The sequence below is a fragment of the Heloderma suspectum genome, chromosome 2 (genome assembly GCF_057233095.1).
Source record: "Heloderma suspectum isolate Gila_16-S chromosome 2, 16-S_ref, whole genome shotgun sequence".
In the NCBI taxonomy this organism is placed as follows: Eukaryota; Metazoa; Chordata; class Lepidosauria; order Squamata; family Helodermatidae; genus Heloderma; species Heloderma suspectum.
Genome location: NC_139459.1, coordinates 350,493,404 through 350,565,492, shown reverse-complemented (window position 1 = coordinate 350,565,492; position 72,089 = coordinate 350,493,404). Strand labels below are relative to the sequence as shown.

Sequence of the window (72,089 nt, the reverse complement as noted above, 5' to 3'; positions counted from 1 at the left end):
GCACTGATGCCGATTCAGGGCTTGGAAAATGGCCCCATTCTGCTCGGATTGATTTAGAGCCAGTCTTGTAGGAGTATATGAGGTGTTTTATTTACAGTTTGTTTTACATTTAATTATGGCCAACAGAGAATGTTCCTTTTTCCCAGCAAACACTCACTGAATCAACATTTTCATCGAGCTGTTCACCCCAAGATCTCTTTCTTTGTCAAGTAATTGTAACTCAGATCCCAGTAGGGATGTCAGAGAATTCCGCAACGGATCTCGATGAGGCCCCCCGCCGCCCCACCCTGTGAAAGGCCTGCAAAACGGGACACCTACCTGCTGCCGTTTGTGCTAAATTGCGAATGGTGGCCACGACCAAGGCCGCCATTCGCTTCATCACTATAGCCGTGATAGGCTACATAAGTATTTACGTAGCCTATAACGGCAAACAAACAAATAGCAAACACAAATGGCGGCGGTTACGGTGGCCGCCATTCGCGTTCCGGTTTTTTTTTTTTGCCATAATAGGCTATGTAAATATTCACGTAGGTTGTCATGGCCAAAAAAAAAAAGGGAACGCAAAAGGCAGCCACTACGCCATTTGCGCCCCTCTCCTTTGCCGTAATAGCCTACGCAAATATTTATGTGGGCTATCATGGCCAAGAAAAAAAGGGAACACATATGGCGGCCACCGTAACTGCCGCCATTTGCGTTCGCTGTTTGTTTGTTTTTTTGTCGTGATAGACTACGTAAATATTTACGTAGCCTATCACGGCAAAATACAGGGATGCAAATGGCGGTAGCTATGGCAGCCACCATTTGCATCCCTGCAGTCGTTGCCAGATGTCTGGCTGTAGGCGGCCCCGGCCAGCTGCTCTGTGGAATCTCTGTGGAGCAGAGCTGGCTGGAGAGAATTTCGGGGGGAGGGACGGAGCACCTCACCCCACTGCGAATGTCACCGTTCGAAAATGTAAGTGACTTTCATACATCCCTAGTTCCCAACAGCACCTTCAGTGATATGGGAAGGGATGGTAGACCCAGCAGGTTTCAAACTTGCTGAAATTCTCCAAAATTCACCTGAGACCTTGTTGTGCTTTCCACCTGTTTTTCAGCTTGCTGAAATGGGAAACGTGAATATATCCTTGTGTATCGGACCCAAAATGTCACTTTTCTTCATTAGACTGAAGTGAGAAAACAAGTATTATTTTTTTGGACTACACCCATCTCTTTCTCTCTTTCCTAGGTCAGTTATGGGTTTGTAAGTCAAGTTCGTAGGGATAGACATGAGTTCCCCTGTTTTTACCGGATGGTCCCCAAACCAGAACCTCCTTACCTGGGGATTGTCCAACTGCTCCTGCATTTCAGATGGACTTGGATGTGTCTCCTGGCTCAAGACAATGACAATAGAGAAAGGTTCTTGAGAAGCTTTTCCCCTGTGCTCATAAAAAGTGGAATTTGCATTGCCTTCTCTGGAAGAATTCCAGTGGTGGCTTGGGGAAAAAGGACGTTCGACATGGTTTCACATTTTATGGACACTCGGGTAGGGGTGGACAAAAGTCACTTACCTGTCGTCGAAGGCCGTTCGCGGTGGGGGGGAGGCGCTTTGCTGGTCCCCCCGCGAAGTTCAGGCCGGGAGGGGAGGCTTCCCGCCTCGCCCGGCCGAAATTCAGGCCAGGGAGGAGGCGCCTCGCCTCACCCGGCCGCGAACGCGAAAGAAAAACAAAAAACGCCCCCTGATAGGCTACGTGACGATTCACATAGCCTATCACGGCTAGATCTGCAAAGTCAGCCGTGATAGGCTACATGAATCGTCAAGTAGCCTATCACAGGTGCCTTTAAAAAAAAAAAAGCGCGTACGCGAATGGCGGCTCCCATAGGGAGCCGCCATTCGCGTTCCTTCTTTAGTCGCTGTAGTCTACGTAAATGTTTACGTAGACTACGGCGAAAATAAGGGCAACGCAAATAGCGTTGCCCTTATTTTCGCCGTAGTCTACCTAAACATTTACGTAGACTACAGCGACCAAATAAGGAACGGGAATGGCGGCTCCCTTTGGGGGCCGCCATTATCCGTACACTCTTTTCTTTCTTTTTTTTAAAGTCACCCATGATAGGCTACGTGATGATTGACGTAGCCTATCACGGCTGACTTTGCAGATCTAGCTGTGATAGGCTACGTGAATCGTCACGTAGCCTATCAGGGGACATTTTTTTTTTCTTTCATTGCAATGGCGGCGGCGGCAGCCGCTCCCGCCTCGCTCGAACACCCGCTGAACCGCCGGCCGGACCAGCCACCGGGAGGGACATTCGGTGAAGGTAAGTCCCGTCCCGGGGGGGTGCGGGGTGCGGGGGGGTGCGGAGGATTTCTCCCCGAAACTTGTTCGGGGGGCCGAACACGTTGGCGCTTGGCCCCCCGAAGTTTCGGGGAGAAATTCTCCGCCATCCCTACACTCAGGTCAATTGTTTTTCCAGTGGACTCCCGGATCATCCTAATTCTCATACTAATCATTCGGAGAGTTGAACAAGTCACAAAATCAATTGTGGGGAAAGTTTTGATTGTAACAGTTCTGCAGGATGTCAGCATAAGCTTGTTGTCCAACATGGTTTATCTCCAGCACACCCATGTTTCCTTGTCCTTCTTAATCAAGAAAAACAGAAAGACACAATATGGCAATTTTGAATCATGTCTTAATGCTATCAAGCAGTTTGGGGAGACAGTATTTCATTGTTCATATTCAAGGAAGACGTCTGTGAAAGCCTGGAGAAGTTGTACAGAAAACGAGATGTGGGAGCAATTGCCGCAGGATGTGATTGAAAAGATCCTGTCTCAAGACTCCTACAGTATTTACACTTCCATCCAGGCTGTGGCACAGACCTTACATGCTGCCACATCATCTCCACTGAATATGAGAAGGATGGTGGGTAGAGAGAAGCTGGCACTTCAAAGGGTCCATTCATGTCAGGTATTCCTATTCGTTCACCTACATTTAGCCCTCAACTTTCTTCCAAGAAACTCAGAACAGTCTTGTACATTAGGTAGGGATGTCAGAGAATTCAGCCACAAACCTCGGGGAGGCCGAATGCCAGTGCATTCGCCCCCCCGAAATCGGTGCCGGAACGGTCTGCCCCCCCGCCCCCACCGGGACGGGACTTACCTTGGGCGGATCTTCCTGGTTGCGGCTATGTAAAGATTTACGTAGCCTATCACGGCTAGATTTTTACAATACACTGCGATAGGCTACGTCAATATTTACGTAGCCTATCACGGCTGATTTAAAAGAAAAAAAATCTGTGTACGCAAAAAAAGACGCTATGCTATTTTCGCTCCACTTATTTTCTCCATCTTAGTCTACGTAAATGTTTACATAGACTAAGACATGTCAAAATAAGGAACGCAAATGGCGGTGCCCATGGGGGCCGCCATTTTTGTACGCACGGGTTTGTTTTTTTTAAAATCAGCTGTGATAGGCTACGTAAACATTTACGTAGCCTATCACGGTGTTTTTTAAAAATCTAGCCGTGATAGGCTACATAAATCTTTACGTAGCCTATCACTTTTTTTGTTTTTGTTTTTGTTGGAAATGGTGGCAGCGGTGGCCAGTCAGAAGACCGGCCGCCGCAGCCACCGCCGCCGAACCACTGCCGAACCGCCGCCAAACAGCCACCAAACCACCGCCGCCGCTGCTGCCGCCGCCAGGAAGATTCGCCCAAGGTAAGTCCCGTCCCGGGGGGGGTGGGGGGGCAGACCGTTCCACCACCGATTTCGGGGGGGCGAATGTGCTGGCATTCGGCCTCCCCGAGATTCGTGGCAAAATTCTCTGACATCCCTACACATTCTTTTGTTCCAGAAATAACGAACATTCTACATGGAATCATGAATGAACAGTGTGTATCCGCGTGTGTGTGTGTTTCACACATTCACCGAAAATCATGATGCTGGCATTGCAGATGATGATATTGTCAGAGCTTCACAGCCTCATCTAGCTCACGGCAATGTTGAGCCTCAGGGTGGTCCTCTGCAGGAAGCGTCTGGCCCAATACTGAACTCATACACAACACAGAGAGAGAGAGAGTCAATTTTGTGCAGTAATGCAAAAACAAAAGACTTATATCTCTCCCATAGTAGAAAACTCAAATATAGACACAAGCTTTTCCTTTGGCAACAAACAACACACACGGAGGCAGAACACATAAAGAGACATCGATGCCCTCGCTTGTACATGCACATGCTGAAGCAAGAAACATAAACTGACTCTCTGCCTCATTCGGATGCAACGGCCAAACTGCACACACACACAGCCACTGCTGGGCCAGGACATTTTGCTGCCGGGGTTGGACCAGCCAATGCCTCCCCTTTCGCAAGGGCTGATCTGAGCCTGGCACTTCCTCTCAGCCTCACCTGCCTCACAGTATTGTGAGGGCGAAATGGGAAGCCACAATAAATGTAATAAAGTGACATAATTTTATACTAAAAAACATAATTGTCTGATGCTTTGTTCTTCACAAGCCTCCTAGCGTGTAAAATGGGCCTCTGTGCATTGCAGTACTGCGTGCACATATTTACATGCCGTTGTGCTAGAGAGGAGAAGCATCCTGCTCCCTGCTTGCATATTTGTTTTAAACAGACCTGGGGAGGGAGCCTGAAGTCTGACACCAACTTTTACAACTCACATTAAACATTCACAATCCGTAAAACCTCTTGCTTCTCCTATGCCCCACCCATCCTCACACAACAAGGCCTTAAACCCAGAGACACATCTGCCCTCTTCCCTTAAGCCTTCAATCCTATGCATACTTACATGGGAGTAAGTCCCATTGAATTCAGGGAGATTTACTTCTTAGTTAACCTATAGGATTGCAACATATTAACCTCTACCCCTTCTCTCTTAGAAATACACCGCCAGCTTCTCCAGAGTATATGGCAACAGAGAGAAAACCATTTGTGGCTGAGTCCAGATTGCAGGAAAGGAGTGGGATGGAGAGAGCAATAATTTTAATGATGATGAAGATGGTGATGATAATGAATTGAATACTCCCCTCCCTCAACACCCTATTTTAAAAAGTGTACATGCCAGGATTGCACTGAGCTGGCTCCTCCAGCGAAACAGGCCAGCATGAGTGTACACCTCACGCACGCACACTCATTCATCTCTCCCCCCCCCCTTTTTAGCTAAATCACAGTTAAGGCGATAGCCAAGCCAGTACTGCACTGATGGGAGACAACCCCACCAGCCAAAAGACCCCTCCCTTGTGGACGAAAGGGGTCTTCTCCAGTTGGATAGTTCAGGCTCAGCACTTCAACTGACTGAGAAAATTCGATAGATGATGATGATGATAAATATGCCTCAAGGCAGTGGGCTCAGCCAGAGAAGCTGGGCAGCCTCAGAGCATTCCAAGGCTCTGCAAGTGCGTGATCATCCTCAGCTGAAGGAAGGGAGCCACCGTGCTGGGAAATGAGCTGTGCACAGCTGCGCACAGCTGTGGCCGCTGCAACCTCTGCTGAGGATCACTGTGAAGGGAAGTGCCTCGGAGAAGCGTTGTTTTTCAAATGACGGCAGGCAATTTGGCAGGGTTCAAAGGAAGCGTCTTCCTTTCCTGCGCGGGCTCTAGGGATCTGCTGCAGACTCCAATGAGGCCGTATTCCAGCGAATTCGGGCCCCTGAAGTCCTCAGCAGAATGAGCATGCTTACCTGCAGCTCTCACGAAACATGCCGATCAAATCTCCCCACTCCCCGGGTGGTTCCACTCTGTCATCTGTGCGGAACCCGGAAGTGACCGGACGCATTTTTCCTCACAATAGGAATTCCTCACAATTTTTCCTCACAAAATTTCCTCAGTATTTATGTAGATACTTACGTAGCGTATCGTGTGAAAAAAACAAGGACTGTGTCACTATGATGCATTTGTCCAGCAATACCCATACCCCCATCACACTATCTCCCATTTTCCAGCTGTTCCTATACCCCCTATCTCACTTTCAAACAAGAGAGTAAGAGTGAGATCCTGACACAGGGGGTGTAGGCATTGCAGACACAAGTGCTATTTTGCATTAATGATTTACTTTCTTTAAAAAAATTAAAAAGCTACAGGCTGCCTGGAGCAAATCTATACTTTTCGGGGGATAGCCACCAGAGCTTAGAGGTAGGCAAGGTGAGGTAAATGCCATGAGGTAGTTCAGAACTCCGATGGCCAGCAGTGAAATGGCAGAAACGTGGGGGAAACACAGGTGGGGAAAACATTGGGGAAACACCCCTTGCCTGTGGTCAGTGAAGGCATGGACAGGTGAAAGACACACCCCCGGGCAGGGCTATCATAAACGTGAGTAAACATGGAATGTGGGTGCGCACCACAACAGAAGAGCAGCCAAGCCCAATTAAGGGAAACAAAACAATTGGACTAAAAGTAGTCTCAGAAGAACTGTTTTTTCCGCGATAAGCTCCGGAGTGGCTGCAGGATGGCCAGGATGTCATGCATCCCTAACAACCTCCAAACACAGCCACCTCAGAGTAAATTACTCATGGAGACAACCTCCTCCTCACACACACTCATAAGCACATCCACTGAAATGTAAGTAGAACTCCCAAGGCTATTGGGAATTCTGCAGACAGGCTAAGATACCATGTTCAGGCATAATGCTTGATCAGGCCTCATCAGCCTGGAAGACTCTCTGCAGATTAGAGGTCCACAGGTGGAGAGCCAAGATGTTCAGCAGAATGTCCTCTTTACTAAATGGGTGTTTCATTTATTTATTTGTTTGTTTATTTATTTCATTTCTATACCGCCTAATAGCTGAAGCTCTCTGGGCGGTTCACAAAAACCATGTTTTTCCCGTCATTCCAGCTTCACCCTTCCCTGAGAAATTTCCAGCTTTACAATAGTTCTGTGGATGGAGCTTATTTGGATGAGAACGGGGAACTGGCATCCGACTTTTTTATCGTGAACTGGGTGGTGTTTCCCAACATGTCCACTGCTAGAGTGGAGGTTGGTAGTATAGAGAGAGTGGCCTCCTTGGAGATCAAGTTCACCACGAAATATATCCTGGTCATTAAGTCCAGTGGGGCTTACACCCATGTAAATGGGCATAGGATTGCAGCCATTAGCTCTATCCATTTCTTAGCTATTGTACATAACACTTTAGGAATGTGATTCCCAGTCCATCAGTTGGTCCTGAAATAATATAGTGACTATGAATATAGAAGTTTAGCATGATTATATGGAACACTTGTGAAGTCTGCTAGGCCAGTGTTCCTCTAACTTTTTCAGGGCATATTTGAAATGTTCAAATCTGCTGCGGGTGCTGTCACAAAATGGCACCCATTAGGGGTGTGCCCATTCATATAATGGCTGTTGTGGTGAGCATGGCCATCGTGAAACACAAATTTCACAGAAGGTAGCAGAGAGAGCAGGGAAGCAGGGTAGCAAAGGGATCGGTCCCCCTGCCTATGCCATTGTATGGCAATGTTTGGGTCTCCTGTGTAGGTGCAGGACCCAAAACTGGCTTTTTGCCAAGGGTGTCCTCTGTGAATGTGGTAGCTGTGTGTGTTTGTGTGTTTGATAGAGAGAGGTGTAGAGATTCAAGCTGACTGAATTCAGACCACACACTACAGGAAAGTAGGTTTCTGTGTGTGTGTGTGTGTGTGTATGTGTGTATGTATATATTCAAGTATATATCTATATATACACACGTATGTGTGTATGTGTATATATATATGTGTGTGTGTGTGTGTGTGTATATGTGCGTGCGTGCGTGTGCGTGTATTGTGATGACTTATCGGGGATCGCCGAGGCATGTCCTACCCTAGGAGAGCCCATTGCAGCTGTTTCCCTCCCAAGGCCGGCCAGCTCTCAGCCAAAGCAGTGAGAGGAACAGTAAACAGGCTGTTTGGGAGAGGCAGGAAGTGGGGGGGGGCGGTAAGCAGGTGCTGCTCCTATGCAGCGCGTCCCGGAAGTACCAGGGAGACACTGCTCTGCTGGCCGGAGTTCTGGGGGTGGGGCTACACCGGGAGCACACACTTAAGAGGCAGTGTTTAGGCAAGTCAGGGAGGACAGAGATAAGACGGAGCAAGCAAGTCAGAGACCAACATGGACTGAAGCTAGGGATGGCGGAGAATTTCTCCCCGAAACTTCGGGGGGCGGAACACCAACGTGTTCGGCCCCCCGAACAAGTTTCGGGGAGAAATCCTCCGCCCCCCCCGCCCCCCCCCGGGACGGGACTTACCTTCCCTGAATGTCCCTCCCGGCGGCGGGTCCGGCTGGCGGTTCGTCGGGTGTTCGAGCGGGGCAGGAGCGGCAGCCGGTCTTTCGACCGGCTGCCGCCCCCACCATTGCAATAAAAGAAAAAAACAAAAAAGTCCCCTGATAGGCTACGTGACGATTCACGTAGCCTATCACGGCTAGATTTGCAAAGTCAGCCATGATAGGCTACGTCAATCGTCACGTAGCCTATCACGGGTGACTTAAAAAAAAAAAAGTGTGTACGGATAATGGCGGCCCCCATAGGGAGCCGCCATTCCCCTTCCTTATTTGGTCACTGTAGTCTACGTAAATGTTTAGGTAGACTACGGCGAAAATAAGGGCAACGCTATTTGCGTTGCCCTTATTTTCGCCGTAGTCTACGTAAACATTTACGTAGACTACAGCAACTAAATAAGGAACGCGAATGGTGGCTCCCTATGGGGGCCGCCATTCGTGTACGCGCTTTTTTTTTTAAAGTCACCTGTGATAGGCTACGTGACGATTCACGTAGCCTATCACGGCTGACTTTGCAGATCTAGCCGTGATAGGCTACGTGAATCGTCACGTAGCCTATCAGGGGGCGTTGTTTTTTTTTTTTTTTAACTTTCGCGTTCGCGGCCGGGCGAGGTGGCAAGCCTCCTCCCCAGCCTGAATTTCGGCCGGGCGAGGCGGGAAGCCTCCCCCCCCGGCCTGAACTTCGCGGGGGGAGCAGCGAAGCGCTCCCCCCCACCGCGAACAAGCTTCGAGAAAAGGTAAGTGACTTTCGTCCACCCCTAACTGAAGCCGGACAGAATGCTGAGGGAGGAAGAGAAAGCAAAACAACATGGAGGACAAAGACTGCAGGCAAGCCGAGGGAGGTGACTGAGACCAGAGGAGACCAGAGGAAGGAGGTGTTTCCACCCCTGGCCTAAATCCTGCAGCTGTTAGTGCAGTGGGAAGAGGAGTAAGAGCCAGCAGGGGCTGTAAAGATGGAGAAGGAAGAGGTGTGAAGAACCGTGCACTGACCTGGTAGGAAGAAACGGAACCCAAGGCTGCAGGTGACGGGAGACTTAACAGAAGAGTCACCTCAGCTCCAGATGGGGTAAACTGTGGGGTGGGAGGCATAGGCATTCCGAGCCCTTAACCTGTGGAAACTGCTTATCTGGGCCTCAGTGGAGGTATGAGAGCATATTTAGAAAATCCTGTCTTGAGGAACAGCTCCCGGAGGAGGGCAAGGCAAAAGAACTCCTCTCCTCAGAGCGAATTTCCCCAGCAGCCTGGGTAGACAGTGAGAATGGAGGAGCTGATGTGCCTGCAAGCCAAAACATACAACTTTAGAGAGATTTGACTGGGAGGAATGTTGCTGTAGCAGTTCCCTGGCTTGGGAGTCTGTATGTTTTTTTGTGTCGGCTGTCAGTGATGTAACTCAACATCTTTTGAGTAATAAAATTAGGTTTCAGCCAGAGTTTGTGCTCACGTGATCTACGGAAGCAACGGAACAAGGGGGATTTGATGTGCCTCTTCCAATGGACCCACCAAAACACACACACACACACACGGTGTTAAAAGGTCTTTTGCATCCTTTGTATTTGAACTCTTTGTTTTTAAATTTTTTTCCCTGTCTTTAGTGTCAGTGAAAATGTCAATGCAGTGTGAGGCTGCTGTAAAAAAGGAAAACTCCTATTGTTCTGTTTCCCCCCACTGGCATTAACTCGAGCTGTAGTAAATCAATGCAATACACAGACTCCTTTATTTTCAATGGTGGCAATTCCTGCCAATCGGATGGGGGGAGGATCTTGAAACTTGCACAAATTGGATTCTCTCTTTCTCTCTATATATCTATATCTATATCTATGTATATGTGTATCTCACTCATTGGTGATCTTGTGCAACTGCGCACAGTCAACTCTGCCTGCCCTGCAGAGCCACGTTCCACTCCTGTCAATCCCCTTGTCACTTCCCTCCTCCGCACGCACCGCTTCATCTCGCCCAGCAGAGCCAGATTCTACACTTGCCAAAGAACCTGTCAGTTTCATCCTCCACTTCTGTGCTTCCCAGTGAAGGGGGGGGGGTTGACAAATCCCTTGACGGGGGTGGAATGTAGCTCTGCTGGCTATACACAGTGGCTTGTGGAGGGGAGGGGGATCCAATGCAGTTCCCTCAGTGTGGGTTCAATATGCTGGGATAACCTCCTCTCATTACCATCACAGCTGGTAATGAAGTTCTGAGAAGAACTTCTCAGGCAAGGGTATTCCCTGGCCCTGCTTACTGTGCTCTGTTTGGGGTGGTGATGGACTGGAAGGAACTTGCAATCTTCTCGATGAAAACACTTCTAGTCCAGCCACTGAACTTAGGAGGAGCTCAGTTGGTTCACATTAATGGACCATCTAGTCCAGCCTCCTATTCTGCGAACCCCATAAGAAGGACATCCTTGTATCATGCAGCTTTGCACCTTTACTTTTAATATACAAGTTCATACCTCACCATTTAAATTATATTCATTATTGAATGTGCTTAAATGTATGGAGATATAGTTGGAGAGATGGAGAGATGCAGCAAAAAAACATGGGGGTTACTGCCACCAACAAACCCAACGTAGATCATACGCTATGAACTGCTGCAGATAGTTCTTAGCTGCTTACAGGCCTCTAGTAGTTGTTTTCTTTTCCAGAGGTGAATTTATCATTCTCATTCATACTCATAAATTAGACTTCTGAACACCAGACATTCCATTTTGACAAATATGATCAGTGGCCCAGCAGCATCCACATCAGTATCTTCAGAAGAATTGTACATGTTAAATTTACATAGCAATATAAACGTTAAGCACTATAGTTTTTTCCATAGTTCACAAAATTAATGATCAATAACACGAGTTAGAGTCAAGTGGGCAGGAATTTATGAAGAGTAGTAGAATAACAATCAGGGATTTTACAAACACTAAGGTTCAGATATTAAGACACACCACACCCGGCCGCGTGAGTAGGCAAATGGTGTGCGGCGTGGTTTGAACAAACTTATTATTTATTCAGGGTATCTTTTTTTTGCTGCTCATCAGCAAAAAAACAACAACAGGCTCCCAGAGCACCTTACAATGAATCAATGGCTTATCTAAAAGGCAGGACACATAAAAAAGAAAAAGGGAAAGGGAAGCCACCACAGAGGCATCATGATTACAAGATGCCAATAGATCTAACCTCCATGAATGTATCTAATCCTTCTTGAAAGCTGCAGGCCACCACCACATATTGTGCATGGAATTCTGAAATCTGCCCACAACTCATCCCAAATTTGTGTGGTTAATTTTTGCTCTCTCCCCCATCCTTGTCTCATGGCATCTCTGCTTTCACCCCCTAAAATTAGGGGTGGATGAAAGTCACTTACCTGTCGTCGAAGGCTGTTCGCGGTGGGGGGGAGTGTTTTGCTGGTCTTTTGCAGTGTTTGGGTGTCCTTTGTGCCCACCTACCTGAGCACCAAGGGGAAATACATGGTGGCTGTGCAGGTCTTCTCCATCTTGGCCTCCAGTTTGGGATTGCTGGGTTGTATCTTCATCCCCAAGTGCTATATTATTCTGTTGAGGCCGGATCTGAATAAAAAGGAGCATCTAATGCTGAAACCAAAAGATTGCTTGTGACAGAAGTACACCTACTTTGTCCAGCAGGGCAATGATGTTCTTCCTTTGTGTGCTGCTCTGACAGACGGTTGGTTGGGTGATGCTGGCATTAGTCCAGGACACCTGGGACTGCACCATTGTGGGGACGGCCGATGTAGAGTATGGATATTAGTGTGACAGATTTGTCCTTGTCCTGTGATGTCATGCTTTAGGGGTTGGGTATTTAGTGATTACAGATCAACACGTATCCATCCCATGGTATTCCCAGTACAATGTTGTGCATTCCTGTAGTTTTTCAAAAGTGCTGCTATTTACAGTGGCCATTGTGCAGAAAATGAACATGTACGTAAAAGGCTTGCCCACGGTTTTCCACGAAATGGCAGCACACAGCTAAATGGGCATCCTCGAGCTGACCAAACTGAGCACCTGCCAAGTCGGGCAAGGATGTGAGGCTCTGGACAGGTGTCCAGGGGCTGAGTGGGAGGATGGCCACTTGCCTCCATCTCCTTCGCGGACTTCCGCGATAGTCTTACTGGTGAGATGTTTCTCACAAAACAGGAATTGCTCTAACAATTCTTCATTTAACAAGTTCTCATCTATGTATTTTGGAATTAATCTACATAGTTCGTTTTGTCAGCTTTCCTGATCTACATTACCTTCTGCCTTCCTAATGTGTTTAATATATGGAATAAATCCTGACAGAATACTTGGGTGATTTCCTGACCTCCACCTCCTTTTTTCCACCTCCTCCTCACCCTCATGGAGCACAAGCCCTTGCTTGGGTTATACGGAGAGAAAAGGAACTGTTTTTATTCCCAGTTTCAAGAGAGCTTCCTCTTTTTTCCCTCCTCTGCAGTGGAAGTGAGAAGCAGCAGGATTTTAGTATCCCTGAGAGTGGACAGTCAGTGTCCCTTCACAGATCAAGAGGTGGCAGCTGCAGTCAAGGCCTGTGTTGCTGCACTTCCTGAGTCAGATCTTCTTGGGGGTTTCGCCAGGGCTGAGTTCTTTCTCAAGTGAAGGTCATTGCTGTTGCTGAGGTGTTGCCTTGCTGTTTTGCAATTCTGTTCATTAAACTCCTGCCTTCCTGCCTTTCAGCATTTTCAGATCACATTCATGCTTCAATCTCTTTCTATTCCTTCCTGGCAAACCCGGTCAGTTCCAACTTCTAGGAAATTGGGAAGTCTAGGACAGTGTGGGAAATTTCAGAGGTGACTCTGAGTGCCATAGGTCTTTTTTGAAGGTAGGGACAGCAGTGCTGGAGAGCCAAGAGGGAAGAGCATCCTCTGCATTACCTCAAACCCTCCACTCCCTGCATGGGGCTGCATGGGACGGCAAAGCACACCATCCATTAATATATGAGGCTGGAAGTTGCCACACCCAGGCATGTGGGAATAGGCCTAGCTGTGAATCCAACCACATGCCCGTGATGCTAACCTTGGTTGCCTTGAACTTCTCCTTTCCAGAACACGGGAGAAGATTTTGTGGCAGCTGCTTCAGTGGTTTGGGGAGATGAGATATGGCCACCCAGATGTTGGCACTAGGGATGCACGAAAGCCACTTACCTGGTCTCGCAGCTTGCTTCACGGTGGGGGGGAGGCGCTTCGCTGCTCCCCCCGAAATTCAGGCCGGGGAGAAGCGCCCCATCTCCCCGGCCACGAATTTCAAAAGAAAAAACAAAACAAAAACATGCCCCTGTGATAGGCTACGCCAGGGAACCTATGCAATGGTGTTCTGTAGAGATCTATTTTGCCTCCCATTCTGCTTGAACATCTACCTCAAAGCATTTGAGTGAGGTCATCTGAAGCTTTGGAGAACTGTTGGAGATCATAGAATCATAGAATAGTAGGGTTGGAAGGGGCCCACAAGGCCATCGAGTCAAACCCCCTGCTCAATGCAGGAATCCAAGTCAGAGCATCCCTGACAAATGGCTGTCCAGCCTCGTCTTGAAGGCCTTCAGTGTGGGGGAGCCCACCACCTCCCCAGGTAATTGGTTCCACTGTCATATTGCTCTTACAGTCAGGAAGTTTTTCCTGATGCTCAGCCGGAATCTGGCTTCCTGTAACTTGAGCCCATTATTCCGTGTCCTGAACTCTGGGATGATCAAGAAGAGATCCTGGCCTTCTTCTCTGTGACAACCTTTCAAGTACTTGAAGAGTGCTATCATATCTCCCCTCAGTCTTCTATTCACAACGCTAAACATGCCCAGTTCTTTCAGTCTCTCTTCATAGGGCTTTGTTTCCAGTCCCCTGATCATCTTTGTTGCCCTCCTCTGAACCCTCTCCAGTTTGTCTGCATCCTTCTTAAAGTGTGGTGCCCAGAACTGGACACAGTACTCCAGATGAGGCCTAACCAGTGCTGAGTAGAGGAGAACTAGTACTTCCTGGGATTTGGAAGCGATGCTTCTATGAATGCAGCCCAAAAGAGCATTGGCCTTTTTTGCAGCCACATCACATTGTTGGCTCATATTCAGCTTGTGATCGACAACAATTCCAAGATCCTTCTCGCTTGTAGTGTGGTTGAGCCACGTATCCCCCATCTTGTAACTGTGCATTTGGTTTCTTTTTCCTAGGTGCAGAACTTGGCGTTTGTCCCTATTAAATGTCATTCTGTTGTTTTCTGCCCAGCGCTCCAGTCTATCCAGATCACTTTGAATTTTGTTTCTGTCTTCCAAAGTATTAGCTATCCCTCCCAATTTTGTGTCATCTGCAAATTTGATCAGCATTCCCTGCACCTCCTCCTCCAAGTCATTAATAAAAATGTTGAAGAGCACTGGGCCCAGGACTGAGCCCTGCGATACCCCACTCGTTACCTCTCCCCAGTTTGAGAAGGTCCCATTGGTAAGCACTCTTTGAATCCGATTCTGTAGCCAACTGTGGATCCACCGGATTGTTGTTTCATGTAGCCCACTTTGAGCTAGTTTGCTCATCAGGATATCATGGGGCACTTTGTCAAAAGCTTTGCTGAAGTCGAGGTATATGATGTCTACAGCATTCCCACGGTCTACAAGGGAGGTGACTTGATCAAAAAATCAGATCAGATTTGTCTGGCAGGACTTGTTTTTGACAAATCCATGTTGGCTTCGAGTAATCATGGCATTGTTGTCAAGGTGCTTCCAGATGGATTGCTTTATGATCTGCTCCAGAATTTTCCCAGGGATTGATGTCAGACTGACTGGTCTGTAGTTCCCAGGTTCCTCCTTTTTACCCTTTTTGAAGATAGGGACAACGTTAGCCCTCCTCCAGTCATCTGGCACTTCCCCCGTCCTCCATGATTTCTCAAAGAGAATAGACAGCGGTTCTGAGAGTTCTTCTGCCAGTTCCTTTATGACTCTAGGATGCAGTTCATCTGGCCCTGGAGATTTGAACTCATTCAAAGTAATGAGGTGTTCCTTGACCATATGCCTGTCGATCTCAAGCTGCAATCCTGCCCCTTCAGCCTGTACTTCGCCTTTGCCAGGGGGGTCATAGACCCTCTTTTGGGAGAAGACTGAGCCAAAGTAGGAATTGAGCACCTCTGCCTTTTCTTTGTCATCTGTTATCATTTTTCCATCCTTATTTAATAGCTGAACCACCATTTCTTTCCTCTGCCTTTTACTATGCACGTAGCTGAAGAAAGCCTTTTTGTTGTTTTTAACATCCCTTGCTAACCTCAGCTCATTCTCAGCTTTAGCCTTCCTGACGCCATCCCTGCAATTCTGTGCTATCTGCCTGTACTCTTCCTTTGTTACTTGGCCTTCTTTCCACTTCCTATATGTGTCCTTTTTTGTTTTCAGGTCATCCCTAAGCTTTTTGTGAAGCCACCTTGGCTTCTTCTGTTGTCTTCCTCCTTTTCTTCTTGTTGGAATTGCTTGTGATTGTGCCTTGAGAATTTCCTTTTTTAAAAGCTCCCACCCATCTTGGACTCCTTTTCTCGCTAGAAGAAAAGAAGATCTACCTCTTCTTTTCACTGGACTCACATGAGGTTGTGTGGACATGATGAAGTGGTGTCTGGGATTAGTAAATGACTAAACAAAGGCCAAAAAACTGAAGTTCAGTCCAGAAAAAAACAGCTGGGTTACTGTTGGTAGGTGATTCAATAAATTGGGGAGGTAGTGTTTAATGTGATCTAGATGAGGTCATTCATCCCATTTAGGGCCAAGCTTGCACCCATGGCACAAAACACCTTCCACCAAGTAAGATTAGCAATGCAGCTGTGACCTCTCCTGGACCAGAGTCGTAACATCTGGTATCATCTAGATTGCACTACTGCAGTGCTTTGTCAATGGGCCTTTGAAGAGACTCCTTGGAAATTTCAATTGTTCCAAAATACTGTTGCAAGAATTGTTGACTGAAACCTCCAAAGGAACATTTCCCACAAGCAGACAATGCCAGGAAGCTGGATCTAGGCACCATTTAATTCACACAATGCCCCAAGCTCGTATCACTGTGGGGCACTGTGGGAAATTAAGAAGTTGGCTACTGCAGTCAGTGGGGACCTGTTACAGAGAAGGGGGCCCAATAAAGGACACTTTGCCCAGGGCTTCCTCAAGCCAGCTCATCTGGATGAGGCCATTCCATTCTGAGAATTTGAGTCTGGCCCACTAGAGTACTGAGAAATTGGCATCAAGTTCATAGGTTGGCTAGATTTAGAGGGCAAACTTAGGAATGTACTGAAAAAAGGCAGAGACCCAAGGGCAAAGTCTACAAGAGAAGTTGCCCCAGCAACTACCAAGATGAAACTGTAGACTTAATAAGTCTGGCCATGGGAACGGTCAACTCCACAAGACAGCCAAGGTGACTCTGGGACCCAATTCTGCTAAAATGAATTAGTTCTGGTTCCTCATGAGCACTGTGTTTTCCAATGGAACATTAGACACTGACTTATAACAGGTCCAATTATTTGTCCATCACACCCATTATTATCTACAAGGACTGGCAAGGACTCTCCAGAGTCTCAGGAAAAAATCTTCCAGATCACCTGATCCTGGAGATGCTGGGGATTGAATCTGCTTCCTTCTGCAGATTGTACTCTACCACTGAGAAAAAATCCCTCCCAAAAATCTCTTGTGACATACCTAATTAAGCAGCACACCAACAGTAGATTGATCGACCTGACCCATAAAACTTAGAAGATTTAAAATCTCCTGTAATCTAAGGTTAAAATGCCTCCTGCTAGAAATTAGGGTCGCACATGCAGAGGAGGTCCTGGTCTTTTTAATTACTATCCTTTTATAAAATGTAACACCTCTGATAAAATGTAATCAAGGTATTAAGATATTGTTGTTCAGTCGTTCAGTCATGTCCGACTCTTCGTGACCCCATGGAAAATAGCACTCCAGGTCTTCCTGTCCTGCGCTCTCTCCCAGAGTGTGCTCAAGTCCATATTCATTGCATCGGTGATGCTATCTAGCCATCTCATCCTCTGCCGTCCCCTTCTCCTTTTGCCTTCAGTCTTTCCCAGCATCAGGGTCTTTTCCAGAGAGTTTTCTCTTTGCATTAGGTGGCCAAAATATTGGAGCTTCAGTTTCAGTATCTGTCCTTCCAATGAGCACTCAGGGTTGATTTCCTTTAGGATGGACAGATTTGACCTCCTTGCAGTCCAGGGGACTCGTAAGAGTCTTCTCCAGCACCACAGTTCGAAAGCATCAATTCTTTGGCGTTCAGCCTTCCTTATAGTCCAGCTCTCACAGCCATACGTTACTACTGGGAAAACCATAGCTTTGATTATACGGACCTTTGTTGGCAAAGTGATGTCTCTGCTTCTTACTATGCTGTCTAGGTTGGCCATAGCTTTCCTCCCAAGGAGCAAGCGTCTTTTAATTTCATGGCTACAGTCACCGTCTGCAGTGATCTTGGAGCCCAAGAAAATAAAATCTGTCACTGCTTCCATTTCTTCCCCTTCTATATGCCAGGAAGTGATGGGGCCAGATGCCATGATCTTCGTTTTTTTAATGTGGAGTTTCAAACCAGCTTTTGCACTCTCCTCTTTCACCCTCAACAAGAGGCTCTTTAGATCCTCTTCGCTTTCTGCCATTAGGGTGGTATCATCTGCGTATTTCAGGTTGTTGATAATTCTCCCGGCAATCTTAATTCCGACCTGTGATTCATCCAACCTGGCGTTACTCATGATGTACTCTGCATATAAGTTAAATAAGCAGGGTGACAATATGCAGCCTTGTCGTACTCCTTTCCCAATTTTGAACCAATCGGTTGTTCCATGTTTGGTTCTTACTGTTGCTTCTTGACCCTCGTACAGGTTTCTCAGGAGACACGTAAGGTGGTCTGGTACTCCCATCTCTTTCAGAATTTGCCACAGTTTGTTGTGATCCACACAATCCAAGGCGTAGTCAGTGAAGCAGAAAGAGACATTTTTCTGGCATTCTCTTGCTTTCTCCATGATCCAGCAAATGTTGGCGATTTGATCTCTAGTTCCTCTGCCTCTTCGAAACCCAGCTTGTACTTCCGGTAGTTCTTGGTTCACATACTGCTGAAGCCTAGCTTGTAGGATTTTGAGCATCACCTTGCTGGCATGTGAAATGAGCGCAATTGTACAGTAGTTTGAACACTCTTTGGCATTGCCCTTCTTTGGAATTGGAATGTAAACTGACCTTTTCCAGTCTTGTGGCCATTGTTGAGTGTTCCAGATGTTGGCATATTGAGTGCAGCACTTTAACAGCATCATATTTTAGAATCTTAAATAGCTCAGCTGGAATACTGTCATCTCTGCTAGCTTTGTTGTTAGTAATGCTTCCTAAGGCCCACTTGACTTCACTCTCCAGGATGTCCGGCTCAAGTTCAGTGACCGCACTATCCTGGCTATCAGGGACATTCAGATCTTTCCTGTATAGTTCTTCTGTGTATTCTTCCCAGGTCTTCTTAATCTCATCTGCTTATGTTAGGTCCCTGCCTTCTTTGTCCTTTATCATGCCCGTCTTTGCACAAACGTTCCCTTGAGATCTCTGATTTTCTTGAAAAGATCACTAGTCTTTCCCATTCTATTGTTTTCCTCGATTTCTTTGCATTGTTCATTTAAGAAGGCCTTCTTGTCTCTCCTTGCTGTTCTCTGGAACTCTGAATTCAGTTGGGTATATCTTCCCCTTTCTCCCTTGCTTTTCGCTTCCCTTCTTTCCTCAGCTACTTATAAAGCCTCATCAGACAGCCACTTTGCTTTCTTGCATTTCTTTTTCTTTGGGATGGATTGAGTTGCTGCCTTCTGAACAATGTTATGGACCTCCGTCCATAGTTCCTCAGGCATTCTGTCTATCAAGTCTAATCCCTGAAATCTATTCCTCACCTCCACTGTATATTCATAAGGGATATGATTGAGGTCAAACCTGAATGGTTTAATGGTTTTCCCTACGTTCTTCAATTTAAGCCGAAATTTTTAGGGATGGGGGAGAATTTCTCCCCGAAACTTCGGGGGGCCGAGTGCCAACGCATCCGGTCCTCCGAAGGTTGTTCGGGGAGAAATTCTCCACCCCCCCGCCCCCCGCCCAGCCCAGGATGGGACTTACCTTTTACGAATGTCCCTCCCAGCGGCAGGTCCCGGCGGCGGTTCGGCAGGTCTTCGTCAGGGGCGGGGGTGGCAGCCGGTCTTTCGACCGGCTGCCGCCACCGCCATTACAAGAAAAGTAAAAAAAAAATAAAACACCCCTGTGATAGGCTACGTAATGATTAACGTAGCCTATCATGGCTAGATTTGCAAAGTCAGCCGTGATAGGCTACGTTAATCGTCACGTAGCCTATCACAGGTGACTTTAAAAAAAAAAGCGCATACGGCTAATGGCGGCCCCCATAGGGAGCCGCCATTCGCGTTCCTTATTTGTTCCCTGTAGTCTACGTAAAAATTTACGTAGACTATGGCAAAAATAAGGACAACGCAAATAGCGTTGCCCTTATTTTCGCCGTAGTCTACGTAAATCTTTACGTAGATTACAGGGACCAAATAAGGAACGCAAATGGCGGCTCACTATGGGGGCCGCCATTTACGTACGCGCTTTTTTTTTTTCAGAGTCACCCGTGATAGGCTACATGACGATTAACATAACCTATCACGGCTGACTTTGCAGATCTAGCTGTGATAGGCTAAACGTAAGGTTAATCGTTACGTAACCTATCACAGGGGCATTTGTTTTGTTTTTTTCTTTTGAAGTTTGCGGCCGGGGAGACGGGGCGCTTCTCCCCGGCCTGAATTTCAGCCGGGCAAGGTGGGAAGCCTCCCCTCCCCAGCCTGAACTTCGGGGGGAGCAGCGAAGCGCCTCCCCCCCACCACGAAGCAAGCTGCGAGACCAGGTAAGTGACTTTCGTGCATCCCTAGAAATTTTGCAACAAGAAGCTCATGATCTGAGCCACAGTCAGCTCTCAGTCTTGTTTTGACTGACTGTATAGAGCTTCTCCATCTTTGGCTGCAAAGTACATAATCAATCTGATTTCAATATTGACCATCTGGTGATGTCCATGTGTAAAGTCGCCTCTTGTGCTGTTGGAAAAGAGTGTTTGCTATGATCAGCATGTTCTCTTGGCAAAACTCTATTAGCCTTTGTCCTGCTTCCTTTTGTACACCAAGGCCATGCTTGCCTGTTATCCCAGTTATTTCTTGACTTCCTACTTTAGCATTCCAATCCCCTATGATGAAGAGGACATATTTTTTTGGTATTAGTTCTAGAAGGTGTTGTAGGTCTTCATAGAACCGATCAACCTCAGCTTCTTCGGCCTCAGTGGTTGGGGCATAGACTTGAATTACTGTGATGTTGAATGGTTTGCCTTGGATTCGTACTGAGACCATTCTATCATTTTTGAGATTGTACCCCAGTACTGCTTTTCCCACCCTTTTGTTGACTATGAGTGCTACTCCATTTCTTCTAAGGGATTCTTGCCCACAGTAGTAGATATAATGGCCACCTGAATTAAATTCGCCCATGGTTGTCCATTTTAGTTCGTTGATTCCCAAGATGTCGATGTTCAATCTTGCCATCTCATGTTTGACCACCTCCAGCTTACCTTGATTCATTGATCTGACATTCCAGGTTCCTAAACAATATTGTTCTTTACAGCATCGGACTTTCTTTTCACCACCAGACATATCCACAGCTGAGTGTCCTTTCGGCTTTGGCCCAGCCACTTCACTCTTTCTGGCGCTATTTGGAAATGCCCTCTGCTCTTCCCCAGTAGTATATTGGACACCTTCTGACCTGAGGGGCTCATCTTCCGGCATCATATCTTTTAGCCTTGTGATAAGTTCCATGGGGTTTTCTTGGCAAGAATACTGGAGTGGGTTGCCATTTCCTTCTCCAGTGGACCACATTTTGTCAGAACTCTCGGCCATGACCTGTCTGTCTTGGGTGGCCCTGCACGGCATAGCTTATGGCTTCACTGAGTTACGCAAGCCCCTTCGCCACAACAAGGCAGTGATCCATGAAGGGGATTAAGATAGTAGAGGTATTTAAAATATATTTAAAATGAATCATGCAGCAAAAAAAACAACAACCCATGTCCAACATTCTCTTAAAAAGTCTAATTGTTCTTTAAATTTAGGGCCTAGAAGCCCATGAGACCAAAAGCCCATCTGAAGTGGCACATGTCATTCTATTCAAAAGGCTCTCTCTTTCATTCTCCTTCTAGCCCCCATTTTCAACTCTTTTCCCACACTATCCAAAACATTACCATTCTCTTGGTTTTTCATAACTACAGAATATTATCTCTACGCTCTGAGAGTAGTTGTATATGATGGCTTCCTTGTTTTGGATTCCTTGTTTTGGGTTCCATCTTCTCTAGGCACCAATTTAGAAAATCATGTCCTTAGCCGTGCAAGCCAAATATACAAGCAGACATGTTTTGAGAAAGCAGGAGAAAGTTCAAATCATTCAATTCATGACTCATCATGGTATCACATAGGCCAACTTCCACTGGTATGAAGCATGTACCACTTATATTTATCCATTCAGGGTGCAGTCCTATGGAGACAGACATCAGCCTCCAAACATCTATGCCAATGCAGGGCAGCCAGAGCACAGAGGGGATCCTCTCCTACGTGCTCCAGCCACCCTGCGTTTTCTGCTAGATGCATGATTTTGCACGTCCTGCTGGTGTCATCAGAGCAGGAGCGGGGAGGCTGTGTCGCGCATAGGAAGCCTTGCAAGGAGGCTTCCACGGTCTCCTCCCCTCCCTGCCCCCGGGACCACACCCTTTTTGCCCATTCCAAATGCAGAGAAGATGCCGGCACAGAAAGAATTGCGCCTGCTACGAGGGGGAGGGGGAGAGGAGTGCAGTTCCCAGAAACCAAAAATTCCTATGACTCTTTAGACAATGTCTAGTGGCCATAGGACTGCTCCCTTACTGATTTCCATCCTTCCCCATGTGGGAGGGTGAGGTGATGCCTCAGTGTCAGTTTTCTGAATCTAATCACTTATTCAACCTATTAGTGGGATGAGACTAGGGATGTACGAAAGTCGCTTACTGTTTCGTGGATCTGCTTCACGGTGGGGGGGAGGCGCTCTGTCCCTCCCCCCGGAATACTCGATGGGGGGGAGGTGCTCCGTCCCTCCCCCCGGAGTCCTGCCCAGCCGGTTCCGCTCCGCGGGGATTCCACGGAGCCACCAGCCAGCTCCGCCCACAGCCGGACATCCAGCTGCTGGGCAGCAGGGACGCAAATGGCAGCGGCCGTAGCCGCCGCCGTTTGCATCCCTGTACTTAACCATGAGAGGCTACATAAATATTTACATAGCCTATCACAGCAAAGTAAAAAAACACGTACGCAAATGGTGGCGGCTATTTGCTGCCATTTGCGTGCGCGTTTTTTTACTTTGCCATGATAGCCTACATAAATATTTACGTAGCCTATCACGGTTAAGTACAGTGGCAGGTGGGCGGCAGCAGGTGCGGTGGCAGCGGGGGCGGTGGCAGGGGCGGCAGGAGCGGCTGGTCTCCTGGCCGGCCGTGGCTGGGCGCAGCATATGCAAACGGCGGCGGCTACAGCCGCCACCATTTGCATTCGCTATTTTTCACCGTTCTAGCCTATGTAAATATTTACGTAGGCTAGAACGGCTAAAAATAGCAAATGGCGGCTGCCATAGCCAGCGCCGTTTGCGTATGCTCTGCCGAGCCTTGGCTGGCCAGGAGACCAGCCGCCCCTGCACCCACCGCACCCGCCCCCGCCCTGCCGCACCCGCCGCCACACCTGCCGCCACCGCCACCGCCGCACCTTCCGCCCACCAAACCTTTCGCCGCTGACGCCACACCTTCCGCCCGCCGCACCTTCCACCACCCCCATCGCCGCCGCACCTGCCGCCCCCGCTGCCCCCACACCTTCTGCCCCCCACACACCTTCCGCCGCCGCCGCACCTTCTGCCGCCCCCACTGCTACGCCACCACCACCACACCACCGAAGCCGCCGCTGCATCCACCACATCTGCCCCAGGTAAGCTTCATCTCAGGGGGTTCCGCGGGGCGGGGGGACAGGAGGCCATTCCGCCACAGATTCTGGGGGGCCAAATGCCAGTGCATTCAGCTTCACTGGAATCCGTGGCGGAATTCTCCGCCATCCCTAGACGAGACTTTGCCATGAGTTCTGCACTGCATATTTGAGTGGTGTGACTCAAGCTTCAGCACCAATTCATTATCTGACAATGGTCCAATGCATTTTGACTAGTGGCCTTCTTTGGGGCAATGTGGACATGGGTGACCTGACAGACATTATTTACTTTAACTTCTAAAATGCCTTTGACAAAGTCCCTCATCCAGGACTTCTGAGAAAATTTAGCAGTCACAAAATGATAAGAGGAGAGGTCCGCTAATGGATTAGTAACCGCAGAGTAGGAATGAAGAGTAAATTCTCACAATGGAGGAATGTAAAAAGGGGAGTCCCACAAAGACCCGCAGGATCCACTGCTTTTTATGTCATTAATAAATGCTCTGGAATTAGAAGTGAGCAGTAAGGTGGCCAAGTTTGCTGAGGACACCAAATTATTTAAGATGGTTAAAACAAACAGGGATGCTTGTTTTAACAAACACCCCTGTTTGTTAAAAGGATCTCTCCAAACCAGGAGAATTGGCATTAAAATGGCAAATGCAGTTCCACATGAACAAATGTAAAGTGATGCACAGCAAATGTTCCCAACTTTACATATGCTCTGATGGGATCTGAACTAGTTGTCCTTCTGTGGCTGGTTCAGGCTCAGCTTAGGTCAAATTATGGGGCAACTACATTAGCAAGTTAGCAGACAGGCAAAAGGGTCAAACACCGTTTTATCAGCCCAGCAAGAGGGCAGTTCAAAGCAGTTGGTAAGCAGGGAAAGGTCAAGCCAATAGGATTACCAGGCAAGAAAGGAGAACTCAAAGAGCATTCACAGAATTCGAAGTCTGAGGCACGGCCAAGGTCAAAACATATGCATGCAGTCCAACACAAATGTGGTCCAAAGAGCAGATTCTAGCAAGAGTCCGAAGGTCAGCAGCACAGAGTATCAGCCAAGAAGCAACAGAGGTCAGTCAAGAAGCAACATCAGGGAAGCAAAGGTTCAAGGCACCGGAGCTGCAGAAAGATATTGTTCCAGCAGCTAGCAAGTTCCAAGTGAAAGCTTATATAGCCAGAGCTTCCAGAGCCCCACCCAGCGCTTCTGTAAGAAGTCTCCTCATGAAGAGGGTCCTACACTCATGTGGAGCTTTTCTTTGTAAATAGGCACTCCTCTTCATAGGGATTCCTCTGACCTGCCTCTTGAGATGACAACAACCTTGGGGGGCTCTGCCCCCTGCCTCTTGTGCAGATGGACCTGCCACCATCTCCCCTGAGGGACCAGGTTCTACCTGGTCTTCTGGCATGGGCTATTCTATGTTGTTCTTCATCTCTGGGATCTCTACCTCCTCTGAGGAGGAGGATTCCTCCAGCGGGGGCATAACACTAGTGGTGACTGGCCATGGAAGAGATCTTAGAATTGTGGTGGAAACGCTCAATGAAAATGTTGACCCAGTGTGCAGCTGCTGTAAAAAAGGAAAATTCCATGTAAGGCACAATGAGGAAAGGAACTGAAAATAAAATTGCAAATCTGTGGTGCAACCACACTTAGAATATTGTGTACAGTTCCGGTCACCACACCTAAAAAATGATATTGTACAGTTGGAAAAAGTGCATAAAGGAACTGTGGTGCTGGAGAAGGCTCTTATGAGTCCACTGGACTGCAAGGAGTTCAAATCAGTCAATCCTAAAGGAAATCAACCCTGACTGCTCATTGGAAGGACAGATGCTGAAGCTCAAATATTTTGTCCACCTAATGTGAAGAGAAAACTCACTGAAAAAGACCCTGATGCTGGGAAAGATTGAAGGCAAAAGGAGAAGGGGACGGCAGAGGATGAGGTGGCTAGATAGCATCACCTATGCAATGAATATGAACTTGAGCACACTCCGGGAGAGGGTGGAGGACAGGAAGGCCTGGCGTGCTATGGTCCATGGGGTCACGAAGAGTCGGACACAACTTAACGACTGAACAACAACAACAAAATGATTAAGGGGCTGGAGCATCTCCCCTTTGAGGAAAGTTTACAACAACTGGAATTGTTTATCTTGGAAAAAACGGTTAGTAAAGTGAGGTAAGATGGAGGTGAATAAAATTATGCATGTTGTGGAAGAAGTGGATAGGGAGACAGTTTTCTCCCTCTTGCATAATACTAGTAGAAATCAAGGTTAAGGTTATCCTATGAAGCTGAATGGTGGGAGATTCAGGTCATATAAAAGGAAGTACTTCTTCATACAGGCCATCTTTAAACTATGGAATTTGCTACCACAAAAGATAGTGAAGGCCACCAATTTGGGTGGCTTTAAAAAGGGAATGACAAATTAATGGAGGACAAGGCTATCAATGGCAAATAGTCATGATGACTATACTACCTCAGCTATCAGAGGCAATATGCCTATGTACACCATGTTGCTGGGGAATATGGGTGTGAAAGTGCTATTGCACTCATGTCCCATTTCTGGGTTTTCCACAAGCAGCTGTTTGGTCACTGTGTGAACAGAATGCTGGACTAGACGGACCCTTGGTCTGATGCAGTACTGTATTGCTCTTCTGGTGTACCAGAATTTTGGCATACCCTTTGCCCCTAAGGAAGACAACTGCCTTAAACACATTGGGCAATCTAATTCATTTCCCATCAAGCACAAGCCTCTTCTCTTGCTCCATCATCACAAACACTGCCCTCATAAAATAGCCAGGGGTCACATGATGATAAAATCAGGTGTGGGAGTAAAGGTAACCTGTTTGCCCTTTCCAACCATGTAAACAATTTCCATCGATATAAATGAAACCTCCTAACTGACAGATTTTGCTTGATGTGCCTTCTCTTTATGGTTAGACCATGCCCTTTTCCAGATGCACTGAAAGTTGCCAGCCTGGATACATCAAGTTGATTAAGGAAGGAGAGCCGATCTGCTGCTACGATTGTGTCCCATGTACAGAAGGAACAATCTCCACTCAGGAAGGTTGGTGATTCCATAGCAAGAAGCTGCCCTTGTGGAATAAAGCAAACATCCACTGACACATGTTCTGGGAAGATTTGAGAGGAGCGGTTCGGCAGTTGTTAAGCTTTCCCTGCCGCATGAAAGCCTCTGGCAGAAACTGCTGGCAAAGTTATGTCAGGCATGCTCAGTTTCACTCTGAAGCTAGAATGCTGCCCATGTTTTCAGAGGCATTCTATTATAGAGGGCTCCTGTGTGCCATGATTATTTCTGTAGTTTGGGAATGTGACCTCTCAAGGTGAGACTACTCATTACTACATGGATTGGGACCCTAGCTGGGGGGCGGGGGGGTAGGGAGACTAACTATCCCCCCTGCTCTTGTCCCAATCTGGATCAGCACCCCCCCTTGATGCCTCCAAATTAGATTGCAAAAATGGCATCCATTTGAATTGCAGACGTAGGGCAAAAGTTAAACCCCTACCCAGCACTCTAGGATCTCGATCCAGATGAGGTACCACGAGCTTGATTTTGAGTAAAGGGGGGGGAGGAAAACCCCCTACCTACTTCTTTAAAGTAACATGCAGCTAGAGCCTCGGGGAATTTAGTGGGGCAGGGCATGTGTAGAATGAACTGGGGGGTGGGGAGCAGAAGGATCAGGGCCTCACACCACTTTCTGAAAGCAGAAATGCAACACAGGGACCCTAATCCTTGCTCTTATTTTCAGAGTGGTGAGAAAAGGACACACAAGGATCACGTCTCACACTACAGGTAAATTCACACATTACGCTGAACTTGCATTCACATTCTGTACACACTTATAAGGATGGCTATGAAAATCTAGCCTCACTCAGTCATTCTTGTCGTGTGTAAGCTCTACACATGAGGAAATCATTTATGTTGCCTCAGGCCGCATGGAGGAATGGCAGGATAGAAATACAAAATTAATAAGAAGCTCATTAAGATTTTTTTTAATTTATTTTTATTTTATTTTTATAAATGAAATAAATACCAACAACATAATCAAAACCTTCAGTTTCCAACATTACAGTATTCTGAGGAAGAAAAAGGGAGGATAGCAAGAGAAGGAAAAAAGAGAGAGAAAAAAAGAAAAAAGAAAAAGAATTATATCTAAACTTCAATAAAAGCAAACCAAATATCCAAATATAAATCCAATTGCAGATTATACCTATACAGCACTCTTCCAAACATTGCAAGTATTATTAAATCTTCAATCTGCTGCACCATAAATGGTGAACCTTATCTTTCAGTGTCATAACCTTGGTCTTATAGCAAATTATTATTATTATTATTATTATTATTATTATTATTATTAAATTTATTAATCGCCCATCTGGCTGGTCACCCAGCCACTCTGGGCGATGTACAACATACAATAAAACAGTTTAAAACAATAAAATTCTACAATAAAAACATTTTCTAAAATACCCTAACCCACCCCAAATGCCTGCCTGAACAACCACGTTTTTAATGCACGATGGAAGCTCATTAAAGAGGGGGCATGACGGAGTTCCCCAGGGAGGGAGTTCCACAGAGTGGGGGCCACCACGGAAAAGGCCCTCTCCCTCGTCCCCACCAGTCTAGCTGTCCTGGCTGATGGGACAGAGAGAAGGCCATCCGAGGCTGATCTTGTTAAGCGGCCTGTCTGGTGCTGCTGGAGGCGCTCCTTAAGATATGAAGAGGAGAAGGTCATTCAGATTTTTAATAAGAACCAAAGTTCACCAGACCCTGCACACAACAGCCACATTGTATTCTGGGGACAAAGGTAATAGGAATATTTAACTTAACTAATCCACGATTCAGTTTTTAATCTTCTGTGAACTGAGGCTGCCTTATGCTAGGGATGTACAAATCCCTTACCTGGCCCCATTCCAGGGCATCTGTGGTGGGGGGGAGGCGCTCCATCCCTCCCCCCAGAATCCTCCCCGGCTGGCTGCGCTCCACAGATATTTACATAGCCTATCCCGGCAAAAGGCAGCGACACAAATGGCGGCCGCTATGAAGGCTGCCATTTGCAGCCGCAGCAGCCCAGCAGCGGCCAGAAGAGGAGCCGGAGCTGCCGCTGCCACAGCAGCAGCATCTGCCTCCTCCGCCGCATCCACCACCAGGTAGGCTCCGTCCCAGGGGGATTCCGCAGGGTGGCGGGGGGGGATTGCCCCGTTCTGCCTCGGACTCCAGGGCAATCTTTAGAATCCAGCCTCATTTGAGTCCATGGCGAAATTCTCCAACATCCCTACCTTACGCTGAGCGAGACCGTTGGACTGTCATTGGACCAACATTGTCTACATTGACTGGCAGAGACTCTCCATTGCCCCAGTCCTTCTATCTGGGATCCTTCTAAAGTGGTGATGCTCAGACTGAACCTGCAACCTTCAGAAGAAAGGACATATCCCCTTCCACTGCATGCAAGGAAAGTCCTGCTGGTTCCCATCAATGGGCCATTTTGTCTACCATCCCATTTCCCACAGTGACCAACCATGTACCTCTCAGAAGCCCATGAGTAGGACATGAAGGCAAGAGTCCTTTCCTGTTGTTGCTTCCAGCAGCCAACATTCAATGGCTCTGTACATGAAGGTTGCATAGAGCCATTCTAATTACGAGCCACTGACAGACCTACCCTCCATCCATTTATCTAATTCCTTTTTTAAAGGTAGAACCATCACCTCATATTGTGGCAATGAATTTTGAAATGTGGCCTTCTTTGATCTCTAATACATGAAAAGAACCTCAGCTACAAATTTGCGCTCACTACAAACATAGAAAGGCAGAATAAAAGCAATTCATAACTCTGTATTGACAAGAACCATTGTACAGGACGAACTAGTGGAAGAGTCTGCTTAGAAACAGAAAAAAGTGCAGACTAGCTTCCCTTTGGGCTCGGTTTAGGCTCACGTTTTAGCCATAAAGACCAGTTAATTAAATAAAGCAAGTTTAAGAGTTCAGCTTATCATTTAGTTTGATAAAAGACACACACCAAAAAAAAGACTCAGTCCCTGCAATCCTCATCCTTCCCAAATCACCTACCCTTTGTCTGCTGTCCCCTCCAAGGACCCACTGAATGGAGCATCTCCCCTAAATAGGTCCCCCATTCACTATTCTCTGTAGTCTTCCTTCTGAAATAGGAATCTCCATTCCTTTGGGGGGCAATTAACCTACATTCCCTGCCACTGGAAGCTAGTGCTCATCAGGAGTTCACACACAGCCTCCCTAGCTTTTCAAATGAGGCCCTCTAATCAGATTGGCTGCAGCAGCAGTTGGGCCTACCTGTATAAGGAGGCAGGCTTGCAAGGGACCCAGCTCTCCAAGCGCAAGGAGCCCCAGTGACAAAGTGTCTCAGCCCCAGTGACAAAGCATCAGCAAACAAGCGAGTTAAACACCTGTGCAAGTTTAGCAATAGGGCAAGGAAGACAGGGTAGTCGACTTTCCCCTCCCTATGCATAGTAAGTAACTATAAATAAATAATTATAAATACATTCCTGACCGTCTCCTAGTAACAACTATGTTTTCCGGGTAAAACACACCCAAATAAAAGACCAGTTATGAAGGCAGAAAGCCAGCAGGGCTCTGGGGCCTATCCAGTGAAAATACTCTTGATTGCCCAAATGTAGAAGGGGAGAAAGTAGGCCATGAGTACATGGTAGAACATGAAAACCAATCACAAAGGCCTAAGTGCCATAGCAAAACATGCACATGCCAATGATATCTTGGGAGGGACAGCATGTAGGTGGTTCTATGCAAATGCTAGAAGCCTCCGAGCTAAAATGGGAAAGTTGGAGTGCCTGGTTTTAAATGAGAACCGGCATATAGTGGACACTACAGAAACAGGGTGGAATGGAGAGAACCAGTGGGATACGGTCATCTCTGGAGATGAACTCTATAGGAAGGACAGGGAAGGTTGTATTGAGGGAGTTGTTGCTCTCTACATCAAAGAGGGCATAGTGTTGAGCAGACTAGAACACCTAAAGGGGGTAGGCTGTTCCACAGAAGCACTGTGGGTGACAAGACGGGGCTCTAAAACTGATTTAGTGCTAAGAATGTGCTATCGTCCCCCAGACCAGAATGCTCAGGGAGACCTTGAGATGGAAAAAGAAACCAGGGAGGCCTCCAAATGAGGAAGTGTTGTAAGGATGGGTGACTTCAGTTACCACCAAATTGACTGGATAAATGCATGTACCAGTCACAACAAAGAGGTTAAATTTCTCGATGCCCTAAAGAACTGTGACCTAGAACAGTTGGTCATAGAACCAATCAGAGAGGAGGTGACCTTGGATTTAATCCTAAGTGGTGTCACCCAGGACCTAGTATGAGATGTAAATGTCATTCAACCATCTGGAAGCAGTGACCACAGTGCAATCAGATTTAATCTATATTTAAGTGGAAAATTGCCCAGGAATACCAACAGTCACATTTGACTTCAAAAGAGGAAACTTCTCTAAAATAAGGTAACTGGTGAAAAGGAAGTTGAAAGGGGGAGTCAAGAGGGTTAAATCCCTTCAAAATGCTTGGACTTTACTGAAAATCAGCATAACAGAAGCTCAGCTAAAATGTATACCACAGGTTACACAAGGTAACACCAAGTCCAAGAGATCATCAGCATGGTTAATGAGCAGTGTCAAGGAAGATATTAGAGAAAAGAGGGCTTCCTACGGAAAATGGAAGTCTTGCCCAAGTGAGGAAAATGAAAGGGAGCACTAGCTTACACAAAGACGATGCAAGCAGACAATAAGGGAAGCAAAAAAGCAGTTTGAAGAGCATATTGCTTACAATATCAAGGCCAACAATAAAGAATCCTTTAAATATATCAGAAGCAGGAAACCAGTTAGGGAGGCAGTTGGATCACTGGATGACAATGCAGCTAAAGGAGAACTGAAGGAGGACAAGGAGATTGCAGAGGAGGTGAACGGATTCTTCTCATTGGTCTTCACTGCAGAAGATATAGGACAGATACCTGTACCTGAACTGATGTTTTCAGGAAGGGACTCTGAGGAACTGAGGCAAATAGTGGTGACAAAAGATGAAGTGCTCAATCTTACTGATAAACTGAAATCAAATAAATCATGGGGCCCAGACAGTATCCATCCTAGAGTTCTCAAAGAACTCAAATGTGAAATTGCTAATCTTGTAACCAAAATATGCAAGATGTGCCTAAGATCAGCCTCTGTACCAGAGGACTCAAAGATGGCCAATGTAACACTATTTTTAAAAAAAAATGGATAGGGGGGGATCCAGGAAACTACAGGCCAGTTACCTTAATGTCTGTTCTGGGTAAATTGGATGAAAGCACTATTAAAGATAAAATTAGTAAGCATATAGAAGGACAAGACCTGCTGGAAAAGACTCAGCACAGCTTCTGCAAAGGTAAGTCCTGTTTCACTAACCTTTTAGAGTTCCTGGAGAGTGTCAATAGACCTGTGAATGGGGTGATCTGGTACACATTGTCTACTTGGACTTCCAAAAGGCTTTTGTCAAGGTCCCTCACTGAAGACTCCTCAGCAAAATTAGCAGTCATGGAATAAGAGGACAGATCCTCTTATGGATCAGTAACTGGTTAAAGAACAGAAAGCAGAGAGTAGGAATAAATGGTAAATTCTCTCAATGGAGGGATGTAAATAGTGGCGTCCCACAGGGATCTGTAGTGGGCCCAATGCTTTTCAACTTGTTCATAAAAGATCTGGAATTAGGAGTGAGCAGGGAAGTGGCCAAGTTTGCCAATGACACCCAATTATTTAGGGTGGTTAAAACAAAAAGGGTTTGTGCAGAGCTCCCAAAGGATCTCTCCAAACTGGGGGAATGGGTATCCAAATGACAAATGTGGCTCAGTGTAAACAAGTGTAAAGTGACGCATGTTGGGGCAAAAAAAAAAAAAAAACCTTCCAGTATAGCCTGATGGAATCTGAGCTAGTGGTGTTCATGAAACAGATCTTGCGGTTGTGGTGGGCAACTCAGTGAAGATGTCAATCCAGTGTGCAGCTGCTGTAAAAAAGGCAAACTCCATGCTAGGCATAATTAGGAAAGGAAGTGAGAATAAAACTGCCAGTATCATACTTGGAATACCACATACAGTTCTGGTCCCAAAACCTAAAAAAAAAATATTGTCAAGCTGGGAAACGGGTAGAAAAGGGCAACGAAAAGAATCAAGGGGCTGGACCATCTGCCCTCTGAGGGAAGGTTACAATTGATAGGGTTGTTTAGCTTGGAAAAAATTAGGGTAAGGGGAGACATGATAGAGGTCTACAGAATTATGCATGGTGTGGAGAATGTAGATAGGGAGACATTTTTCTCTCAAAATACTACAACCTCGGGTCATCTCATGAAGATGATGGGTGGGAGATTCAGCACAGATAAAAGAAAATACTTCTTCACACAGCACATAGTTAAACTATGGTATTCGCTACCACAATGTGTAGTGATGGCCACCAACCCGGATGGCTTTAAAAGGGGGTTGCATAAATTCCTAGAGGAAAAGGCTACCAATGGCTACTAGTCCTGATGGCTCTGTGCCCCAGAATCAGAGTCAGTAAGCCTATGTACACCAGTTGCTGGGGAACATGGGCAGGATGGTGCTATTGCACTCATGGCCTGCATGTTGTTTCCTGGTTGACAGCTGGTTGGTCCCTGTGAGAACAGAATGCTGGACTAGATGGAACCTTGGTCTGATCCAGCATTGCCTTTACTATGTTCTTTTGTTGGTTGTTCATGTACCCCACTGTCCCTCACCTTGCTCCTTTCGCATATAAGCTCTCAAAAATACCAGCATACATTTTACAAAATGTAATAGACCACAGACTATTATGGCTGTAAGGTAGATGCTAATCACACTGAAGTCCCTCTTGTTCTTTTCAGATGCCGACCAATGCAACAAGTGTCCAGATGATCAGCATCCAAACAAAGACCGGGATCAATGTGTTCCTAAGCTTATCAACTTCCTCTCCTACAAAGAAACTCTGGGAATCATCCTAGCTCTCTTTGCCCTATTCTTCTCCATAACCACAGGTCTTCTCTTAGGCATCTTCATTAAATACCATGAAACTCCAGTAGTCAAAGCCAACAACCGTGACCTCACCTACATGCTCCTTGTCTCCCTCCTGCTTTCCTTCTTGTCCGCCTTTCTATTCATTGGTCGGCCCCAGAAGGTGACCTGCCTTCTCCGACAAACTGCCTTCAGTATCATCTTCTCAGTTGCTGTCTCTTCTTTGTTGGCAAAAACTGTCACGGTGGTAATAGCATTTATGGCTACAAAGCCAGGGAACAAGATGAGGAGGTGGTTGGGGAAGAGTTTGGCAAACTCCATTATAATTTCTTGCTCTAGTGTTCAAGTGGGCATCTGCATGATCTGGCTGGGAATCTTTCCCCCATTTCCAGACTCTGACATGCACTCCCAGCCTGGGCAGATCATCCTGCAATGTAATGAAGGGTCTGTCATCATGTTTTACATCGCCCTTGGCTACATGGGCTTTCTGGCTGCCATCTGTTTCACGGTGGCTTTCCTAGCCAGGAAGCTGCCTGGGGCATTCAATGAAGCCAAGTTGATAACTTTTAGCATGTTGGTGTTTTGCAGTGTTTGGATGTCCTTTTTGCCAGCCTACCTGAGCACCAAGGGGAAATACATGGTGGCCGTGCAGGTCTTCTCCATCTTGGCTTCCAGTGTGGGGTTACTGGGTTGCATCTTCATCCCCAAATGTTACATTATTGTACTGAGGCCCGATCTGAATAAAAAACAGCATCTCAGGATGGAAGCTGAAGATGGCATCTGATTGTACAAACCATTTTTATACAACATGGTGATAATAAACCCATTATACCAGCCCTGGGAGTGAACTCCTTTTGAAAACTCTTCTAATAAATCTGTCTTCCCTCCAAATGCATCAGAAAAGAAGCTAGTCTTGAATGACCATGACAACTGCTTGACATGACAACAACCAGCACAAGCCATTTTCTTTTAAAGATTTACATGCAGTATTTTAACACCACCTTAGTCCTGAGTAGAATCATGCTAACAATCATACCAATATTAATTATGGATGTGCACCAAATAAAATATTTCCTTCAGGTCCCACTTTGGTGCCTCAGGAAGCAGGTTGCTTGCACTTGGATCTGCCTCACTTCATACAATCGAGACTTCATATGGCCCATAGACTATAATGGAGATATTAAGACATGGCTACAAATTGAAAGTTGCAGCTCTTGTTCCCTTTTCTAATGGGACAAAGCTAGGGATGGTGCGGGCGACCAGCTGGGGCTCAAAGTTCACTGATTTCGTGCTGGCTCGGCCTCCCAGATGCCAGTTAGGGATGGGGGAGAATTTCTCCCCGAAACTTCGGGGGGGCCGGGTGCCAACGTATTTGGCCCCCCCGAAGTAGTTTTGGGGAGAAATTCTCCGCACCCCCCGGGATGGGACTTACCTTTCCCAAATGTCGCTCCCGGTGGCGGGTCACAGCGGCGGGTCGGCAGGGCTTCGACAGGGGCAGGGGCGGCAGCCGGTCTTTTGACCGGCTGCCGCCGCCGCCATTCCAAGAAAAGTAAAAAAAAAAAAACACCACCCCCGTGATAGGCTACATGACGATTAACGTAGCCTATCACGGCTAGATTTGCAAAGTCAGCTGTGATAGGCTACGTAAATCGTCACGCAGCCTATCACGGGTGACTTTGAAAAAAAAAAAAAGAAAGCGCGTACGCAAATGGCGGCCCCCATAGGGAGCCACCATTCGCGTTCCTTATTTGGTCCCTGTAGTCTACGTAAAGATTTACGTAGACTATGGCAAAAATAAGGGCAACGCTATTTGCACTTTTTGCACGAAAATAAGGGCAACGCACTTTTTTTTTTTTTAAAGTCACCCGTGATAGGCTACGTGACGATTAACATAGCCTATCATGGCTGACTTTGCAAATCTAGGCTATGTTAATCGTTACTTAGCCAATCACAGGGGCGTTTTTTTATTTTTAACTTTGCTTGTAATGGCGGTGGCGGCAGCCAGTCAAAAGACCGGCTGCCGCCCCCGCCCCTGACGAAGACCTGCCGAACCGCTGCCGGGACCCGCCGCCGGGAGGGACATTCGTGAAAGGTAAGTCCCATCCCGGGGGGTGGGTGGGGGGCGGGGGGGCGGAGAATTTCTCCCCGAACAACCTTCAGAGGTCCAAATGCATTGGCACTCGGCCCCCCGAAGTTTCGGGGAGAAATTCTCCCCCATCCCTAGTTGGCACTCTGGCATCAGCCCTGAACTCAGGAGGATGAAGGCCTCCTCCACATTCCCAGGGCAGGGTGAGGAGGAATCACCCACAGAGATCCCAGGAGCTAATGTCGATTGTTTCAGTTTTACTGGCATAATGTCAGCTCCGGTGTATCGAATATGTTTCTTCAGCAATGCTCAGTCAAAGTATGCTGGCAAGCACATGATTGGTAACTCTTATATACTAGATGCAGCATTATGGCATGTTTTAATAGGGAAGGACCCCCTCTTTCCACAATATCCCCTTCAAACTCCTTAAACATTACATTAGAGTGGTCCAGGCATGGGTAAGGCCAACCTCGGGCTAGGCCAAAGAATTAAATCAACCCCATTTTCCATCTGAGTGTATTTATTCAGAAACCAAGCAGATGAATTCAGAAATTTTTGACTGTTTTCACATGAAGCTATACATCAAATTAACTCCCAAGGCAATTCAGACTTCGTTGAACTACTCCACACTGACCAATGAAAAAAAGCAACACTACAGAGTTGTGCAAACCTGTTTTTTCCCTGCATGCAAATCTGCCCATAAAACCACACAGAGAGTCAGTGACCTTGCACGAGTGATTTTTCCTCCCATATAATGATACAGAGTTTATTCCCTCCATGACTGTATGGTGCTGAAGAGTCAGATAACTCAGGTTTATCTAGCGGAAGAAAGGAGAGAAATGCTTACTGAAAGAGTATTATCAATTGAAACGAGAATATGAAGCACTTATCAGTCAAAAGAAAAGTGCCAAAGAGAGAGAGAGAAATGGAACCCACTAATATGTGCCTCACAAAGGGATAGCCAATTATTCTGGCATCGTGTTTTGGGGGCCTTGTCAGAGCGCCTAGAACATCCCGCCTATTGTATTTTCATTCCAATGATGAATGGGGAAAGACACTATTCTGCAGTTCTTCACCATACTAACAACTTCTATTTACATAGTTTACATAGAGATTATATTCCTATTTTTAAGAAGGATGACTGGCTGAATCGAGCTAAGTACCATCCCATCAGTCTTCTTTCAGTTACTGGGAATCTATATATGAGGTATTTAAAATGTAAGTTATTAACCTGGACGGAGCATAAAAAGTGCCAACTTCCCGCTTACACGGAATTCTTTTCATAATCAGAAGGATCCTGTATCTTACAGTCAGAAATTCTCATTATTATTATTATTATTATTAGTAGTAGTAGTAGTAGTAATCACAGAAGCTTCCAGTGCTTTTTTAAAAACACTTTTGAGTGAGAGAGATAGATTGAAGTTGTATGCAAGCCTACTTCTTTATTTATTGCATTTTATTCTGCCTTTTAGCTCAAGTCTCCCAAGGTGACTTACAAAGTAAGGGAATCAGAAAGCCCCTGTCCACAAGCTTACATTCGAAAAGACAAAACATGAAAGGAAAGGGGATTGGGCGGGAGGAGGAAAACATGCTGAACGCCAATGGGAAGTGAAGACAATTCCTGCCTGCAGGTTTACAACCTAAAAAGACATGACACAACAGGAAGAACAGATGGGGAGGGATCGGGCTTCGGATAGGATGCCATCCTAGGCACCGTCAGGCAGAAAGAAGTTCTACACCTCCCAGCACACCCAGGCCCCCATCCAGCAGGAGTGTTGTGTCTCATTCTCATCTCCCTCAGCACAGCCTTCTGGACTGGAATTTATAGGCCACCTTTAAGGGCAGAACACTTAAGGGTAGAACTTACAGGATTTTTCTAAAAATACAAAAGTATACAAATGGACATTTAACTTCTTCCTGTATTCCAAAGGCAGCTTCTCTGTGTAATTCTGAGAATATCACGTGTTATTTTAATTATGATCATTATCACTGATGTTATGGTTTGGGGCATGGGGGTCAAGGGTTCCTGTTGGCTTCCAAGGGATATAATCATTATTATCATAATTAAGTACAAAAGATGCCTATACTTTCTCCTGAGCAGTCCAGTCCTTACTTCTTACAAGTAAGTTATGCATGATCCAGATAGCTTCAGCTATTGGGTGGTACAGAAATAAACAAACAAGCAAACAAACAGATAAATAAATTTCTACCGTGCTGTCTCTGAGCAGGCCTGCTCTGGTGGATGCTTTATGATGGATTTTTGGATGCTTTCAGATCAAAAGCATGGATGTTGGGAGGCTCTCAGAATGTGTTCCTATATTCCAAAGGTAGCTTTTCTATGTGGCTCTGACAGTATCACATCGTATTTAACTGTGAACAGGGTTACTATGGCTGTGTGGACTCCCTGCTCCCATTCATCATCTGAAAGTCACCTGTTTCTCTGTGAAATGGGAGTTATTGCTGGAACAGGGGAAGGTGGATGCAAAGGAGTCCTTTTGTGTGCTTATGTGATCCCCCCCCCAGCCTGTTTTGTGCCTCAGTTTTCTCCTTCTGCGATATGGGTAGGGGATTCAAAGACTGCTCCTCATCCACTCATCCCCCTTGTCACTGCCTCTCATGATCCCTTGGCTCTGCCTCTGCTGACTTGCCCTCTGTCCCACCATTCAGACTGGCTATCAGCCTCCACTGTATGATCGTCATGTTTAAAATTACGCCCGGTTAGAGGAAGTGGATAGGGAGACGTCTTTCTCCCTTTCTCAAAATACTAGACCCAGAGTCATCCAAAGAAGCTGATTGGTGGGAGATTCCCGACAGGTAAATGAAGTCCTTCTTCACACAGTGTGTAGGTAAATTATGGAATTTGCTGCCACAAGATGTAATAATGACCACTAATTTTGAAGGCTTTAAAGGAGCATTGGAAAAATTCATGGAGAAGAGTATCAAGGGATGCTAGTCCCGATGGCGATAGCTGTGTCCAGTATACAGGTTCTATGCACAGGAGTCTACTGTTCCTCATTAGATGCTTGTATACTCAGAATTCTAGTCAACTTAGATGTCGGCAGCAGGGACAGGTTTCTTATCCAGTCCCTGGTGCAAGGCGTGTAAGACAGGGTTGTATTTGGGGCCCTTTTCTTTTCAATTTATTTTTGCACGATTTGGCCTCTTGTCTCTGTAATGTTGATTCCCATGCTCTCAAGCTGTCCAAGGCTAAGATACCTCCACTTTTGCTGCTGCTGCTGCACTGCTGTCACTTTGCAGAACTGGGTTCAATCGCTTATTGTCTGCATTGGTGAGTTACTGATGGTCAAGTTGTTCCGAGAACAGTTTGACCATCATCTACAGCAAGTCCAAAGTTTTAGCGTTCTCAAAAGCCCATAAACAATATAAATGGGCTTCAAATGGTAACAGCATCAAGCAAGTCTCCCATATAAAATACCGAGGCATACAAATGCAGAGCACCAGATTCTGGTCTGAGCAACATAGGCAGGCAATTGATTCAGCCAACCTTTGCCAGCAGCTGAGCTCAAGAATTTCTTTCTGCAAGGTGGTCAGTTCATCCCCTCTGCAATTCAACTTTCCAAAGCGAAGACTCTGGCCAGCTCACTCATGGCATTCCTGTTTGGATGTCGGATTCTATTCCCAAAGGGAAGGACTCCAGTCTGTATTTGTTAGGAAGGTATTGGGTCTCCCTTCTGGTGTGGCAAACCCAGCAATCTATCTGGAAGTGGTATCCAATCTGCTGAATGCAAGGTATGGATTGATGCCTTGAAGTGGTGGTGAAGTTTATGCTTTCTAGCAGTTCCTGATAACCATCTCTCCTTACTGCTTTTGGATTCCTATGTTGTCTGCTGGATGAGAGCAACTGAGAAGAATCTACATAGGCTAGGCTTCTCTGCGGAAATCGTGGGCAATGATGGGCTTCAGAAGGCCCAATTTCTTGTTGTTCAAAGACTAATCGATGTAGAACTACAGCATCTGAGAACTGCTGCAAATGAAGCTTGTTCTCCATTACTTTATACTAAATATAATAATTCTAAAAAATATGGAATCACCGCAGCTCCACATCTGTATACACTACCCTTTCCAAAGTACAGCAGAGCATTTGCTCTTGCCTGGTTTAGTGTGCTGCCATGGGCACTATTAAATGGACGAATTAGTAAGATCCCCATTAGTGAACAGCAATGTTTCTGTGGTGCTGGAGGAACAGAATCAGTTGAACACATTTTCTTATATTGCAACTTCTATAGGGAATGCAGAAAAAAGCTGATCTCCCCACAGTTAATAGCCTTCTCTGGAAGCAGCTCCACCCCTTTGGAGCTTGTTCAAGGGATGTGACTTCTTGTGTCCTTGGAAGGGTTTCTCATGGTTTCAGTGCAGACCAGGAAAAAATATTTTCTTGAGAGAAGGAACATCGCATTTTGTTCTTGTACTGGTTTTAATTGTGTTTTACATGTTTCCTATTGATTTTGATGATCTGTGACCCTGATGCATTGTTGTTGGTTTTATTGTTGACTTTTACCTTTTTCATTGTTTTTGTATTTTTTGCACTTTTAATATGGTAATGGTTGTAATGTATTGTATTGTTCTAAGGCGCCCGGGGGGGGGGGTCTGCCCTGAAAGGGGGCCAAGAAATAGTTTAAATAAATAACTAAAATAATACATGGATTCATCCATTCACTAATTTCACTGACATATTGTAACACTAAATACATCAAGAATTTGTTTTTGTTTTTTCCCTGAAGGTCGGTTGAATTTTGCCACAACTCATGTCTTTAGTAACTCCTATATCATGAACATATGGGATTCCAGACATAAGGGCTGTATTTATGGAGAAGGATAAGTTGTAGTTTCCCAGTAATCTCTTTAAATTCCTTGAATGCCAGGATGGCACCTGCCAAGTAGTCCAAGTGTGAGTAAACCAGCCCAAGGTGGGCCAAAGAACAACATCATCTTCAATGTCCAATATAAATTTTGGTGTATATTTATTCATGAACTAAGCAGGAACAAGTTCAGAAATGGTCAGTTGTTTCTAAAAAATAAAATGAAAGGTGAAGTTAACTAGCTAATGCCAGCCAAAGCTTGTTGAGCTGCTGCCTCCCTGAATCATGAAATAGTATTACACCGATGAGTGCTGCAAACATGTTTTCTCCAGATGAGCACCTGCCCATGGAGCCAGACAGAGAGAGTCAACAAGTTTGCAGAAGTGATTTTTGCTCTCTGATAATTACACAAATCATGGTTATTTATTCCACTTCTCACCAACGCCTGAGGGATGTTGATGTCCAAAGATCACTTTTGAAAATGATGCCAGGAACCTCGAATCAAGAGCAATAGTTGGTGACTCTTCAGACCTGCACTTGAAACACTGGTGCATAAATAGCTCCTGAGCCTCTGGGAGCCTGCGGGGAGATGCAGGGAAGGAAGGGCCTGTGCCAGTGTGAGGTTTCACATCATCAACTTCTAGGTTGGCCAAGCGGCTGCGTCAATGCGTCATACATTACAGAGGACAATCTTCCATTTTGGAGAGCTAGCAGAGGACAGTCCTGCATTTGAAAGTATTCTCTCTCAGATGACGTGTCCAGATCAAGTCTGCTTTGAAAATGAAGAACCACAAGGAGGGAGAGAGGACGCAGGGGCCTTGAAGGTCCCTAGCAATACAACCTGGACAGCTAACTGAGTAGGCACACAGGTCACCTAGGCAGTCTCTTCACTATGATGAGATGTCTTATATTTCCATTTATACAATAGGTATTATTTCTGCATCTGTACCTAGGCATATAAAATTGCACATACAAATAATTTTGTCCTCTTTTTTTGCAACCTGTAGCTGACCACCCGATGGCCCCTTCATTGCCGAGGCCACTCCAGACCACAGCTTCATTAGTCAACGCACTGAAGCGGTGAGAGACGCTGGCTCCTAAGTCATTGTTTGTCAGACCAGTCACAGGGTTTCGTGTCTCTGTGTGCAGACACAGGGGAAACGGAAGGGGACTGTGGCTGAACTTCCCAGCATGCTGTGGCTATTGCTTATTCTCTTGCTCCATGTTCCATGTGGGATGCTGAAGACAAAATGCCCATTGAATGGGATAAATGAAGAAAACAGACCATTTAATTTTAACAGGCCAGGAGAGTACCTGATTGGTGGGATCACATCTACAGCAAACACTGCATTTGGTCCATTCGTTTTCTTGGAGCCTCCCTCTACACAATTTCCCATGTAAGTGATGATGTGCCTAACTCTGAATTCCTATTCTCCAGAGTTTCCTTTTTAGCAGAGGGGACACAGTGAAGCTCTCCTAGGTACATGACCATGAGGTACATGGGTACAAAGGGAAAGGGAGGGGGAGTGTAAACCTTTCCCTCTTTGTCATGGTCCTTACTGAAATCACCCTCCCTCCCCCCACCCCCGCATGGATATGGCCCTCTGCACTAGGAGGAAAGTTCCCATTAATGTCAAAGAGAGTGTAGTTCATAGAGTAGAGTGTGGAGATTACTATTGCTTGGGAAGGCCCTTTTAATAAAAATAGCAATACAACCTGGACAGCTAACTGAGTAGGCACACAGGTCACCTAGGCAGTCTCTCCACTATGGTGAGATGTCTTATATTTCCATTTATACAATAGTTGTTATTTCTGCATCAGCACCTTAGCATATAAGATTGCCTATGCAAATGATTTTGTCCTCTTTTTTTGGCAACCTGTAGCTGGCCACCCGATGGCCCCTTCTTTGCCAAGGCCACTCCAGACCATAGCTTCGTTATTCAAAGCACAGAAGTGGTGAGAGAGGCTGGCTCCTAATTCGTTGTTCCTCAGACCAGTCACAGGGTTTCGTGTCTCTGTGTGCAGACACAGGGGAAATGGAAGGGGACTGTGGCTGAACTTTCCAGCATGCTGCTGCTATTACTTATTCTCTTGCTCCATCACATCTTGCTCCATCACAGATCACATCTACAGCAAACACTGTATTTGGTCCATTCGTTTTCTTGGAGCCTCTCTCTACACAATTTCCCTCATAAGTGATGACGTGACTAACTCTGAATTCCTATTCTCCAGAGTTTCCTTTTTAGCAGAGGGGACACAGTGAAGCTCTCCTAGGTACATGACCATGAGGTACATGGGTACAAAGGGAGAGGGAGGGGGAGTGTAAACCTATCCCTCTCTGTCATGGTCCTCACTGAAATCGCCCTCCCTCCCCCCACCCCCGCATGGATATGGCCCTCTGCATTAGGAGGAAAGCTGATGTCAATGAGAGTGTATTTCGTAAAGTGCAGAGATTTCTATTTCTTGGGAAGGCCCTCTTAATAAATGATGCAAGAATGTGATATGCTTTCATGGACTAGAGAATGAAAATCTGATGACATCTGTATTTGTCACAGTGTGAATGAAATGAGGTACTGGTCCATCCTGCCCTTCTTGTTTGCCATTCATGAGGTCAACCAGAATCTGAGGCTTTTGCCCAATGTCACCCTGGGATACAATGTCTATGAGAACTATTTCAATGCAAGAATGACTTACGAGGCCATATTAGACCTGCTGTCTATTGGGGAGCAACGTGTTCCAAATTTCAGCTGTGGAAGACAGAATAACCTCCTGGCAGTCCTAGAAGGGGCCAACTCAGAGATCTCCACCAAGATTTCAGCCATGCTGGACATCTACAAGATCCCACAGGTATATGAATGGGGTGAGGGATGTAGACTGAGTCTGCTTCTGCTTGGCCAGAGAAGCCCAGGAGGTGGCATTGGGCTGGGCATCACCAAGTGAGGCTGGGGACAGGCAATACTTTCAAAAGAATTGAACATGGTTTGGGAGAGGTTTTATGTTCCTTATTTCTTTGGTCCCCTTGTCATCTCTGCACAGGGGAGTTCGAAACAGTACAATGGGTGCAGTGAATTGTCAGTGTCTGATAACGGGCTGAATCAAGATTAGGGGTGCTTCTAGGTGGAGGGCTCCCAATACTCGCACTTCAAAGTCATTCTGCAGCTATTTGGATGGGTGTTTGCTTGTTTGTTTCTTTGCTTAACGTATATCTATATGGTATGAAAACAGCAACCACAACAAGAGTTGGTGAAACATGGGAGGGTTTGAAAATGAAGACATCTCCTTTTGCTCCTCCTATAAAAATCATCCTCTGGAAGCCCCATAAGTCAGTCATACTGAAATCCCACTGCAATGAATGAGACTTAAATCAGGGCTAAATTTCACACTGATTTCAATGGGATGTAAGTTGTATTACTTTAGGCTGGATCCAACTATGTATTTCTTTTAATTGTATAAGTAAAAACAAGCATGGAATGCATGTATATATATTTATTACGGCATATGTGTTTGTGGACAAGAATCCACATTTTTTGTTATGTAATTTCTCCCCAGTGAATAGACCCAGTGGAAAATCCCCCTCCCTCCCATCCCTTTTTAGAAGGAAGCATCATGACAACCCTTGCTGGGGAAAGAGGGGGATCTGCTGCAGAGCAGAGGCGTGCACTGGCCCCCACTGAGAGTGTGCACTGATGCTGATTCAGGGCTTGGAAAATGGCCCCATTCTGCTCGGATTGATTTGGAGCCAGTTTGTAGAGTATATTAGGTGTTTTATTTACAGTTTGTTTTACACATAATTATGGCAACAGAGAAAGTTCCTTTTTCCCAGCAAACACTCACTGAATCAACATTTTCATCGAGCTGTTCACCCCAAGATCTCTTTCTTTGTCAAGTAATCGTAGCTCAGATCCTAGTAGGGATGTCAATGAATTCCGCCACGGATCTCGGTGAGGCTGAATGCCAGTGCATTCGGCCCCCCGAAATCCATGGTGGAATGAAGCCCCCTGCCCCCCCACCCCGCGAAAGGTGTGCAAAATGGAACACCTACCTGCTGCCGTTCGCGCTGACTTACGAATGGTGGCCGCGGCCACGGCTGCCTTTCGCTTCATCACTATAGCCGTGATACACTACGTAAGTATTTACGTAGCGTATCACGGCAAAAAACCAAACAAACAGCAAACACAAATGGTGGCAGTTACGGTGGCTGCCATTTGCATTCCCCCTTTTTTTTTTTTTTTTGCCGTAATACACTACGTAAATATTTACATAGGTTATCACGGCCAAAAAAAAAAGGGAACGCAAATGGCGGCCACTGTAACCACTGCCATTTGCATTTGCTGTTTGTTTGTTTGCCGTGATAGTCTACATAAATATTTACATAGCCTATCATGGAAATATACAGGGACACAAATGGTTGGCAGCTATGGCAGCCGCCATTTGCATCCCTGCAGAAGTTGCCAGATGTCCGGCTGCAGGAGGCCCTGGCCAGCGGCTCTGCACAATCTCTGTGGAGCGGAGCTGGCTGGAAAGAATTTCAGGGGGAGGGACGGAGCACCTCCCCCCCACTGTGAATGTCACCCTTCAAAAAGGTAAGTGACTTTCATACATCCCTAGATCCCAGCAGCATCTGTGTGTGTTGTTTGGCTATACTGCAGTGGAGGGTGTGTAGGTTGCTGTTTTCCCTCTGTATGTGTGTCTCTCAGCATCGCCAATTTTCTTTGCTTGCTTTCTGAGGGAAGATATGTGATTGGTACTCAGACTCCATTTTTGCCTTGTACATCCCTTGGCCAAGTTAGTTTTCTTTGAGCTAGATCAGTTTACCTTCTGTGATATGGGAAGGGATGGTAGAACCAGCAGTTTTCAAACTTGCTGAAATTCACCAAAATTCACCTGAAACCTTGTTCTGCTTTCCACCTGTTTTTCAGCTTGCTGAAATGGGAAAAGTGAATATATCCTTGTGTATCGGACAAAACATGTCACTTTTCTCCATTAGACTGAAGAGAGAAAACACGTATTATTTTTTTGAGTACACCCATCTCTTTCTTTCTTTCCTAGGTCAGTTATGGGTTTGTCAATCAAGTTCCCAGGGACAGACATGAGTTCCCCTGTTTTTACCGGATGGTCCCCAAACCAGAACCTCCTTACCTGGGGATTGTCCAGCTGCTCCTGCATTTCAGATGGACTTGGATGTGTCTCCTGGCTCCAGACAATGACAATGGAGAAAGGTTCATGAGAAGCTTTTCCCCTGTGCTCATAAAAAATGGAATTTGCATTGCCTTCTCTGGAAGAATTCCAGTGGTGGCTTGGGGAAAAAGGACGTTCGACATGGTTTCACATTTTATGGACACTCGGGTCAATGTAGTTGTTTTCCCAGTGGACTCTCGGATCATCCTAATTCTCATACTAACCATTCGGAGAGTTGAACAAGTCACAAAATCAACTGTGGGGAAAGTTTTGATTGCAACAGCTCTGCAGGACGTCAGCATAGGCTTGTTGTCCAACATGGCCCATCTCCAGCACACCCATGTTTTCTTGTCCTTCTTAATCAAGAAAAACAGAAAGACACAATATGGCAATTTTGAATTATTTCTCAATGCTATCAAGCAGTTTGGGGAGACGGTGTTTCACTGTTCATATTCAAGGAAGACGGTGTCTGTGAAAGCCTGGAGAAGTTGTACAGAAAATGAGAAGTGGGAGCAATTGCCCCAGGATGTGATTGAAAAGATCCTGTCTCAAGACTCCTACAGTATTTACACTTCCATCCAGGCTGTGGCACAGACCTTACATGCTGCCAACTCATCTCCACAGAATATGAGAAGGATGGTGGGTGTAGAGAAGCTGGCACTTCAAAGGGTCCATTCGTGGCAGGTATTCCTATTCATTCACCTACATTTATCCTTCAACTTTCTTCCAAGAAACTCACAACAGTCCTGTACATTAAGTTGAGCTATTGAGCTTCATAGTCAAACCATAAGTGGGGATTTGAACCCAAGTGGGGGCAGGGATGTGGCAGTGGACATGCTGTGGTTTGTCAAGTGCCTCAGTCAGAAACCCTTCCAACTTTGGAGTTTTCAGTTAGAAAATGTGTCAAGGAAGAAACGGGGATTCCATGGCTTTCCCACACAACCTGCTACTGAATGATCTGCCAACCTGGGCTAGCTGGTGTGATGTCAGATGTGATGTTGCCCTCTCTGAAGATATTTGTGTTGAGTCACTTCAACATTCATGCAGAGACTGCCCTGTTAGGACCGGCTTAGGGCTTCATGGCTGTTTCTAGTGGAGGCTGTTGGCTAATCTGATTAGGCAACGGAGGTGCGGGGACAGGTCAGCATAGGTGGAGCCAACAGGTCACAGGAGGAGGAACAGTGTTTGTACCCCAATGGCTGGCAAGCTATACCACAAAAAGGAAGAACAGAGGCACACAAACTTTAAGACTGTACATGCAAAAGAAGGGGTGAGGAAATCACTGCCACACAGAAGCACATTTGGACCCACATTCTCTTGTTCCAGAAACAATGCACATTCTACATGGAATCATTAATCAAGTTTGTGTGTGTGTGTGTGTGTGTGTGTGTGTTTCACACAATCCCCCCAAATCATGATGCTGGCATTGCAGATGATGATATTGTCAGAGCTGCACAGCCTCATCCAGCTGACGGCAATGTTGTGCCACAGGGTGGTCCTCTGCAGGAAGCATCTGGCCCAATACTGAACTCGCACACAACATACAGAGAGAGAGGGGGAGAGAGAGAGAGAAAGAGAGAGAGAGAGAGAGAGAGAGAGTCAACACTGTGCAATAATGCAAAAACAAAAGACTTCTATCTCTCCCATAATAGAAAACTCACAAGCTTTTTCCTTTGGCAACAAATGTCACACAGAGGCAGAACACAAAAAGAGACATCGATACCCTCACTCTTACATGCACATGCTGAAGAAAGAAACATAAACTGACTCTCTGCCTCATTCGGATGCAACGGCCAAACTGCACACACACACAGCCACTGCTGGGTCAGGACATTTTGCTGCCGGGGTTGGACCAGCCAATGCCTCCCCTTTCGCAAGGGCTGATCTGGGCCTGGCACTTCCTCTCAGCCTCATCTGCCTCACAGTATTGTGGGGGTAAAACGGGAAGACACGGCAGAAATTAAATGTAATAAAATGACGTAATTTTATACTAGAAAAACATAATTGTTTGATGCTTTGTTTCTCACAAGCTTCCTCGCATGTAAAATGGACCTCTGTGTATTGCAGTACTGTCTGCACATATTTACATGCCGTTGTGCTAGAGAGGAGAAGCATCCTGCTCCCTGCTTGCGTATTTGTTTTAAACAGACCTGGGGAGGGAGCCTGAAGTCTGACACCAACTTTTACAACTCACATTAAACATGCACAATCCGTAAAACCTCTTGCTTCTCCTATGCCCCACCCATCCTCACACAACAAGGCCTTAAACCCAGAGACACATCTGCCCTCTTCCCTTAACCCTTCAATCCTATGCATACTTACATGGGAGTAAGTCCCATTGAATTCAGGGAGATTTACTTCTTAGTTGACCTATAGGATTGCAACATATCTCATTAACCTCTACCCCTTCTCTCTTAGAAATACGCCGCCAGATTCTCCAGAGTATATGGCAACAGAAAACAATTTGTGGCTGAGTCTAGATTACAGGAAAGGAGTGGGATGGAGAGAGCAATAATTTTAATGATGATGAAGATGGTGATGATAATGAATTGAATACTCCCCCCCCAACACCCTATTTTAAAAAGTGTACATGCCAGGATTGCACTGAGCTGGCTCCTCCAGCGAAACAGGCCAGCACGAGTGTACACCTCACGCACGCACACTCATTCATCTCTCCCCCCCCCAACTCTTTTTTTTGCTAAATCACAGTTAAGGCGATAGCCAAGCCAGTACTGCACTGATAGGAGACAGCCCCATCAGCCAAAAGACCCCCTCCCTTGCAGACGGAAGGAGTCTTCTCCAGTTGGATAGTTCAGGCTCAGCACTTGAACTGACTGAGCAAACTCGATAGATGATGATGATGATAAATATGCCTCAAGGCAGTGGGCTCAGCCAGCAAAGCTGGGCAGCCTCAGAGCATTCCAAGGCTCTGCAAGTGCGTGAGCAGCCTCAGCTGAAGGAAGGGAGCCACCGTGCTGGGAATGGAGGCTCTCAGCCTGGGGCAGGCACAGCTGTGGCTGCTGCAACCACTGCTGAGGATCACTGTGAAGGGAAGTGCCTCGGAGAAGCATTGTTTTTCAAATGAAGTTAGGCGATTTGGCAGGGTTCTAAGGAAGCAACTTCCTTTCCTGGGCAGGCTCTAGGGGACCGCCGCAGACTCCAAAGAGGACATATTCCAGTGAATTCGGGGCCCTGAAGTCCTCAGTGGAATGAGCACACTTACCTGCAGCTCTCACGACACACACCAATCAAATCTCCACACACCCCGGGCGTGTGTCATGAGAGCTGTAGGTAAGTGTGCTCGTTCCACTCTCCACTCTGTCATCTGTGCGGAACCTGGAAGTGATCGGACACATTTTTCTTCACGATAGGCTCCGCGTCTGTATTTATGTAGATACTTACATAGCCTATCGCATGAAAAACACAAGGACTGTGTAACTATGATGCATTTGTCCAGCAATACCTATACCCCCATCACACTATCTCCCATTTTCCAGCTGTTCCTATACCCCCTATCTCACTGTCACACAAGAGAGCGAAAGTGAGATCCTGACACAGGGGGTGTAGGTATTGCAGACACAAGTGCTATTTCGCTTTAATGCTTTACTTTCTTAAAAAAAAAAAAAAAAGTTACAGGCTGCCCAGAGCACACCTATACTTTTTCGGAGATAGCCACCAGAGTTTAGTCATAGGCAAGGAGAAGTAAATGCTGTGAGGTAGCTCAGGACTCTGATGGCCAGCAGTGAAATGGCAGAAATGTGGGGGAAACACAGGTGGGGAAAACGTTGGGGAAACACCCCTTGCCTGGGGTCAGTGACATCATGGCCAGGTGAAACACACACCCCCGGGCAGGGCTATCATGCCAGAGTAAACGTGGAATGTGGGTGCGCGCCACAAGAGAAGAGCAGCCAAGCCCAATTAAGGGAAACAAAACAATTGGACTAAAAGTAGTCTCAGAAGAACCGTTTTTTCTGTGATAAGCTCCGGGGTGGCTGCAGGATGGCCAGGATGTCATGCATCCCTAACAACCTCCAAACACAGCCACCTCAGAGTAAATCGCTTGTGGAGACTACCCCCCCCCCCCGACACACACATCATAAGCACATCCACTGAAATGTAAGTAGAACTCCCAAGGCTATTGGGAATTCTGCAGACTGGCTAAGATACCATGTTGAGGCATAATGCTTGAACGGGCCTCATCAGCCTGGAAGACTCTCTGCAGATTAGAGGTCCACATGTGGAGAGCCAAGATGTTTAGCAGAATGTCCTCTTTACCAAATAGGTATTTTATTTATTTATTTGTTTGTTTGTTTGTTTATTTCATTTCTATACCACCCAATAGCCGAAGCTCTCTGGGCGGTTCACAAAAACCATGTTTTTCTCATGTCATTCCAGCTTCACCCTTCCCTAAGAAATTTTCAGCTTTACAATAGTTCTGTGGATGGAGCTTATTTGGATGAGAATGGGGAACTTGCATCCGACTTTTATATCGTGAACTGGGTGGTGTTTCCCAACAAGTCCACTGCTAGAGTGGAGGTTGGGAGTATAGAGAGAGAGGCCTCCTCGGAGATCAAGTTCACCATTGATCAGAAGGCCATTGGCTGGCCCACGCTGTTGAACCAGGTGGGAAAAACGATTGGTTTCCTTTGATGCCTCTTGATATCTCTTCTCAGGCAATCCTATACATGCTTAATACAAAATATATCCTGGTCATTAAGTCCAGTGGGGCTTACACCCATGTAAATGGGCATAGGATTGCAGCCGTAAGCTCTATCTGTTTCTTAGCTATTGTACATAACACTTTAGGAATGTGAATCCCTGTCCATTAATTGGTCCTGAAATAACATATTGACTATGAATATAGAAGTTTAGCATGATTATATGGAACACTTGTGAAGTCTGCTAGGCCAGTGTTCCTCTAACTTTTTCAGGGCATATTTGAAATGTTCAAATCTGCTGTGGGTGCTGTCACAAAATGGCACCCATTAGGGGTGTGCCCATTCATATAATGGCTGTTGTGGTGAGCATGGCCATCGCGAAACACAAATTTGACAGAAGGTAGCAGAGAGAGCAGAGAAGCAGGGTAGCAAAGGGATCGGTCCCCCTGCCTATGCCATTGTATGGCAATGTTTGGGTCTCCTGTGTAGGCGCAGGACCCAAAACTGGCCTTATGCCAAGGGTGTCCTGTGTGAATGTGGTGGTTGTGTGTTTGTGTGTGTGTGTGTGAGAGAGAGAGAGGTTTAGAGATGCAAGCTGGCTGAATTCAGACCACACGCTACAGGAAAGTAGATTTCTGTGTGTGTCTGTGTGTCTGTGTGTGTGTGTGTATATATGCATGCGCGCGTGTGCATGTATTGTGATGACTTATCAGGGATTGCCAAGGCATGCCCTACCCTAGGAGAGCCCATTGCAGCTGTTTCCCTCCCAAGGCCAGCCACCACTCAGCCAAAGCAGTGAGAGGAACAGTCAACAGGCTTATTGGGAGTGGCAGCAAGTGGGGGGGGGCAGGCAAGCAGGTGCTGCTCCTATGCAGCGCGTCCCGGAAGTAAAAGGGAGACACTGCTCTGCCGGCTGGAGTTCTGGTGGTGGGGCTACACCGGGAGCACATACTTAAGAGGCAGTGTTTAGGCAAGTCAGGGAGGGCAGGGATAAGACGGAGCAAGCAAGTCAGAGACAAACGTGGACTGAAGGCGGACAGAAACAAAGCCCTATGAAGAGAGACTGAAAGAACTGGGCATGTTTAGCCTTGAGAAGAGAAGACTGATGGGAGATATGATAGCACTCTTCAAGGACTTGAAAGGTTGCCACAGAGAAGAAGGCCAGGATCTCTTCTTGGTCATCCCAGAGTGCAGGACACAGAATAATGGGCTCAAGTTACAGGAAGCCAGATTCCAGCTGACCATCAGGAAAAACTTCCTGACTGTAAGACCAATACAACAATGGAACCAATTACCTGGGGAGGTGGTGGGCTCTCCTACACTGGAGGCCTTCAAGATGAGGCTAGACAGCCATTTGTCAGGGATGCTCTGATTTGGATTCCTGCATTGAGCAGGGGGTTGGACTTGATGGCCTTGTAGGCCCCTTCCAACCCTACTATTCTATGATTCTATGATTCTATGTTTCTATGATTCTAGAACATTGAGGGTTTGGAGGAGGAAGAGAAAGAAAAACAACATGGAGGACAAAGACTGCAGGCAAGCCGAGGGAGGGGACAGAGACCAGAGGAGACCAGAGGAAGGAGGTGTTTCCACCCCTGGCCTAAATCCTGCAGCTGTTAGTGCAGTGGGAAGAGCAGTAAGAGCCAGCAGGGGCTGTAAAGATGGAGAAGGAGGAGGGGTGGAGAACCATGCACTGACCTGGTAGGAAGAAACGGAACCCAAGGCTGCAGGTGACGGGAGACTTAACAGAAGAGTCACCTCAGCTCCAGATGGGGTAAACTGTGGGGCAGGAGGCATAGGCATTCCCAGACCTTAACCTGTAGAAACTGCTTATCTGGGCCTTAGTGGAGGTATGAGAGCATATTTAGAAAATCCTGTCTTGAGGAACAGCTCCCAGGGGAGGGCAAGGCAAAAGAACTCCTGTCCTCAGAGCGAATTTCCCCAGCAGCCTGGGAAGACAGTGAGAATGGAGGAGCTGATCTGCCTGCCAGCCAAAACGCACAACTTTAGAGAGACTTGAAGGGAGGAACGTTGCTGTAGCGGTTCCCTGGCTTGGGAGTTTCTATGTTGTTTTGTGTGGGCTGTTGGTGATGTAACTCGACACCGTTTGAGTAATAAAATTAGGTTTCAGCCAGAGTTTGTGCTCATGTGATCTACGGAAGCACTGGAACAAGGGGGATTTGATGTGCCTCTTCCAATGGACCCACCAAAACACACACACACACACACACACACACACACACACAGTGTTACAAGGTCTTTTGGATCCTTTGTATTTGACCTCTTTGTTTTTATTTTTTTTTCCTGTCTTTAGTGTCAGTGAAAATGTCAATGCAGTGTGCAGCTGCTGTAAAAAAGGAAAACTCCGTGTTAGGCATAGAGTGACACAAGCACTACGCACATTTACCACATGCCCACCACAACATGCAGTGCCAGTTCAGGGAACAGACAGACAGCTCACAACTGAGGGAAACCCATCGCAGCCAACCAAAAACATTGCAGCAGAAGGCGTATTTGGAAATCCACATTTTCCAGGTGAAAATCACAGTTAGGCTACAAAGTGACACTGCATCCTGTATCCCGAAGGACCTTGACTCGCAGCATCCCCGGAGTAAATAGCTTGTGTAGATGGGGCCCCAGTCCTCTTTATATATTAGTATACATTTATAAGTGGAGTTTTGTATTTTGCAGATTGTCATAGTTACTTGAACAGGTATGAAAGGGGGTCCATTGCATCTGATGAAGTGAATGGTGCCCAGAAAACTTAAACCAGAATGAATTCATTAGTCTTTAAGACTCCACTGTTCTGCAATCATGATCATAAGGTCACTTGGTTCTCTGTGCAATGGGAGTTGCTGTTGAAACAGGAGAATCTGGACCAGAACCAAATGAATATTTTTGAGAGCTTGATTTCTGTGGTTGCTACAACATCCAAAGGGGTGGATTAGGGATGGTGTGAGAACTTTATCCCCTTCTTCATTTCCTGTGATTGCGTGAATTCCCCCACCCCACCCCACTGTTTTGCATGTTTGATCTTAAAGTCACTTCAGTCTCTGTGCAATGGGAGCTACTACTGAAACATGAAAATGTGAATCCAAAGAAGTAATTTCCGGTGGATGTGGGAATCCCTGCTACCCACTTTACACTCATGATCTTAAAGCTCATATGCTTCAGTTTCCCATTTTTGTAGAATTGGATTGCTGGATTTAATGATTCAAAAGACTGCTCCCCACATCTCCCCCAATTTTATTGGGAGGCACCAGCCTTCACTGACTGAAAACAAACTTGTTTTGGCTCCTTCCAAGCATTCAGTTTGAAGTGTACCTTCCAAGTATGGGGTCTACCACTGAGACAAGATCCCACCCCAAAATCTCTCTCCTCTCTCCCCCTCTCTCACTTCCCTTCTTCAGGTGGAAGGGTGGGATTATGCCCCAATTTCAGTTTTCTGAATCTAATCACCCATTTAACCTCCTTAATTCTGGTCTTCATTCTGGTACAATGTTTAACTAACAACCTAAATTTCTGTGCTACGCTGTTTCCAACTTTATAACTAATTTCCACGAATTTCAGTGTAACTTCCAGACTAACGACTTTTGCTGGATGTTTCTTCTCTTCATGGATAGACCGTGCCTTTTTCCAGATGTACTGAAAGTTGCCAGCCTGGATTTGCCAAGACGATGAAGGAAGGAGAGCCCATCTGTTGCTATGCATGTGCCCCATGTGCAGAAGGGACCATCTCCACTCAGGAAGGTAGGATACTCCAGAGCCAAGAGCTGCTCTGTAGGAACTGGGTACACACACAATGATATTTGCTGAGAAGGGATGTTTCAGGCTCTGGTTCTTTTGGGATGTCTGTATAGTTAATTATTAATATTTTCGTCATTGTCATGAAGTGTGTTGAAATAATATCCTGAATTCATGGAGAACAGAGGGGAAAGCAGCCAGCCGGGGGAGTCTTCAGCATGATCCACCAGTGCTCCCCTCATGTGCTATTGTGACACTTTCAGTCTCCCATCTCCTGCTCACCTTACACATAAATGAAGAAACCTACACTGAAAGACACTGCAGAGATAGTTATGGACAGTCTGGCCCCGAGAGTGTGTCCTGATGAGCACAGGAACTGAGCAGGGGGGAGAAAGCTCAGGATAGAGGTGTATGAGAATTCCATCTGGGGGTGAAACCTAGGGATGTTGGAGGAACCTGTCCAGGAAGCGGGGGGGTCAGGCCCTCCTTGCTTTGGGCAGCTTGCCCCCCTGGACTCCAGCACACTTGCCCACGATCTGGCCCAAGTCAACCCATGCTGATTCGGGCCAGCTTGTGGACTTCTGTCACCCTTGTCGCCGGTGCCAGCCACTCTGCACAACTCTTGCTGGAGTGAGTTGCATGGAGTGGCTGGTGGGCAACAGTGGAAGCAGTGGCATCAGGGGGCTGATGCCCTTCCTGCTATATTTGTGAAGTTCTCCCTTCTCCCCGTCGGCACCGCAGCAGGGACAAGGGAGACTTCTACGCAAAATGAGCGGCCCTGGAATTGCCCACTGCTCTTTGTCAGTGGGGGTAAAAATTCCCCTTCTCCCTCCAGGGGCCCCAATAAGGAGAAGGGAGACTTGCAGAATCTGCGAGTTCTGGCAGGGAGCACACGGCTCAGTTCACCAATGCAAGCCAAGCCGGGACTCGGGGACCCCCAAGTGGGCTAGATGTCCCCACGCTGGACATCCTTCGTGAAACCTTGATGGATTTGTCCAGTTCTGTTCTGCCCTGGCAGCTTTTGTTCTGTTTCCCCCCACTGGCATTAACTCAAGCTGTAGTAAATCAATGCAATACACAGACTCCTTTGTTTTCAATGGTGGCAATTTCTGCAAATCGGATGGGGGGAGGATCTTGAAACTTGCACAAATGGGATTCTCTCTCTCTCTCTCTCTCTCTGTATATACAAATATCTATCTATCTATCTATCTATCTATCTATCTATCTATCTATCTATCTATCTCACTCATTGGTGACCTTGTGCAACTGTGCGCAGTCAACTCTGCCTGTCCTGCAGAGCCACATTCCGCTCCTGTCAATCCCCTTGTCACTTCCCTCCTCCGCACGCACCGCTTCATCTCGCCCAGCAGAGCCAGATTCTACACTTGCCAAAGAACCTGTCAGTTTCATCCTCCACTTCTGTCTTCCCAGTGAAGGGGGGGTGGGATTGACAAATCCCTTGACAGGGGTGCAGTGTAGCTCTGTTGGCTATACACAGTGGCATGTGGAGGGAAGGAGTATCCAATGCAGTTCCCTCAGTGTGGGTTCAATATGCTGGGATAACCTCCTCCCATTAACATCACAGCTGGGTGTTCTGCAACAGCTGCTCCCTGGGTGCCTTCAGATAACCCAGCTGCTCCTTCAGGGGTAGAGCAAACACATCAGAGCTGGCAGCTGGCCCAGTTCCTAGACACTGGAGCTGCTCACCCACAGAGGGACTTGGACTGGGAGGGAGTTCAACTTCTCAGGCAAGGGTATTCCCTGGACCTCCTTTCTGTGCTCTGTTTGGGGTGGTGATGCACTGGAAGGAACTTGCAATCTTCTTGATGAAAACATTTCTAGTCCAGCCACTGAACATAGGAGGAGCCCAGTTGGTTCACATTAATGGATGTGCATTACCAACACTGACTTGAGGGTCGGGGAGGGGGGGTTGCCGTGGTCTATAGGAATTCAATCTCCCTCTCCAGGCTTCCTGCTCATTCGAGTGCAGATCTTGAGTGTCTGTACCTTGTGTTGGGTACCCAGGACAGATTAGGGATTCTGTTGGTGTACCGCCCACCCCGCTGCCCATCGGACTCCCTGCCTGAGCTGACGGAGGTGGTCTCGGACTTGGTGTTGAGGACCCCCAGGATGATGGTCCTGGGGGATCTCAACTTCCATGCCGAGGCCGCTGTATCCGGGGCGGCTCAGGACTTCATGGCTGCCATGACAACCATGGGGTTGTCCCAACATGTCATCGGCCCAACGCATATAGAAGGACACACGCTTGATCTGGTTTTCTTGACTGGGCAGGAGGATGGTGATCTGAAAGTGGAGGAATTAACATCTGTCCCTTTGTAATGGTCAGATCACTTCCTGCTGAGGTTTAGACTTCTGGCGGCCTTTCCCCTCTGCAAGGGTAGGGGACCTATTAAAATGGTCCGTGCCCGGAGATTAATGGATTCCGATGGATTCCAGAGGGCTCTGGGGGATTTTCCTGCTGGTATGGCTGGTGCTCCTGTCGAAGCCCAGGTCGCTCTGTGGAATGCAGAGATGACTCGGGCGGTTGACACGATCGCACCCAAGCGCCCTCTCCCTCTGAGCAGAGCCCGGCCAGCTCCTTGGTATACACTTGAGCTGAGGGCAATGAAGCAAGAGGGGAGATGGCTAGAACGCAGGTGGAGGAAAACTTGTGCTGCGTCTGACCGAACACAGGTAAGAGCCCACTATCGAGCCTACTCTGGCGGTGAGGGTGGCAAAGAGGCAGTACTTTTCCACCAGCATTGCATCTTCTCAGTGTTGTCCGGCGGAGCTTTTCCGAGTGGTTCGCGGCCTGTTACATTCTGGGCCAGGGAGAGAGACAGTGGAACCCTCGGTAGCATGCTGTGACGAGTTTGCGCGGCACTTTGAGGATAAAGTCGCTCAGATTCGTCATGAATTGGACACCACCATTAATGCAGTTCCATTGGTAGAGGCATTCAGAGCACTGTCTGGTCCAGTTTTATTGGATGAGTTTCAGTTACTGAGGCCTGAGGATGCGGACAAGGTGCCTGGCCAAGTCCGATCGACCACTTGTGTGCTTGACCCTTGCCCTTTATGGCTTATTAAATCAAACAAGGAGGGGTTGTCCGGCTGGGTCCAGGAGGTTGTAAATTCCTCCTTGAGAGAGGGAGTGGTGCCTGCTGCTTTAAAAGAGGCAGTAATTAGACCACTCCTGAAAAAGCCTAACCTGGACCCAGAGGATGTTAACAATTATAGGCCAGGGGCCAACATCCCCTTCCTGGGCAAGGTGCTTGAGCGGGTGGTTGTAGGACAGCTCCAGGCACTCTTGAATGAAACGGATTATCTAGATCCATTTCAATCGGGCTTCAGGCCTGGTTTTGGAACGGAAACTGCCTTGGTCGCCCTGTGGGATGACCTCTGCCGGGAGAGGGACAGGGGGAGTGCGACCCTGTTGATTCTCCTGGACCTCTCAGCAGCTTTCGATACCATCGACCATGGTATCCTTCTGGATAGGTTGTCTGGGTTGGGCGTTGGAGGCACTGTACTACAGTGGTTCCGCTCCTACTTGGATGGCCGATTCCAGAAGGTGGTGCTGGGGGATTATTGCTCTGTGCCATGGCAATTGTGCCATGGGGTTCCACAGGGCTCTATTTTATCCCCCATGCTGTTTAACATCTACATGAAACCGCTGGGGGAGGTTATCCGGAGGTGTGGGCTGAGGTGCCATCAATATGCAGATGACACCCAGCTCTACCTCTCTTTCTCATCAAAACCAGGTGAGGCAGTGGCTGTTCTGAATCAGTGCCTGGGAACGGTAATGGCCTGGATGAGGGCTAATAAACTGAAACTCAATCCAGACAAGATGGAGGTACTGTTAGTGGGTGGTTCGTCTGCCCGGCTAGGTGATATTCAACCTGTTCTGGAGGGGGTTGCACTCCCCCTAAAGGATCAGGTTCATAGTTTGGGGGTGCTCTTGGATCCAGAACTGTCACTTCAGGCACAGGTGAACTCAATGGCACGGAGCACTTTTTATCAGCTTAGGCTGGTATACCAACTACGCCCTTATCTGGACAGAGATAGCCTAGCTACAGTTATCCATGCTCTGATAACTTCTCGTCTGGATTACTGCAATGCGTTATACGTGGGGCTGCCTTTGAAAACGGTCCAGAAACTTCAGCTGGTCCAAAATAGGGCAGCAAGGACTGGCCTGCGAACTCATATTACGCCAGTACTTTTCCAGCTGCACTGGCTGCCAGTCCATTTCCGGGCCCGATTCAAAGTGCTGGTGTTAACATTCAAAGCCCTTAACGGCTTGGGGCCAGGTTACTTGAAGGATTGCCTCCTCCCATATGTGCCTGCCCGGACCTTAAGATCATCATCAGCGGCCCTTCTCCGTGAGCCCCTGCCAAAGGAAGTGAGGCGGGTGGCTACTAGGAGGAGGGCTTTTTCTGTTGTGGCACCCCGGCTGTGGAATGAGCTCCCTAGTGAGGTTTGCCTGGCGCCTACATTGTACTCCTTTCGGTGCCAGGTGAAGACCTTTTTATTTTCCCAGGCATTTTAGCTTTCTAAATTTTTATCTTTGCTGTTTTAAATCTGTATTTTAAACTCCTGTACTGCTGCTAGGTTTTATTGTGTTTGTATTGTTATATTGTGGTTTTAATGTTCTATATATTTTAAATTGTTTTATTGTGTGTTGTTTGGTTTTAGTTTTTGTGAACCGCCCAGAGAGCTTCGGCTATTGGGCGGTATAGAAATGAAATAAAATAAATAAATAAATAAATAAATAAATAAAAATGGACCATCTCGTCCAGCCTCCTATTCTCCGAACCCCATAAGAAGGACATCCTTATATCATGCAGCTTTGCACCTTTATTTTTAATATACAAGTTCATACCTCACCATTTAAATTACATTCATTATTGAATTTACTTAAATGTACGGAGATATAGTTGGAGAGATGGAGAGATGCAGCAAAAAAACATGGGGGTTACTGCCACCAACAAACCCAATGTAGATCGTACGCTATGAACTACTGCAGATGGTTCTTAGCTGCTTACAGGCCTGTAGTAGTTGTTTTCTTTTCCAGAGTTGAATTTATCGTTCTCATTCATACTGATAAATTAGACTTCTGAACACCAGACATTCCATTTTGACAAATATGATCACTGCCCCAGCAGCATCCACATCAGTATCTTCAGAAGAAGCGTACATCTTAAATCTACATAGCAACATCGATCATAGCAACATCATAGCAATATCTTAATATCAGATATTAAGACACACCACACCCGGCCGCGTGAGTAAGCAAATGGTGTGCGGCGGGGTTTGAACAAACATTTATTATTTATTCAGGGTATCTTTTTTTTGCCGCTCATCAGCAAAAAAACAAAAACAGGCTCCCAGAGCACCTTACAATGAACCAATGGCTTATCTAAAAGACGGGACACATAAAAAAGAAAAAGGGAGGGGGAAGCCACCATAGAGGCATCACGATTACAAGATGCCGATAGATCTAACCTCCGTGAATGTATCTAATCCTTCTTGAAAGCTGCAGGCCACCACCACATATTGTGCATGGAATTTAGGGATGGGGGAGAATTTCTCGCCGAAACTTCGGGGGGCCGAACACGGCGGCAGTTCGGCAGGTCTTCGACAGGGGCAGAGGCGGCAGCCGGTCTTTCGACTGGCTGCCGCCGCCACCATTCCAATGAAAGTAAAAAAAAAAAAACGCCCCTGTGATAGGCTACGTATGATTAACGTAGCCGATCATGGCTAGATCTGCAAAGTCAGCCATGAGTGCGTATGGCTAATGGCGGCTAGGGATGGCGGAGAATTTCTCCACGAAACTTCGGGGGGCCAAGCGCCAACGTGTTCGGCCCCCCGAACAAGTTTCGGGGAGAAATCCTCCGCCCCCCCCGCCCCCCGCCCCCCCCCCGGGACGGGACTTACCTTCCCTGAATGTCCCTCCCAGCGGCGGGTCCGGCTGGCGGTTCGTCCGGTGTTCGAGCGGGGCGGGAGCGGCAGCCGGTCTTTTGACCGGCTGCCACCCCCGCCATTGCAATGAAAGAAAAAAAAAACAACACGTCCCCTGATAGGCTACGTGACGATTCACGTAGCCTATCACGGCAAGATTTGCAAAGTCAGCCGTGATAGGCTACGTGAATCGTCACGTAGCCTATCACGGGTGACTTTAAAAAAAAACAAAAAAAGTGTGTACGGATAATGGCGGCCCCCATAGGGAGCCACCATTCGCGTTCCTTATTTGGTTGCTGTAGTCTACGTCAATGTTTACATAGACTACGGCGAAAATAAGGGCAACGCTATTTTTTTTTTACTTTCGTGTTCGCGGCCGGGCAAGGCGGGAAGCCTCCTCCCCGGCCTGAATTTCGGCCGGGCGAGGCGGGAAGCCTCCCCCCCCCGGCCTGAATTTCGGCCAGGCAAGGCGGGAAGCCTCCCCCCCCGGCCTGAACTTCGCGGGGGGAGCAGCGAAGCGCTCCCCCCCACCGTGAAAAAGCTGCGAGAAAAGGTAAGTGACTTTCGTTCACCCCTAATGGCGGCCCCCATAGGGAGCCGCCATTCGCGTTCCTTATTTGGTCGCTGTAGTCTACGTAAATGTTTACGTAGACTACGGCGAAAATAAGGGCAACCCTATTTGCGTTGCCCTTATTTTCGCCGTAGTCTACATAAACATTTACGTAGACTACAGCGACTAAATAAGGAACGCAAATGGCGGCTCCCTATGGGGGCCACCATTAGCGTACGCGCTTTTTTTTTTTTTTTTAAGTCACCCGTGATAGGCTACATGACGATTAACATAGCCTATCATGGCTGACTTTGCAGATCTAGCCGTGATAGGCTACGTTAATCGTCACGTAGCCTATCACGGGGGCGTTTTTTTTTTAACTTTTTATTTCACGGCCGGGCGAGGCGAGGCGCCTCCTCCCCGGCCTGAATTTCGGGGGGAGCAGTGAAGCGCCTCCCCACCACCGCGAAGCAAGCTGCGAGACCAGGTAAGTGGCTTTTGTGCACCCCTAATGGAATTCTGAAATCTGTCCACAACTCAACCCAAATTTGTGTGGTTAATTTTTGCTCTCTCCCCCATCCTTGTCTCATGGCATCTCTGCTTTCACCACCTAAAATACCTTTTAGAGCAGGGGTGGGCAGAAAGTACATCTCCAGACATTTGGGACTTCAGCTAGCATGTCCCAAACATCTCAGCTAGCATGTCAATAGTCAAAAGCTAGCTTGTCAAAATAGTCAAAATAGCATGTTAAAAGTCCCAGCTGGCATGGTCAATAGTCAGGAACGCTGGGAATTGTAGCCCAAAACATTTTCAGGGCACGACCCTTTGGTTGCGGCTGGATTAGTGATGCTGCAGCTGCTGTTTCCTTTTTTTCAGATGCAGATCATTGCAACAAGTGTCCAGATGATCAGCATCCAAATGAAGACCGAGAACAATGTGTTCCTAAACTTATAAATGTCCTCTCCTATAGAGGACCCTTGGGGATTATCCTTGCTCTCTTTTCCCTTTTCTTGTCCCTAACCACTGGTCTTCTTTTGGGAATCTTCATTAAATATCGAGAAACTCCCGTGGTCAAAGCCAACAACCGCGACCTCACCTACATGCTCCTCGTCTCCCTCCTGCTCTCCTTCTTGTCCTCCTTTCTCTTCATAGGTCGGCCCCAGAAGGTGACCTGCCTTCTCCGACAAACTGCCTTCAGCATCATCTTCTCAGTCGCCGTCTCTTCATTGTTGGCAAAAACGGTCACAGTGGTGGTGGCCTTTCTAGCCACCAAGCCAGGAAACAGGGTGAGGAAATGGCTGGGGAAGAGCTTGGCAGTCTCCATCGTGATTTCTTGCTCCGCTGTTCAAATGGGCATCTGTATGCTCTGGCTGGGAATCTCCCCTCCATTCCCAGACTCTGACATGCATTCCCAGACTGGTCAGATCATCCTGCAATGCAACGAAGGGTCTGCCGTCATGCTTTATAGTGCTCTTGGCTACATGGGCTTCCTGGCTGCCGTCTGCTTCACGGTGGCTTTCTTAGCCAGGAAGCTGCCTGGGGCATTCAATGAAGCCAGGCTGATCACCTTCAGCATGCTGGTGTTTTGCAGTGTTTGGGTGTCGTTTGTGCCCACCTACCTGAGCACCAAGGGGAAATACATGGTGGCTGTGCAGGTCTTCTCTATCTTGGCCTCCAGTTTGGGATTGCTGGGTTGTATCTTTATCCCCAAGTGCTACATTATTCTATTGAGGCCAGATCTGAATAAAAAGGAGCATCTGAAACCAAAAGATTGCTTGTGACAGAAGTACACCTACTTTGTCCAGCAGGGCAATGATGTTCTTCCTTTGTGTGCTGTTCTGACAGACGGTTGGTTGGGTGATGCTGGGATTAGTCCAGGACACCTGGGACTGCACCATTGTGGGGAAGGCTGATGTAGAATATGGATATTTGTGTGATAGATTTGTCCTTGTCCTGTGATGTCATGCTATAGGGGTTGGGTATTTAGTGATTACAGATCAACAGGTATCCATCCCATGCATATTCCCTGTACAATGTTGTGTATACCTGCAGTTTTGCATAAGTGCAGCTATTTACAGTGGCCATTGTGCAGAAAATGAACATTTACGTAAAAGGCTTGCCCACGGTTTTCCACGAAATGGCAGTTCACAGCTAAATGGGCATCCTCGAGCTGACCAAACTGAGCACCTGCCAAGTCGGGCAAGGATGTGGGGCTCTGGACAGGTGTCCAGGGGCTGAGTGGGAGGATGGCCACTTGCCTCCATCTCCTTCGCGGACTTCCGCGATAGCCTTACTGGTGAGATGTTTCTCACAAAACAGGAATTGCTCTAACAATTCTTCATTTTAACAAGTTCTCATCTATGTATTTTGGAATTAATCTACATATTTCATTTGGTCAGCTTTCCTGATCTACATTACCTTCTGCCTTCCTAATGTGTTTAATATGCAGAATAAATCCTGACAGAATACTTGGGTGATTGATTTCCTGACCTCCACCTCCTTTTTTCCACCTCCTCCTCACCCTCATGGAGCACAAGCCCTTGCTTGGGTTATACGGAGGGAAAAGGAACTGTTTTTATTCCCAGTTTCAAGAGAACTTCCTTTTTTTCCCTCCTCCGCAGTGGAAGAAAAGTGCCAAAGAGAGAGAGGGAAATGGAACCCACTAATATGTGCTTCACCAAGGGATAGCCAATTTTTCTGGCATCGTGTTTTGGGGGCCTTGTCAGAGCGCCTAGAACATCCCGCCTATTTGTATTTCCATTCCAATGATGAATGGGAAAGACACTGTTCTGCAGTTCTTTACCATACTAACACCTTCTCTTTACAGAGTTTCAAACTGTCCTCTGGTGCTCCAGAATATCAAAACTTACTCAATTATTTACTCCTTGTGAAGTTATCAGTTTGATGGCTGAACCTAAACCTGGTAAAGCTCCTTGCCCAGATTCTACCCCCCGCCCTCGATCTTTTAAAAGCTAATTCGGAATGGTGGGCTCCTTTACTTCCAGGTTTATTTATTTTCATTCATAACTCCAGAAAGATCCCCAATATTTGGAGTAAAGAGATTATAATCCTCTTTTTAAGAAGGATGACAGGATGAATCGAGCTAAGTAACATCCCATCAGTCTTCTTTCAGTTACAGGGAATCTATATGCGAGGTATTTAAAATGTAAGTGATGAACCTGGATGGAGCATAAAAAGTGCAAACTTCCCGGTTACACGGAATTCTTTTCATAACAGAATCAGAAGGATGCTGTATCTTGCACTCAGAAATTCTCATTATTATTAGTAGTATTAGTATTTTTAATCACAGAAGCTTCCAGTGCTTTTTTAAAAACACTTTTGAGTGAGAGAGAGAGATTGAAGTTGTATGCAAGCCTACTTCTTTATTTATTGCATTTTATTCTGCCTTTTAGCTCAAGTCTCCCAAGATGACTTACAAAGTTTGAGAACCAAACAGCCCCTGTCCACAAGCTTACATTCGAAAAGGCAAAACTCAAAAGGAAAGGTGATTGGGAGGGAGGAGGAAAACATGCTGAACTCCAATGGGAAGTGAAGACAATTCCTGCCTGCAGGTTTACAACCTAAAAAGACATGACACTAGGGATGGTGGAGAATTTCTCCCCGAAACTTCGGGGGGCCGAGCGCCAACGTGTTCGGCCCCCGGAACAAGTTTCGGGGAGAAATCCTCCGTACCCCCCCGCCCCCTGCACCCCCCCCGGGACGGGACTTACCTTTGCCGAATGTCCCTCCCGGCGGCGGGTCTGGCCAGCGGTTCGGCGGGTGTTCGAGCGGGGCGGTACCGGCAGCCGGTCTTTCGACCGGCTGCCGCCGCCGCCATTGCAATAAAAGAAAAAAAAAAAGTACCCTGATAGGCTACGTGACGATTAAAGTAGCCTATCACGGCTAGATTTGCAAAGTCAGCCGTGATAGGCTACGTCAATCGTCACATAGCCTATCACGGGTTACTTAAAAAAAAAAAAATCACGTACTGATAATGGCGGCCCCCATAGTGAGCCGCCATTCCCGTTCCTTATTTGGTCGCTGTAGTCTATGTAAATGTTTACGTAGACTACGGCGAAAATAAGGGCAATGCTATTTGCGTTGCCCTTATTTTCGCCGTAGTCTACGTAAACATTTACGTAGACTACAGCAACTAAATAAGGAATGCGAATGGCGGCTCCCTATGGGGGCCGCCATTCGCGTACGCGCTTTTTTTTTTTTAAGTCACCCGTGATAGGCTACGTGATGATTGACGTAGCCTATCATGGCTGACTTTGCAGATCTAGCCGTGATAGGCTATGTTAATAGTCACGTAGCCTATCAGGGGGCGTTGTTTTTTTTTTTTTAACTTTCGCGTTCGCGGCCGGGTGAGGCGGCAATCCTCCTTCCCGGCCTGAATTTCGGCCGGGCGAGGCGGGAAGCCTCCCCCCCGGCCTGAATTTCGGCCAGGTGAGGCGAGAATCCTCCCCCCCCCGGCCTGAACTTCGCGGGGGGAGCAGCGAAGCGCCTCCCCCCCACCTCAAACAAGCTGCGAGAAAAGGTAAGTGACTTTCGTCCACCCCTACATGACACAACAGGAAGAACAGATGGGGAGGGATCGGCTTCGGATAGGATGCCATCCTAGGCACCCTCAGGCAGAAAGAAGTTCTACAACCCCCAGCACTCCCAGGCCCCCATCCAGCAGGAGTGTTGCTGTGTCTCATTCTCATCTCCCTCAGCACAGCCTGCTGGACTGGAATTTATAGGCCACCTTTAAGGGCAGAACACTTAAGGGTAGAACTTACAGGATTTTTCTAAAAATACAAAAGTATACAAATGGACATTTAACTTCTTCCTGTATTCCAAAGGCAGCTTCTCTGTGTAATTCTGAGAATATCACGTGTTATTTTAATTATGATCATTAACACTGATGTTATGGTTTGGGGCGTGGGGGTCAAGGGTTCCTGTTGGCTTCCAAGGGATATAATCATCATTATCATAATTAAGTACAAAAGATGCCTATACTTCCTCCTGAGCAGCCCAGTCCTTACTTCTTACAAGTAAGTTATGCATGATCCAGATAGCTTCAGCTATTGGGTGGTACAGAAATAAATAAACAAACAAACAAATTTCTACCTCTGAGTAGGACTCTGAGTAGGCCTGTTCTGGTGGATGCTTTATGACGGATTTTTGGATGCTTTCAGATCAAAAGCATGGATGTTGGGAGGCTCTCAGAATGTGTTCCTATATTCCAAAGGTAGCTTTTCTATGTGGCTCTGACAGTATCACATTGTATTTAACTGTGAACAGGGTTACTATGGCTGTGTGGACTCCCTGCTCCCATTCATCATCTGAAAGTCACCTGATTCTCTGTGAAATGGGAGTTATTGCTGGAACAGGGGAAGGTGGATGCAAAGGAGTCCTTTTGTGTGCTTATGTGACCCCCCCCCCCGGCCTGTTTTGTGCCTCAGTTTTCTCCATCTGCGATATGAGTCGGGGATTCAAAGACTGCTTCTCATCCACTCATCCCCCTTCTCACCGCCTCTCATGATCCCTTGTCTATGCCTCTGCTGACTTGCCCTCTGTCCCACCATTCAGACTGGCTATCAGCCTCCACTGTATAATCGTCGTGTTTAAAATTATGCCCGGTTAGAGGAAGTGAATAAGGAGACGTCTTTCTCCCTTTCTCAAAATACCAGACCCAGAGTCATTCCATGAAGCTGATTGGTGGGAGGTTCCCAACAGGTAAATGAAGTCCTTCTTCACACAGTGTGTAGTTAAATTATGGAATTTGCTGCCACAAGATATAGTAATGAACACTAATTTTGAAGGCTTTAAAGGGGCATTGGAAAAATTCATGGAGGAGAAGAGTATCAAGGGATGGTAGTCCCGATGGCGATAGCTGCGTCCAGTATACAGGTTCTATGCACAGGAGTCTACTGTTCCCCATTCGATGCTTGTATACTCAGACTTCTAGTCAACTTAGATGTCAGCAGCAAGGACAAGTTTCTTATCCAGTCCCTGGCGCAAGGCGTGTAAGACAGGGTTGTATATGGGGCCCTTTTCTTTTCAATTTATTTTTGCACGATTTGGCCTCTTGTCTCTGTAATGTTGATTCCCACGCTCTCAAGCTGTCCAAGGCTAAGATACCGCTACTTTTGCTGCCGCTGCTGCACTGCTGTCACTTTGCAGAACTGGGTTCAATCGCTTATTGTCTGCATTGGTGAGTAATTGCTCCGAGAACAGCTTGACCATCAACTACAGCAAGTCCAAAGTTTTAATGCTCTCGAAAGCCCATAAAAAATATAAATGGGCTTCAAATGGTAAGAGCATCATGCAATTCTCCCATATAAAATACCGAGGCATACAAATGCAGAGCACCGGATTCTGGTGTGAGCAATATAGGAAGGCAATTGATTCAGCCAACCTTCACCAGCAGCTGAGCTCACGATTTTTCTTCCTGCAAGGTGGACAGTTCATCCCCTCTGCAACTCAAATTTACAAAGCGAAGCCTCTGGCCAGCTCACTCATGGCATTCCTGTTTGGATGTCGGATTCTATTCCCAAAGGGAAGGACTCCAGTCTGTATTTGTTAGGAAGGTATTGGGTCTCCCTTCTGGTGTGGGGAACCCAGCAATCTTTCTGGAAGTGATATCCAATCTGCTGAATGCAAGGTATGGATTGATGTCTTGAAGTGGTGGTGAAGTTTATGCTTTCTAGCAGTTCCTGATAACCATCTCTCCTTACTGCTTTCGGATTCCTATGTTACCTGCTGGATGAGAGCAACTGAGAAGAAACTACATCGGCTAGGCTTCTCTGTTGAAGTCGTGGGCAATGATGGGCTTCAGAAGGCCCAAATTCTTGTTGTTCAAAGACTAATCGACATAGATCTACAGCATCTGAGAACTGCTGCAACTGAAGCTTCTTCTCCATTACTTTATACTAAATATAATAATTCTAAAAATTATGGAATCACCACAGCTCCACATCTGTATACATTACCTATTCCAAAGTACAGAAGAGCATTTGCTCCTGCCTGGTTTACTGTGCTGCCATCAGCACTATTAAATGGACAATTTAGTAAGATCCACATTAGTGAACAGCAATGTTTCTGTGGTGCTGGAGGAACAGAATCAGTTGAACACATTTTCTTATATTGCAACTTCTATAGGGAATGCAGAGAAAAGCTGATCTCCCCACTGTTAATAGCCTTCTCTGGAAGCAGCTCCACCCCTTTGGTATCAGCTTGTTCAAGGGATGAGACTTCTTGTGTCCTTGGAAGGGTTTCTCATGGTTTCAGTGCAGAGACCAGGAAAAAATATTTTCTTGAGAGAAGGAACATTGCATTTTGTTCTTGTACCAGTTTTAATTGTGTTTTATATGTTTCCTATTGATTTTGGTGATCTGTGACCCTGATGCATTGTTGTTGATTTTATTGTTGACTTTTACTGTTTTCATTGTTTTTGTATTTTTTTCACTTTTAATATTGTAATGGTTTTAATGTATTGTATTGTTCTAAGGTGCTGGGGGGGGGGGTCTGCCCTGAAAGGGGGCCAAGAAATAGTTTAAATAAATACCTAAATTAATACATGAATTCATCCATTCACTAATTTCACTGACATATTGTAACACTAAATACATCAAGAATTTATTTTTGTTTTTTCCCTGAAGGTCAGTTGAATTTTGCCACAACTCATGTCTTTAGTAACTCCTGTATCCTGAACATATGGGATTCTAGACATAAGGGCTGTATTTATGGAGAAGGATAAGTTGTAGTTTCCCAGTAATCTCTTTAAACTCCTTGAACGCCAGGATGGCACCTGCCAAGTGGTCCAAGTGTGAGTAAACCAGCCCAAGGTGGGCCAAAGAACGACATCATCTTCAATGTCCAATATAAATTTTGGAGTATATTTATTCATGAACTAAGCAGAAACAAGTTCAGAAATGGTCAGTTGTTTTAAAGAAATAAAATGAAAGGTGAAGAAATCTAGCTAATGCCACCCAAAGCTTGTTGAGCCGCTGCCTCGCTGAATCATGAAATAGAATTACACCGGTGAGTGGTGCAAACATGTTTTCTCCAGATGGGCACCTGCCTGTGGAGCCAGAGAGAGAGAGAGAGTCAACAAGTTTGCAGAAGTGATTTTTACTCTCTTACAATTACACAAATCATGGTTATTTATTCCACTTCTCGCCAAAGCCTGAGGGATGTTGATGTCCAAAGATCACTTTTGAAAATGATGCAAGGAACCTCGAATCAAGAGCAATAGCTGGTGACTCTTCAGACCTGCACTTGAAACACTGGGGCATAAAGAGCTCCTGAGCCCCTGGGAGCCTGCAGGGAGATGCAGGCAAGGAGTGCCAGTGTGAGGTTTCACATCATCAGCTTCTAGGTTGGCCAAGCATTGTACATTACAGAGGACAATCTTCCAATTTGGGGAGCTAGCAGAGGACAGTCCTGCATTTGAATGTATTCTCTCTCCAATGACGTATCCAGATCAAGTCTGCTTTGAAAATGAAGAACCACAAGGAGGGAGAGGACGCAGGGGCCTTTAAGGTCCCTTGCAGTACAACCTGGACAGCTAACTGAGTAGGCACACAGGTCACATAGGCAGTCTCTCCACTACGATGAGATGTCTTAAATTTCCATTTAAACTATAGCGATTTTTTCTGCATTGGAACCTATACATATAAAATTGCATATGCAAATGTTTTTGTCCTCTTTTTTTGGCAACCTGTAGCTGGCCCCTTCATTGCCGAGGCCACTCCAGACCTCAGCTTCATTAGACAAGGCATTGAAGCGGTGAGAGAGGCTGGCTCCTAAGCCGTTGTTCCTCAGACCAGTCACAGGGTTTCGTGTCTCTGTGTGCAGACACAGGGGAAACGGAAGGGGACTGTGGCTGAACTTTCCAGCATGCTGCTGCTGCTATTGCTTATTCTCTTGCTCCATGTTCCATGTGGGTTGCCAAAAACAAAATGCCCATTGAATGGGATAAATGAAGAAAACAGACCATTTAATTTTAACAGGCCAGGAGAGTACCTAATTGGTGGGATCACATCTACAGCAAACACTGCATTTGGTCCATTCGTTTTCTTGGAGCCTCCCTCTACACAATTTCCCTCGTAAGTGATGACATGCCTAACTCTGAATTCCTATTCTCCAGATTTACCTTTTTATCAGAGGGGACACAGTGAAGCTCTCCTAGGTACATGACTATGAGGTACATGGGTACAAAGGGAGAGGGAGGGGGAGTGTAAACCTATCCCTCTCTGTCATGGTCCTCACTGAAATCACCCTCCCTCCCCCCAACCCTGCATGGATATGGCCCTCTGCATTGGGAGGAAAGTTCCCATTGATGTCAATGAGAGTGTAGTTTGTAGAGCAAAGTGTAGAGATTTCTATTGCTTGGGAAGACCCTCTTAATAAATGATGCAAGAATGTGATATGCTTTCATGGACTAGAGAATGAAAATCTGATGACATCTGTATTTGTCACAGTGTGAATGAAATGAGGTACTGGTCCATCCTGCCCTTCTTGTTTGGTATTCATGAGATCAACCAGAATCTGAGGCTCTTGCCCAATGTCACCCTGGGATACAATGTCTATGAGAACTATTTCAATGCAAGAATGACTTACGAGGCCATATTAGACCTGCTGTCTATTGGGGAGCAACGTGTTCCAAATTTCAGCTGTGGAAGACAGAATAACCTCCTGGCAGTCCTAGAAGGGGCCGACTCGGAGATCTCCACCAAGATTTCAGGCATGCTGGACATCTATAAGATCCCACAGGTATATGAATGGGGGTGAGGGATGTAGGCTGAGTCTGCTTCCGCTTGGCCAGAGAAGCCCAGAAGGTGGCATTGGGCCGGGCATCACAAAGTGAGGCTGGAGACAGGCAGTACTTTCAAAAGAATTGAATATTGTTTGAGATTGGCTTTACGTTCCTTATTTCTTTGGTCCCCCTGTCATCTCTGCACAGGGGAGTTTGAAGCAGTACAACGGGTGCAGTGAATTATCAATGTTTGATGATGGGTTGAATCTAGATTGGGGGTTCTTCTAGGTGTAGGGCTCCCAATACTTGCACTCCAAAGTCATTCTGCAGCCATTTGGAAGGGTATTCGCTTGTTTGTTTCTTTGCTTAACCTATATCTATATGGTACGAAAACAGCAACAACAAGAGTTGGTGAAACATGGGAGGGTTTGAAAATGAAGACCACCTTTTGCTCCTCCTATAAAAATCATCCTCTGGAAGCATCATAAGTCAGTCATACTGAAATCCCACTGCAATGAATGGGACTTAAATCAGGGCTAAATTGCACACCGATTTCAATGGGATGTATTACTTTAGGCTGGATCCAACTATGTATTTCTTTGAATTGTATAAGTAAAAACAAGCATGGAATGCATGTATGCTCCATGTCCAGAGAGAGAGCCCTCTATCAACCTGCATTCAACAGTCTCTCTAGAATATATATGAAATATTCCTCATAATTAAATACCTTTGAGCCACTTCCATTCTATAATAAGGATAGTCTTGGCCATCTGGAAAAATTACATATTTCTTACGGCATATGTGTTTGTGGGCAGGAATCCACATTTTTTGTTATGTAATTTCTCCCCAGTGAATAGACCCAGTGGAAAATCCCCCTCCCTCCCATCCCTTCCTAGAAAGAAGCATCATTACAACCCTTGCTGGGGAAAGAGGGGGAACTGCTGCAGAGCAGAGGCGTGCACTGGCCCCCACTGAGAGTGTGCACTGATGCCGATTCAGGGCTTGGAAACCAGCCCCATTCTGCTTGGATTGATGTGGAGCCAGTCTTGTAGGAGTATATGAGGTGTTTTATTTACAGTTTGTTTTATGTTTAATTATGGCCAACAGAGAATGTTCCTCTTTCCCAGCAAACACTCACTGAATCAACATTTTCATCGAGCGGTTCACCCCAAGATCTCTTTCTTTGTCAAGTAATTGTAACTCAGATCCCAGTAGGGATGTCAGAGAATTCCGCAACGGATCTCGGTGAGGCCCCCCGCCGCCCCACCCCGCGAAAGCCATGCAAAACGGGACACACACCTGCTGCCATTCGTGATGACTTGCGAATGGTGGCCACGGCCACGGCCGCTGTTCGCTTCATCACTATAGCCGTGATAGGCTACGTAAGCATTAACGTAGCCTATCACGGCAAACAAACAAACAGTGGACAAAAATGGCGGCCGTTACATTGGCTGCCATTTGCGCTCCTTTTTTTTTTTGCCATAATAGGCTACGTAAATATTCATGTAGGTTGTCACGGCCAAAAAAAAAAAAGGGAACGCAAATGGCATCCACTACACCATTTGCGCCCCTCTCTTTTGCTGTAATAGCCTACACAAATATTTATGTGGGCTATCACGGCGAAGAAAAAAAGGGAACACAAATGGCGGCCACCGTAACTGCCGCCACTTGCGTTCGCTGTTTGTTTATTTTTTTGTCGTGATAGACTACATAAATATTTACGTAGCCTATCACAGCAAAATACAGGGACACAAATGGCGGCAGCTATGGCAGCCACCATTTGTGTCTCTGCAGACATTGCCAGATGTCTGGCTGTGGGCGGCCCCGGCCAGCAGCTCTGCAGAATCTCCATGGAGCAGAGCCGGCTGGAGAGAATTTCGGGGGGAGGGACGGAGCGCCTCCCCCCACTGCGAATGTCACACTTCGAAAATGTAAGTGGCTTTCATACATCCCTAGTTCCCAGCAGCATCTGTGTGTGTTGTTTGGCTATACTGCAGTGGAGGGTGTGTAGGTTGCTGTTTTCCCTCTGTATGTGTGTCTCTCAGCATCGCCAATTTTCTTTGCTTGCTTTCTCAGGGAAAATATGTGATTGGTACTCAGACTCCATCTGTGCCTTGTATGTCCCTTGGTCACGT

General features: G+C 46.6%; 1 protein-coding gene across 1 annotated transcript; it reads left to right on the top strand.

Moving 5' to 3' along the window:
* Positions 1-25,235: 25,235 nt before the first annotated feature.
* On the top strand, positions 25,236-34,051 carry LOC146355488 (vomeronasal type-2 receptor 26-like). The gene is made up of 3 exons (XM_084832563.1): positions 25,236-26,251; positions 26,952-26,995; positions 33,089-34,051. Exons 1-3 carry the CDS (start codon positions 26,220-26,222, stop codon positions 33,997-33,999), a joined length of 987 nt encoding a protein of 328 aa, XP_084688689.1. The 5' UTR covers positions 25,236-26,219; the 3' UTR covers positions 34,000-34,051.
* Positions 34,052-72,089: the final 38,038 nt, after the last annotated feature.

What these genes read in the sequence shown, in the direction of transcription:
- LOC146355488 (XM_084832563.1), top strand. Translation starts at nt 26,220, where the DNA reads ATGTACAGAAGGAACAATCTCCACTCAGGAAG. An exon ending in AACAATCTCCACTCAGGAAG is followed by an intron (nt 26,252 to 26,951) that starts GTTGGTGATTCC and finishes TCTTATTTTCAG; the next exon opens with AGTGGTGAGAAAAGGACACA. An exon ending in GATCACGTCTCACACTACAG is followed by an intron (nt 26,996 to 33,088) that starts GTAAATTCACAC and finishes TGTTCTTTTCAG; the next exon opens with ATGCCGACCAATGCAACAAG.